The sequence below is a fragment of the Sipha flava genome, unplaced genomic scaffold (assembly GCF_003268045.1).
Source record: "Sipha flava isolate LNK unplaced genomic scaffold, YSA_version1 101_pilon_pilon, whole genome shotgun sequence".
Taxonomy (NCBI): Eukaryota; Metazoa; Arthropoda; class Insecta; order Hemiptera; family Aphididae; genus Sipha; species Sipha flava.
Window position 1 is genome coordinate 1,490,921 of NW_020271715.1, and position 72,089 is coordinate 1,563,009.

The 72,089-nt window shown below is 38.1% G+C and overlaps 2 protein-coding genes across 2 annotated transcripts; one reads left to right on the top strand and one right to left on the bottom strand.

Moving 5' to 3' along the window:
• Positions 1 to 3,242: 3,242 nt before the first annotated feature.
• LOC112680370 (muscle segmentation homeobox-like) lies at positions 3,243 to 13,123 on the bottom strand. Its single transcript, XM_025550456.1, has 3 exons — positions 11,780 to 13,123; positions 4,931 to 5,118; positions 3,243 to 4,383 (listed from the first exon to the last, which is right to left on the bottom strand). The coding sequence occupies exons 1-3, from the start codon at positions 12,711 to 12,713 to the stop codon at positions 3,958 to 3,960; spliced, it is 1,548 nt and encodes a 515-aa protein (XP_025406241.1). The 5' UTR covers positions 12,714 to 13,123; the 3' UTR covers positions 3,243 to 3,957.
• On the top strand, positions 9,915 to 10,810 carry LOC112680379. Its single transcript, XM_025550466.1, has 2 exons — positions 9,915 to 10,386; positions 10,465 to 10,810. Exons 1-2 carry the CDS (start codon positions 10,169 to 10,171, stop codon positions 10,751 to 10,753), a joined length of 507 nt encoding a protein of 168 aa, XP_025406251.1. The 5' UTR covers positions 9,915 to 10,168; the 3' UTR covers positions 10,754 to 10,810.
• Positions 13,124 to 72,089: the final 58,966 nt, after the last annotated feature.

A 72,089-nucleotide genomic window follows, 5' to 3' on the forward strand; every position in this document is an offset into this window, starting at 1 on the left:
AGAATTCACGCGCGCACATACTGTACACCATATCGGGTACGTTTATTACTGGTAAGGAATGCAGCAGATTTAGAATCGAATTTCGTCGTACGATTATAAAATAATAGTGGTTCTTAATTGAAACGTATTGAAGTGAAGTTTTTATTTTTTTATCGATTCATCCCGAGATATATAAAAAAAAGTACCTGACCTAGGCTTCTTCACGAACAAAAATGTTCGGTCAGCAGTGTGGCAACAAATAATAACTATCCCCTGTCGAGAATCAAATGCCTATCCCGCGATGCAACGTGCCATCGCCTGGTATTAAAATAAATGTAGCGCCGCTGTAGTACCATATATGGTTATTAGCAGGGTTTGGTAGTTAAGGCATTTGTTTATTTTAATGAATTAACTTAAAATGTAGCGGAGTGCTATAGAAGCGTATGTCAAGTTATAACACGTACAATTATGAAATTTGAAAGTGCCTTTTTTGCTTTTTTCAGCAATTTTTCAAAAAAATGCTTCTTTCCAGTTTTTCTGGTTATTTTTGCTTAATTGACCAATTTTTTTTTACGTTTTTATAGTTTTATCCCGCAAAGTCGTTTTTGGTAGAATTAAAATTAAAAATAATTCTTATTTTATCTACGTTGTCATGTAGTTTGTCGTCGTCCAAGGTATCGTTGTAGGGTTAACAAAGATATTCCAACGCTGAAAATAGAACTGAGTGTCAAACGTCAGAATGATCAAGAACAAAAAGAACAGTTTACATTTTATTTTTCGAAAAAATTCCTCAGAAAATCCATTAAAAGTCTTGAAAGTGAAGATTTATTTTTATTTAGTTAGAATTTTATAGTTTTTTTTTTTTTTTTTTTTTTTTTTTTTTAATAAATATTTTTGCTTAATTTTAAATTTTTTAAATGCTTATCTTAGATGTTTTTAAGCGCATTTATAATCGTTTATTTTAATGATTTTAAGTGCTATAAGTCCCGAGCGCTGGTTATTAGTTATACGCCCGTTCTATACGTATAGATCATCCGAATAATCTACCAACACGTATTATGTATCTACCCGCAGTGGCGTACTTACGGGGAGGGTGTAAGGGGTTTCCACCCCCCCCACAGATTTTTTTTTTAATGATATTTGATTATTATTTATTAATATTTATATATTATAGTAAAATATTTTGATTTTACTATGATTAGGTATATATTAAAAATTGAATAACAAAATAATTTTCATTAATACGGGATATAATAACACTATTTTAAATGTAATATTATTATATATGATCTCGTTTTAAGATATACTACGAACACTTAAAAACTTACTCTTAAACACCCCCCCCCCCCAGAAAAGAATTGTATCTACGCTACTGTCTACCCGAAATCACAGTTGCTGAGGTCTTGGAGCGAAAAATGTTTTTATCTCATCCGTTCTGTGAATGCCAAAAAAACACCGTAGGTTCGTAACCGTACGTAGCGTTTAATGGTATGAAAATTATAACACCTACTTGGGCGCGTAATTACAGTTACGTGTGAGTCGAATAACGGTGTACCTACGGGAATTGTTCGTATTCATTTCGTTGTTGACGGTAGTTTTTCGACCGTTATTCTGTTGCACGAGAACAAAACGCTGTTGTTATCGACCGCGTATTGTTTTGGTTTTTTGGCACGTTGCACACCTACTGCGGTGATCGACTGTTCCGCGGCATCGAAAAACGTGCACGCGTCCAGACTATTTTCCCGCCAGCTACGTCTTCGGTCCGATTTTTCGGAACATTTTTAAAAAAAAAAAAAAAAAGCACTAGAGTTTCACCGAAACACTGTAGCGCGCACGCCGTTATCGCACGGTGTCGACATTCCGACGGTAGTAGCAGGCGCAACTCCAAAGGGGGGGGGGCACAATGGACATACCCCCCACCGAGCTTTTCGAAAATTTGAATTGTTTAATAAATGTTTGTCCTCGTGAACCGTAAAATCTCGATCGTTTAATTAGACACCTTACCTAACAGTTTAATTTTGCCTAAAAAACCATATCACGACATTAACACGAGGTGTTTATCATAATATATTAGTAGTCGGACTCTGTGCCTAAGTACTGATTTGGGGAAACAGCTATTATCGGTTAACACTCGATTCAATAGGTAATATCGACTCCCCCTCCGCCCCGGTAAGTCACCGAAGCCGCGCCTGGGTAGTCGCACGCGTCACACTGGAATTGTTCCACCCGTGGGCTCGCAGATTTTCTCCGCCGTCGACGGGGACGCGAGGGCGATGGAGCCGGAAGGCGGTTGCGGCGCGCGGTATTGACGCGTCGATCGTGCCGGAAGAATGGGCGGCCCTCCGTAATTGGTGCCCCGCGGCCGCGGCCATATTGAACCGCGCGACGTCCCCGCCCGCTACGCGCTTCCGCCGGCGACTCGGAACCGAACACCTCGCCCCGCCGCACGTCGTCGGGGCCCCCACGATCGGTGGCGGGGAGACGGGAAGACACGTTGCGGCGGTGAGCGGCGGTTAGGCGACGATGAAAACCGAGAGAAGAGCGAACAGGATCAGAAACGGAAGACGAGCATTACCGTTGTCGTTTACATCACCGTCGGTCGTCAAACGATCCACTGCGGTCACCTCATTGCCTCCTTCGTGCGCGCTTACGTTAATCTTTTCGTACGTACCGCGAAAACAAACTGTAAATCCGTACGCGGATCCGCCGGACCCGCAGGATATCCGCAGGACCGAGGCATTACGGAACGTTCTTCCGGACGAGGTCTTCTCACGGACGGACTCCACGCACGCACTACGGTTTCGTGCGAATCATCAGAAGAAAACAAAAACTATTAGCAAATAACGCACGCGATTCAAGTATGTTGTCCAAAGGAGAGAAAACGTGTGGAACAAACGACGAACGTGTACTTAAGTCAACAATGAGTTTTATTAAATTTTTTTTTTTCAATCTCAACGTATTATTGCTATACAATAATATTTGAGTGTACATTATATACAAAAAAAACATACATAATATTATACACATACATAATAGGATTGGCACTTGTATACAGTTTTACCCTATCTTAAAAATTAGTCTATTGTCGTACATATACATACATATACATATGTATAATAAATAATTTATATTATATAACATATACTCACGCGCGCGCACACATACACACACACACACACACACATACACATATACGTAAAATATGTTTGTACGTGTATGTTTATTTATATATATATATATATATCTATTTTACAGACGTCGATATTTACAAAAATAAATAATTGATTTCGCGCAAAAACCGTTGAAACGTAAATATATGTATATATATATATATAGATAGATCGTCGTACACAAGAAATAATGTGAATACGGAAAATAATAATGCGATTCCCGTCGTACAGTACCATCAACAAGAAAAAAAAAAAGAAAGTCTTATGACAATTAATAACACAAATAATAAAAATAATATTAAACTAAACAAAAGTCGAAAAATATAAAATAAAAAATCCTTCAAGTGCTCGTGCAACGACTGCCTGTGTACATACTACAGTTGTATACTTCGCGCAGGGAAAATATAGTCGTAATAATAAAAATATAATATGAGGAACTAGTTAAAACAATAATTCAATCGAAGGCTTATACGGTGTATTGATGCGACGAGAAGGGAACGGGGGCAAAACAATGTATTTTACCGGAAAAAAATAATATTATATAAAACCTTTTTCGTAACATACGAAATTACGATACACGTAGTCGCTTATACGTGTACGATACGCGCACGTGTGATGGTTCGTTTTTGGTGACTAGTTTCCGTGTACAGTGATTATTATTACTGGAATAATAACAATAAAATTAAGAGAATATACGCGTAATTGCGAAGAAATGTACTACTATAATGTTTATAGAACGAGATAAATACGCGTCGCGTGTAGTCTTTGAGTACCGTTTTGGGGAGGCTGAACGCGAGGACCGTGCGCACTAGACGCTTGTTGTGGACCCCGGGCCACCACCGCCCATCGAAGGGGTTGGCGACGCAGGGGTGACGGACCGTCGACCGCCCCCGGGCGACAGCGACGAACGCGGTGGCGGCTGTTGTTGGTGTTGGCCGCCGCCCGGTTGGTGCGACGGCGGCAGGCCCTGCTGCTGCTGTTGCTGCTGCTGCTGCTGCTGCAGGCCTTGCGCAATGAGGTGGGCCATGGTGGGCCGGTGCGACAGGAGCGACTGCAGCTGGTGCGGATGGCCGAACAGTTCGGACGGGTGTTGGAAATAGTGCGGCAAATGCGGGTTGCCGTACAGCGGGTGGTGTGGCCGGGCCGCGGCCACCGCGGCCATCTTTAACTTTTCAATCTCGGCCTCTTGCAACCGCTTGGCTTTGGCTCTCCGGTTCTGAAACCATATCTTAACCTGCGAAGAAGATGAGAAAAGAAAATTAAAATTTTGTATAATGCAAATACTGCGGTTTAGCAGTGATGTCATTGATTTTTCGTTTATCCCTAACACAGGGACGACCTAACGCATTAAACACTTCGACCGGAATATCGCGGAGCAGAAGGGAAATTGAAAAACGGAATTTTTTTCTGACAAGCTAATTTCAGTCACTCGCGTTTTATTAATTCATCTTTTAAAATGTAATTACACTCTATTAATAATACACAATTTGGTACAAACGATAATTGTATTCATTGCGAAGAAACGAATTAGTTTCAAAATCGTAATTCGAGTTACTTGAACAATTCAAATACGTCCCCACCTGAACGGTACGCCTAATAAAATTCAACAATATCGGCATCGAACCGATGCGATCGAAAACGATAGCATAACGTTAAAATATTAAAAGCGAATCGATTTGTCGGTGACAAGTATGGACGGCCGCGGTAACAACGGACCGGAAATGAACTTTTAATATGTTATTACATAAGGTTTCGTAACGGAAAAGGATTTAAGTATTTACCTGGGTCTCGGTGAGGTGAAGTGAATTGGAAAACTCGGCCCGTTCCGCAATGCTCAGGTACTGTTTCTCCCGGAACTTTTTCTCGAGATTCAACAGCTGTTGCGTGGTGAAAGGCGTCCGGGGCTTCCGGTTGGGTTTGTGTTTGCGCAGGTTGCACTTGAGTTTCGGCGGTTCGCCGTTGTTAGAATCTGGAGACAAGAAACGAAAACATTTATGAGTATATTGCACACAATTGTCACCAAGATCACGTGTATCATTTGCACAAATGCTATTTCGTCGTTATATATACTGCTAAAGGGGCGAGCACGCGTTTTTAGTATCCACCCATTCCGTACGTATTGATAATTTGTTTACTACGTAATGGAACGTTTTGATTTCTACAATTAAGTAATAACTGAACAACTGGTACTAGTTTACTGCACCTAATGATAATGTAAAAAAAAAAATCTTAACCATCGGCCGATACCGTTTACCAACCAAATGTTTTACCAGGGGCGAACGCCCTGAAATAACCGCTTCGACACACCGTTGCTTATATTTAACGTCAGAGTTGGCGATACGTCTAAAATTTGATCGTTGGAAAAATTAAAACACGTGGCAGATTCAACGCAATAGGGGGTGTGGTAACCGCTACCCTTTAGACGTTGGCCTCCAAGCCCCGAAGGGACTAGGTAAATTGAGTCCACGATATTTTGTGTACCACTTTGAAAGCGGTAAATTGAGTCCCGGGAAAAAAGATTTTAGGTAAGTTGGGTCCCGGGGAAAAAAAGGTAGTAAGTAAATTGAGTCCCAACTACTAACTGCACTACCTTACCGTAGTCATTTTACAAATGACAATTCAGTGTTGTTGTTTCTATCGGTTATCGATTCCATTGTGATCAAATAACTTCGTAACGTCGTAACTTTGATTATTTCTAATTAATATACGTATATAGGTATACACCGTATATTAGTTTGTCGTATATCGTGTATCAGTTATCAGTTATCATCAATATTGATGATAGTTCTTATGATTACACACGAGTGTACGAAATCTGAAAATCACTATATTTTTCGTAGCGTGCATTGCGTACTGTACGTCGATTTGAGTTTGTTAAATTCGTATTCTTAAGTTTTTACCGAAAATGTTATAACACAATAATATTAAAACTGATTTCTAATAAAAATTATTAGGTATTTAAAAAAAAATCGTTTACCTTGGACTTCACCTACTACCTTTTTCTCCTCGGGACCCAACTTATCTACTACCTTTTTTTCCCCGGGACTTAACTTACCTATTGCCTTTATTTTCCCGGGACCCAATTTACCAACTCCCACCCCGAACACAGCGATGCACAATCGCTCGCAACAGCTACACGTCACACACACACACACACACACACACACACACACACACACTAATGTACAAGGTAGGACGCGAATTCGACGGGTTGACGCATCCCGTCTGTCTAAAAATACGCGGGGAACAACGTTGTACGATTAACAACAACGATGTGTGGTTCGTTTCGAAAGTTTGTGGCAGATTTAAACGCGCGAAAATCGAGGACGAAAAAAATGCAAAACTCACAGGCGGCGGCGGCGGCGGCGTTATCGCCTATAATAATATATTATTCGCGTTTAGGCCAGAGTGTTTTTTTTTTTTTTTTGTTTCTTTCCGACTTGGCACGACCCGTGACTTCGTGTACACACGCTCGGGCGCACACGTATCCAGTGCGCGCGTGTGCAGCCACGGGCCGGGTCGCGCCGATTAACGCGTATTTGACGCGTTCGTTTTAACGTGCATTTGTCTCGGTCCGGGAGCACGTGAGAGGGACCGGGGAGAGCAATTAGACGCCGCTAAAAATAATAATAAAACGACGGTGCCGCAGAGAAAACCGTTGTAGAGGAAAGGCATAAAAAAAAAAAAAGTCTCCCGATTATAGTGAGATGCGCCGGCGGAATGCGTTCACGGGAATACCTCTGCAGCGCTGCTGGACGTCTGTTCGACTTGCAGAAGCGCAGGCGAGACAAGAGAGAAACATCGCACAACGTACGCGCGACACAGATTCTACATAATACGAGTGCATAACGTGCGCACAACACTAACCGCATATACTTGTATGTATATTTATACGCCGTTTACGCGCCGCGAAACAATAGAATATAAATATTTGAACGCGATAAATGTTCAATACGAAAATATCGTTGCCGTCGCTATTCTATTTTATTGTTTCGGTCGCCGAGCGCTCGTTTATCCTATATAAACACACGTAACGTTACGTACATTGATGGATTATAATACCTGACGGTTGGATTCCGATCGTAATTTACGCGTGCATAAAAACTACTTAAATTAACCGTCGTGATACATATATGTATATGTATATGTATATATATATATATATCGAGAAAAAATTTAAGCACTCGGGTTATTATAGATCGTGGAATGCGAATTATACCACGGTCGACGGTGTTCGAGCTTCGGTTTTGGTTTTTTTCGATTTTACGAATCGCACGTGTTTTCTCTTATTTTTGTATTTTGTCGCACACGCGATATTATTCGTTTGTGCAGCTAACCATAATTTAAATATAAATGTAAATTCTTTGGAGACATTATGCAGACGAAATGAAATATATATGGTGCACGCGCAAAGCGATATCAGTTTATTAATTATGTTATAAAAAGTTTTTATTTGTGTAACAATAATACGTTTAACATTTGCATAAGCACGCGGCAATTATTACAGCAGTACAATAAAAGGCAGTTGTTTATTTTATAGAACAATATATTATTATTCATGATTAATCTTTTAATTGTCAACAATATTAGAATAATGACTAATCATTAAATATATGAAAATAATATATTATATTCAGATGTATAACAATCTAACCTATACAGTAATATCTAAAAGCGATTTATTTTCCAGCGAGTGGAAAAAATATTGGTTATAGAAGCGAATAGGGAAGATAATGAGTATACATCTGATGAGCAATTAAGGAATGAGCAAACTTAGACAAAACAGGTACAGATGAGACAGAGACAGCGAAGGAATCGTAAAAATTAATGTAAAATGAAGTAAAAGGAAAAGGAAATCGAGGAAGAGATGCTTGGATGGAACTGAAGGAATAATTGTTTTAATCGTTCAATGCTTAACATATTGTACTACAATAATTGTAAAGTAGTAATTTTATTGTTTGATTCTAAACGATAAGACTGTATCTTTAACACAATTAGTTGAAATAATACACCGCATAAACAATATTTAATGAAAATGTATGTTTTATAAAGTGAACTACAAGAGTTGAGTGCGGCTATCATTTATTAGCTGAAATGGTTTAATTTGATAACCCAACAATACTTCGATCGAAACATTTTTTTCGTTATGTCCTTTTCACCGATAGCGGTTCGAACACAAGCGTATTTATTGTGTTAACCTTAGTTTATTAGAGATTATCGACGTAGCACATCAGAAGTGTATTGAATTTCACGCTACCGATTGTAATCTATACTGAAAAATTGATCTCCAATCCCTGAGCCACCTTATTCTACGGATTTTTGCATTCGCAGAAAATGAAAAATAAGTTAAAACCGTATACAGCGTATTGATAACCCACAGGGTTAATCGAACGAATCGGCGAGAATTATACGGGTAATTTTACAAATCGATCGGTAATATTCCATACAATAATAACGAACGCGTAATTTTAATTATATAGAACGAAACGCGCGGATCGTAATCGCGTACAATTAAATCGGTTTTGCGAACACCGAAATTTCGCGATTCGAACGTTGTCGTTAACGACGGTTTTATGCACGTAAAATGGAAAGTCCAACAGTTATCGACGGTTAATGAGTCGCACAGGTATATATGTATATCGACGCGTAATTGAAGGTACCTTATGATAATTCGGTAAAGCACGATTGAGCATAAAACGATTGAGCATAGACCTTTTTAGCAACACGATTGAGCATAGAATATTTTATGCGACGTTGCCACATTCACGTTGCCAAAATTTTGTAATTTATTATTTTCTCGTATTATTACACCAATTATTATGATATCTGACGCGAGCCGTGAGCTTTATCGGCTTTATAAATTTTATCGACAATGTTATCGATTAATAAATTAGTTCCGGAGCAAAACGACGTTTTAAACATTTAGCATCGGGGGAAAATATAAGATAATTAAGATACAAATCCAAAATTATTATAGAAATAATATCAGTGTTCGATCACCTGTGTAGTGTATAGTGCGTGTATACTTAGTGCGTTTTTCTATTTTTTTAAAATATGGATATAACAATTATTTTATCGGAAAGAGGCAAAGAATTGGCCCTAGTTAATTTATACAAGTATAAATTAATTGGAGAGCGAAAAAAAGACAATCTTTTGAGATGGAGGTGTACTAATAATAAATGTTCGGCAATAATGTTCTCGGGTTTCGATAAACGTAAAGTGATTGAAACTGCTGGACAACATAATCACGATAAAAATTCTATTGAGAAAATAGAAACGCAAGTTTTAAGAGAAAATTGCAAAAGAAAAGCTGAAGAATCAATTTACACACGGCCACTTAAAATTATTCGCACCGAACTTTTAAATTCTTCTCCAACATCAAATTTAAACAATCAAAATGTAAGAAATGTACGGAAAGCAATGTATGATAAACGGAAGCAGACCTATCCTAAATTACCAACTTCTTTGGATGAAACAATTCATCAATTAAGTGACTTAAAAAATGAAGAATGTTTTAAATATAAGGGTCAACAATTCATTTACATGCCGACTGATGATAATTTTGTATGTTTAACTACAGAACAAAATCTACAATTTATGACAAATAATTGTACTGAGTATTTTGGCGATGGCACATTTAATTATGCTCCAAAATATTTTATTCAATTGTACACAATACATGGATATAAAAATGGATACTACTTACCACTTGTTTACTTTTTTTTACCAAATAAAACTAGGTCTACTTATATTAAAATGTGGCAATTTTTAAATAATTTATGTTTGAAATTATGCGAAAAAAGTTTGCAAATTAACACATTTCATGTTGATTTTGAAATTGGAGCTCATCAGGCAATTACAGACGTGTTTGGAAATATTAAAATAATTGGATGTAGATTTCATTTAGGACAATCATGGTGGAAAAAAGTAAGAAACAGTTATATAATATAGTGCTTTTTTACTAAAATATAATAATTTGTTTGTAGATTGTTGGCGAACCTTCACTCAGAATAGCATACATGGACAACAGTAATGAACTAGGGAAATGGTTGAAAATGTTTTTTGGTTTGGCGTTTATTTCCCCAGAAGAAGTAGTTGATGCATTTCACGAGTTAATATCAATTTGTCCAAATGATGACGGTTTCATATTTTCTGATTACATTATACACAACTATATTGAAGATCACTGCCAGTTTCCTCCAAATATTTGGGCGGAAACTCCTTCGCTAAACCCAAGGTTTTTAACAATATTTTTTAAAACTTATTATAAAAACTTTTTTTACTAATTTGTATTGTTTTATTTAATTTTTTTTAGAACGACCAATGCAGCTGAAAGCTTTCATCGCACGTACAATTCACAGTTTTATTCACCTCACCCCCATGTTCATACAGTCGTTAGGGTATTGATCGAAACACAAGCGGAAACATCGACTAAGATCAATTCAATTCGACACAAGCCTGGAAAATTACAATCCGCAAAAGAAATAAAAAAAAATGAATTGAATATTCAAGCCTACAGCCAGTTTTTAAATCGTAAGAATACGGAATCTTTATTAATTTATTTAAGTCAAATTGGAAGCAGATACCAAGGTGTATCAATTTAATTTATTATTATCAAAAAATCTAGCTAGGTATATTATACTGTATTATAATATGAATGTGACAACTATTTATAAATATTTTGATTTTATTATTTTGATAAGTCATAAGTCATAACTATTATTATTATTTTATTATTAACAAAAATATCTATATACTGTGACAGCTATTTATACTACTATCATAAGTATTTTCATGCATATTAAATATTGACTATGAAAACATGATATTTTTTTGTCATGTTATATTTTGATTTATTATAATTATTTAAATAAATGTTTTTATACGATACAGTTCAAAATTGAAAATGGCAACGTTGCAGAGTTTTTTTATGCTCAATCGTGTTGGTTTTCTTTTGTATTTCAATTTCCTTTGATACGCCGACAATTTATGCTCAATCGTGTCGCAAAAAAGGTGTTTTATGCTCAATCGTGTCGCAGCCATGATAATTATACCACGCGACAATTATGAATAATTATCTAGACAATTAATAATGATTATGTATTCATGGTGTATTTATAACTCGGCAGAGTTGATGAGTGATACGAATGAATCGTGTTGCGAAATCGGTCGAAAGCGTAAATTGCACCGGGTTCAAGCGCGTTCGCTCAAAATATGATGGTAAATTACTGTGTGTGAAACGTCGAACGAATACAAATTCGTTTCTCGAACGAGAAAATCGGCTCATAACGTTTGCAAAACATTTTGTTTAACACTGCCAGTGGCGACGAAATGGTAAATCGGTTGATTATCATATTGTTTTTATACGGCGCACGCGGACGAAATATATTGGATGCGAATTTATTCGCCGCGGAGATAAAATTAATACGAGAACCTAGAGTCGGACGACGAACACGCGAAGAAGTACGTGTATGTAAATAATCGTTTCGATCGCCAAAAGCCGTTAACGTGATCTCCGAAAATACGTTCAGAACGAACGCGGAGTATAGATCTATTGATCTATTCGATGATGGGTGGGGAGGGATGATTAGGTGGGGAACATTTTTGAAACAAGAAACTTGAAAACTTACCGGGTGATCCGGAGTTGAGACCGGCCGAACCGAAGGCGGGAAACGCGCCCGCGTAGTGCGGATGCCATGGTCCCGGAGCCGCGGGATGTTGCATGCCCGCGGCCGAGTAGGCGGCCGCTGCGGCCGCGGCGAACGCGGTGAACGGCGTGGGCCGGACCGGGGCCACCGGATGGTGCTGGTGATGGTGGCCACCGGCCGCGGCACCACCGGACATCATGAACGCGGCGCGCGCGGCCATGGCTCCGGCGGCGGGTTGCTGGAACTGATGGTGCTGGTGGTGCGACAACGGCGGCGACGGGTGCAGCTGGACGGGCGACCGACCGCGATCCGGAGTGCTGGACGAGCACCGACCTCCGTGCGGCCCGTCGGTTGTCTCCACGTCCACGCTGTTGCGGTCGTCCTCGTCGTCGTCCGGCGTGTCCATGTCGTCGTCGTACACGGAACCGGGCGTGGGCGACCGGACGGGCCTGGTGTCGGCCAGCAACGCGGCCACGCTGAACTTGATGTGACCCGACGGCCGGGCTGCGGCCATCACGGACGACGGGCTGCTGGCCGTCTCGTGCTCGTTGTTGTTGTTGTTGTTATGGCTGTTGTTGTTATTGTTGCTGATGTGATGGTGGATGATGTGGTGCTGCAGGTGGTTGTTGATGGGCATTACCATGTTGGTAGCGGCCGCGGCAGCGGTTAGCCGCAACGGCTTACCGGTGGTCTCGTCGCCGCTGCAGTCCATCGGCACGGCGGCAGTGCGTTGTTGCTGCTGCTGCTGCTGCTGCTGTTGTTGGTGCTGCTGGTGCTGGTGTTGTTGGTGCTGCTGCTGTTGCTGTTGTTGCTGCTGCTGTGCACCGTTGTTGGAGGACGGCGTCAGCGGCGGTGGCGGCAACAGATGGTTGAGCGCTAACACTGTCATATTGGTGGCCCCGGTCTGTTCTAGCATGTGTGTCCGCACGAACGGTCGGCAAAGCGCATTCAACACTCGCGGCTGACCACCGACGGCAGACCGCTGCAGTGAGTGGCGACGGACCGCGTGCCGTTATGCATAAATATCGGCCGAACGCGTGTCGTCGTCCACGAACGGTATTTGCGATAAGAATGAATAAGTATTTAAATATACGACTGTGATACGTTAAAGACGGTCAACACTCGCGAAACGGCTTTACGGTTTAACGAATAAGACGCGGAGTGCGCGAACTGAAAAAAAATGTAACATAAATCACAGCGGTCCACGGTAAACGTATAAAACGAGCGCGTGTATGTGTGTGTGTACTAAATATGTTTGTACAGTTGTCCCGTAACGGCGGCGGAACGCGAACAGTAGCGATGTCGTCGGTCGACTGAACGTCCGATCGGTAAACGCCGCCGCTGCGGTGCGGTGGCCTCGTGACGGCGGCGGCGACCGGAGCGCGCCCGGTAGTGGCCGCCGGCGCCGCCCACCAAAACGGTTACGCCCCCACGGCGGCCCCCGTGCCCCGACCGGTCGTCGCATGGGTGGACACGACGGCGTTCCGTCAATACATACACGTCTCGTTCGCCCGCGGGCCGCGTTCGTGCTCGCGCTCACCACTCACGTTTTATTCATTATTGTCGTCTCGCGCGCTCGTTCGCCACCCCACCAACCACCCCTCGATCGGTCCGTTCCAGCCCTGGCACCCCTTTGCGTTCGATGCGCGCACGCACAACGATGACAACACGCACGATCCACGGGTCCGTACAGGAGCATCGATTACATGTATGGTTAGGTTCGGTGCTCTAGGGTTGGACGGAATGCCACGACTAATTTTCAAAAATTTTAGCGTCCCCATTATTACGTTATAATTATAACGCTTAACAAGTTTTGGGGATGCTCTTTCTCTTTTTTTTTTTTTTAAAGCTAACGGATTCCCCTTTCCGCTTCAATTTTACCGAGTCGAGCACCGATTAAAAAAGTGTTTTGTAATCAATGGTACGCGCGCGCGTATGATTGTCCGTACCGCGATCGACGTTCGTGAACGAAAAACAGCGATCGACGAAAACAATGAAAACGACCCCTCGCGCGTTACACACCGATCGTATTGACCAGTTCGGAGACGTTCGCCGGACGGATTGCAATAACGCGTTGCGTTCGGCTCGGCTTTTGTTCATCGTCGGGTTTTTGCGCGACGATGCGAGGAAATCGCCCTGCGACCGCTTGTACCACGGAAGGGATCAATCGATCCATCGGTTTTCCTACACTAGAATATTCCCCGAGTACAGATTTATATGGTCGAAGGATTAATCGCGCGATACGGTGGAGTCAATGCATTAGCGTCGTTATAACATATCACGAACGATAACATTATATCGTTATTATCATAATGAATTATAACGATAATTAGAATGTGAAATAAATCTAAATTAATTAGACGCTTACGCGATATCAGTGTTGAAATGAATCAAAAATTGTAATCGCTTATTCGCGTTATTAAGATTAAAAATAAAGCACTGGTGTGATAGAGATGATACCTGGTACGCGTAATATGAAATTAAAAAACGCAATAACCTTATCTGTAGATAACTACGAATAAAATAATTCAAGTACACCTAATGTTATAGTTACCAGCTACTTGTTTTTAGAAACGTTTACACTCGTTAATATTTGAGACACGTTATTAATTTGAATAATTATCCCGCGCGCTGTGATGTATAAAATCAAAGAGCCTCATTATAAGAGCATATTATAATACTCATAATACGGCTTCAGATAAGGAAATTACAAATTATTTCAAGAATTTTAATGTTACACAAGAGTAATAAACGACTTTTTCGTGAACATTTGACCCGGAATTATCATCATTTTTCATATTAATTTAAATGTTATCTGTGTATATATACCATATATATTATTACAGTATTATACGTTTAAATAATTGATTTTTGATATTTTATCTTTATGAATATATAATAATATATTGCTTATGGGTGTGTGTGTGTGCGTGTTTTTTCTGTACGATTGGTTTTTAATCTTTGTACTTTTTATTTACTTTTTGTGTATATTTATTAATTATTAAATGAAAACCTGTTTCGTGTGTGGAGGTAAGCATAGTGTACGTATTCAAATAACAATAAAATATTGTTGAACAACGTTTTCCGATCGGTGCAGACAAATACAAATATAGATTAACCAAAAACCTACGTATTGATACTTATTATATTCCTATCTGTATAATCATTGCAATTAGATTACGTTATTGCAATACACAAACCGTATATTTTATATATATATAAACCTTGACTGCCGTTCGAGTTTAAAATATACTATTTATATACGACTTATGCACGATGAAAAATGATAATCGACACGAAAATAGAGTTTATTTTGGAGATTTACCTGTTCGTTCTTTACATGTATTTATGGATATTTTATTTTCTCTTCTCATTACGGCTAAAGATAACATTGAACAACGTTTATAACCCAGATCCCCGATCCCATACTGCCATCGTATATTATAACTATACGTTAATCGTGCTCTAATATAAATAAGCTCCAGTATATATAGAATTTTACGTGCACAGAAAAACCTAAAATCCAAATAGACCTCAATAAAAATGTTATTACTAGATTGGTCGGTAGAGTTGTAAACGGTTCGACGTCAGTGAACATTTTCAAAGGTGTCGTATAGTCTTCGATTTATGATTTCAACACTGTTGCAACTATATATTGCAGTATACATGTGTAGATATTTCACATTTATGAACATATAAATGCAATTTATTCTGATGTGTAATTACAACACAATTGAAATCGTAAACATTTTATAGAAACAGAAACAAATTATTTACTACCAACATTCTTTCGATGCAGTAGAACCAGTCTGGAAATAATGTTGATTTTAAAAACTACAACAATGTAGGTATTTTTTTTTTTAGCTTCATCTTTAAGATCATACTTCAATACCATTATATTAATCGATTTTGTTACTGTTTGTTCATAACAAATTTAAAAACGCTTTGGTCTTTATATATATAAAATTATGGCCGACTTAGGGGAGGGGGGAATTATACCATCTCACAATCGAATGATTTATTTATATAGTCCACAATCATTAACGAATTAATTAGTAACGAAATAAGTAACATTGTTATTGTAGAATTTTGTATTAGAAAGCAGTCAGCAAATAAGTTTATTTAAAACCCCCCCCCCCTCCTCCCTTCAATATTTGCTAGCGCCGGTTCTGCATATCATACATTTATATTTATCATTATCTAATTTGAATTAAAATATTACGCTCTTTCAAGGGATAACAATTCTAAAACTTACTCGTTCTGATTTCGAAATTAATTATGTTATCTAAAATTAACAACTACCAATGTGTGTATAGTAAATATGAGATTTCTCGTTCATATGAATATTCATAACACCACAAAATCATTGACAGAGGTCAATAATTGTAAAGATTAATTATAAATAGCAGCACATATTTTTCTCGTAACTTATACAAATCCACTATAAAGTGTGTGTAGAAAATAATTATGTGAAAAGCTTATAAGAATATGATATCATCTGCAACGTGTACGTTATTCGTGAACGGTTTCACAACAGTGAAAAAAAAATTGAAATAATTTAACAATTCCGTGATGTTATCGCGTTTACACGTATTAAATACTAATTATATATATTTATGTATATACACACAACATGCACATATATATATATTTATATTTATATACTTATTTATTGCATATATATATATATTTATATTTATATTTATGCGGTACGGCCCATTAGTATGTGTAGTGAATTATATTTTTTTAATTATTATGTAACTACGCGGGACTCGTTCGGTCGTAAATTAAAAAAAAATATTAATTTTTTTTTTTTGCTTGTCGTCCACCCGTTTACCTCGTCACGGAGCTGCAGCAACAGTCTATTGTTTTCATGTCAGCCATATACACTTGCGTAGTAGGTAACGTGTCTACCGAGTGTATATTGCGATCGGAACGATAATGTTCTCGTGTCGCGCACTAATTGTTTAAATTAAAACTCAACACTACGTTGTATTCGTGTACGCGCGTATACGTGTATGGAAACCGTTTTACTCGTATACGTAGTGATTAGGTGTATGAATATAAGATATTAATTATCTCGTACTAACCTGTGGGCGTGTGTGTGTACTTGGTTGACCAAAGTTTCTGCCGTCATGGATTCGAGCACTGAAACAAAAGATACTAGGCTACAGGTTGCTTTTTCCGTTTAATGTTTAATACAATATTTATTGTAACACGTTGTATGATTACTATTGTTTTATATACACCCATTATTAAATATGCGTTTTACGTTCTCATCGTCGGAGTATAGTTATCACGCGTACACGTACGCCCAACCGGTATAAACCTTTAAACGTGTACGTGAAAATTGGTCGACCGCATAATTAGTGCAAAACGTCGAGACACGGTGTACTTAAAATATCTTAGATGTTGTGTTCAATTCATGCCGTCGCCCAGACAGGATTTGAGTACACAGTATTATTCTAATTCATTATTTAGAGTTATTTAGAGAATAGGGCAATAGTTTTTAAAAATGTTCAATTTTGCATTGATAAATCGTGATTTAAAAAAAAAATACCGAATTGTATTCGCGATTGGATACTTCGTAAGTTATTCGTCGCCGAATATGTTATAATATCGTGCACGGTTTGTGTATTTATACGCATTCGACACCATTAACGTTATAAAATATCCCGTGTCCACGTGGATTTAATATTCGTTCAGGTTTATCCGCCCAATAAATTCGAACGTGTAATGTAGTGTGTTTTAATGTAAATCAGTCTGGATTTTTTCAACAGATGATCGATTTGAATAGGTAAACGGTTTTCTCATTTGTATATTATACGTAATGTTTGTAAAAGTTTTATGTCTGTGAAATAAATATAATTAATAATCATCGAAACGACTGTTGCACGTCCTCTTATCGTGTACGCAAACACGACGATATTTACGGAGATAATGTTAATACTTAAAATTAAATATACCCGAGAGCGCGCGTTGGTCGTTGTAAATTATAATATAAATTATAAGTAGGTAATGTTGTAGACCGTTTCGTATCGCGTACGGCGATCAAATTACTATTTCACTTGTGTGTACCTGTTATTTATTCGATTAGATGTATACGAAACATGGAAGTGTATCGTAACGAAATTAACGCGTTAACGACCGCGTTGGCCAATATTGCGTGAATACCGTAATCAATGAGTTACCTGATGTACGGTTAACTAATATGAGTAATTATATAACAATATTTTCGAATTTAATTGGTTCGGAAAATTAATTTTACATTTAGCCGACACACACGCACGCACAAGCACACGCATTTGCATAGGCACGCATTTAAATCACATTATTTGTATAATTAACGCAATTGTCAACGTTGCATAAAGCAAATGCGAAATGTATTGAATGTATCGCAGTTATATTGTGCCGACGACGAACGAACGCGAGATACCGCAACACAGCGCGGTTATAGTGGTACTCGTACGGCTGTATAATATTATATGTGCGCCACGGGGCGCGTTATCTCGTTCACATCCAATTGAGTCGACTAAACGCCGAAAGACGTTATGCCGACCAAAACTTGGACGATTAGCTGGCAAGTCGGAATGTGCAGAATGTTTTCGGATCGTGTACGTGACGACGACGACGTGTACACGATGAAGTAATACTTCGCGATCGCAAAATACTTCGCAGTGCTCGCGAACTTGTTGTTCGGCCCGTAACACGGGTACAATACACACGTTAACGAAACACATGCGCTGGTCGCAGCGGATTCATGTGTGTGTGTGTGTGTATACGTACGTACATTACATACAGTGGCGCACACAAGATTTTTTTCCGGGGGGCGGGGGTCAAGGTAAAAATATATCACGTTTTACAATTAACAAAGTAATGAAGATCCTTAATATATTTTGACTTATTTAATAGCATTGATAATAGAATAGACTATTCTATAATCAATGATACCAGATATTCAATACTAACTCTTCATATTTCAAACTTGTAAGATTTGAAAATTTTAACCTAGACATCGGAGAAAATTTCGGGGGGATTAAAACCCCTTACCTTCCCCCCTTGTATGCGCCACTGCTTACATATGTTTACGCAGTGCACGACTTGGCAAATTTAGAGAAGTGTTAAAATTATAACGTAATAATTATAGGGGGACGCAAAAATTTCTGAAAATTAGTAGGGATACTCCGTCCCCATGCGTCCTTCCACAAGTCAAGCACCGTGTATACGTGTATTGTGTACGTAAGTGTACGCATTACCTTTGCCCGTAAAACTGACCGTATTGTACGTGTGCGACTTGCGCTGCACTCCGAACATATTTTAAGTAATTTTCACTAGGTGGCACTTCAATAAAAAATTGTCTATCATCGCAGTCCACAAACATGGTGTTCTTCCGCGGAGGAACATACAGGGAAAATCAACTTCTGTTACTACGTCTTTATGAGAATGTGTTGGTCGGTGGCACCAGTGGCGTATCCAGGATTCATTTAACGGGGGTGTTTTAAAATTTAATAGACCTACGATAAGTGGTGGGGGGACTCTATGTTACATCAATAAATTTATTTATATAAATTATTATATTAAGACGGTATATGTAAATAATTGTACAAGTTGTATACAACGTTTATTCAAATTATGCTGTAAGCGAGCTTGCAATTCGGTGAAATACCATAAAATACGGTCGACGGTGAGGGGGAGGGATGTTCTAACACCATATTACCCCCCCTCCCTAAATATGCCCCTGAGTGGCACGATCACCCACCATTTGGTAGTATTCTGTTATCACTGGAAGGCACTCGGACCACGTAATTTGCATGTTAAAATACGCTCCGGCTACACTCGTACTTGTTGGTGTTTCCCGTTCGTGTGAGTTCAATGCACGTTTTCGCCGCGCGCACGAAGCGATCTACCGGACGAACCTTCGCAATTGAATTCCAATTGGAAAGTTCAGCGTCACCGTATGCTAATCGCTTCGTACGGGCATCCGAATAGATTTTGTGGACCTGTAAGCGGTGGCACTCTGCCTCGCCTGCAACGGCTGTGTTGCGAACGCGCACGTAAACTGTATTATAATGTACGTACATATGTGTCATAGGTAGTGGTTGCGTTCAACATCATGAATAAATCATAAATAAATATAAATATATATATATATATATATATATAAATGGTCGATTCACGATAACTCGAAGTTAAAGGAGGATAAAAATTCACTTCGATATATCTAACTAATTCGTAGGGGAAGAATTTTCTAGAGGAATAAAACACAATTCGAGTCAGGGGCGGGTTTTATCACTAACCAAGGGAGGGGCTAATGGAGGTTTAAGAATTTCGTTAGTTGGTTTTTTAAATCTTTATATATATAATTTTAAATTACAGAATATGTTTTTGAGTTCTTCACAAGCAAGTCATTTTTTTCACAATAATGACAAAGTGTAAATAGTTACATTATTGGTATCAATTTTAATCTGAAACCATTTTAAAATATAGGTAAATACATATGATTAACAACAAAAGTGAGCTTATTTATTTATTTATAAAAAATATATATAAAATAGGTACCATATTCATCAATGACCATTAACGATATTTTATTATAATTATTAATATATAATAATACTTTGCTTTATAAAATAGATAGCTTAATCCCAAAGGGGGAGCTAATGCCCCCTTAGCTACTCCCTTATACCCGCCCGTGATTCGAGTTGTCAAGTTATTTGAGTTATCGAGGTTCGAGTTATCGCGACTCGACTGTATATCATAAATAAACGCAAAGTTTGCGTTCGACACGCATTTTACTATTCGTTGCTGTCTGTATGTGCACAAAACGACAGTTTTCCCTTCTGCTGCCCGTCTCCGCGCGGGATCATTTCCGTACGCGCAACCACCCGGGAGGTTGTTAAAGTCCGAAACGAAAGCAGCGTTCGCAATACGTTGCGATGCGCACTGGACAACAATAGCGTATATAGGGGGGGGGGGGGTGGGGAGCTACAGCCCCCCAAAATGTTTTAAAAAACTTAAAAATGATTTTAAACGTTTGTTATATTTTAATGGTGTTTTACACTTATTTAGGATGTGCGTCCAACGTCAAATCGTTTTGGGCACGTTCAGTAAATGAAATGTAGATAAGTACTTATTGTGTCTTGTTAGTTATTCTTAGATAGATAGTAGTAATCTAACTCTGTCCACAGTAGCCCCTCCCGAAAATATTTTCTGTATACGCCACTGCTGGACACCTCTCTAACATTCGTATCGTTCGCATTACGTCTCACAGGTGCTTCGCAAACACACAATCATAATTATCCTACTCGTCCGGTATTCCAGATCGTTTTGATTCGTATTGGTTTACCTCGTCGCGTTCGGGTTACCGCCGTCTGAGCGTCACAATCGTATGCGTCGCAAAAATATATGGACGCTGGACTTATGTGCATTTTTCTCAGGTTCCAGTCGATCGGTAAAACTGTTGTCGACGTATATCGATATGTAGTCTTCGATTAAACCGATCGCATACGAATACTACCAACAGTTATAGTAGCGGTAATAACAGCTTCGGGTTGAAAAACAAATTAACTTATTTAACCTAGAGCGATAGATTCACTTGGTTTGACGACCGTTCAAGCGCATAAGTTTCAAATAATCGGCTCGAACGGTACACGTGTTCTTACGTTTTGGCCGAGCGCGAACGCAGCGTATAATACATACCGACGTCGTGTACGGCACAACGTACATAATGCGTACAAACGTCCATAGAAATATTATCGGTTACAATGGACACCTTCCGTTTCGCGTCCGCTGCACGACTTGAAGTTAATTTTTTCCCGATACACGTGTACAGATTTTTTTTTTTTAAACGCGTAGCGTGTTTTATGAAGTCGAATATATGTATAAATATATATATATATATATATATACTCACGCATACGAGTATATACTGTGCGATATTTTATGTTCGTGTAGGCACTTGAATGCGGCGTCGGCAACGGGCAATCAAATGGATGGACTGCGCCGTGCAACATACACATACGAGTACATATATTGCGCTACGCGTGTAACGCGGCATGGTTGGCCTGAAAGAAGGAAGATGGGATGAAAAAAAGGCTAATTCCGAACCAGGTGCAGCCGAGGTGTTCGAGCGCCGCGTATCCATACCCTATGGGTATAACGTTGTAGCGTAATGCCTTTTGTCAATCGAATACACACGTGCATTGTCATTCGTGCGCGGGGATCGGGTCTTCGTCGTGCGTATACAAAACGATATTATTGCGCGCGCCCGTAAACCGTACCGCGTGGACAATGGTGTTTGTTTGAACTGTACATGTTTCCAGAAGTGTCTAATCGCAGCAGCGGCAACGTAAACCGCTACCACATTTTCGTGCGCGCGCCAACGCAAACACGGGTTGAACCGAAAAATTAACTCGAAAATCGGTAGTGTGATAGTGACCGGTGTGTTTAGAGACGAAACGTGGCCGTGCACGTATGCGCGCATATTCGCAGTTGGGAACGATGTTGTTATTTGTTTCGAACAAAAATCTCTAAACTCGACTAAATCGTCTATTTCTAATCATTAGAAATTCTTCGCGGATCACGTTCCGCAGAAGTCCGTTGCACCAGCGTGTCATACGCGTCCGCGCCGGTGCTTGTAGGGGGATACATGATTCCGTATAAAAATACAGCGCGCAACAGCGGCTCTTATCACGAATATAACGTCAGATCGTCTCGTTACGTATTCATTTATTTTATTGTCGTCGACGTAGCCGCACACCGTTCGTCTCGTTAAATTGACGTCTCTGTTCGCGTACATTCGATCTCGCTCCCTTACACGGTCGCCCGCACGTATTGTATATTACTATTGCGTGCACGAAACAGAAATGCGTATAGGCGCGCGGCGGACGCGAGACGGCGGTCGTCGCGGGTATATTCTTTTTCGTCCGCGTGTCCTTAAAAAGGCATCATCCCGTAATTGGGTTCGCCTGGTCGTGCGCGCGCGCGTTTATATACGACGTGATTCAAATGCGCGCATTGCGTTTATACGCATACGTAGATGTATACCGCGCACGGTAATGTGTGCACATCGGCGGCACTAAGAGTACGCGCGTTTCACGTCCGAAGTAGCGGAACGATTTATCTGTACTTACTATACGAGGAGAACAATTTAACAAATAAATCGTTCCGTTCACGGTCGAAAACGCTAAATACCCTACGTTCACACGGAGTGAACATCGTGTAATCGATCGAACGGAAATCGCCCGTCGAACAATATTCGTTAATTTCGACGGTACGATACCTTGATATGCCCATGGTTTTGTTCAGAATTTTGGCGACCATCGCATTCATTTCATTTAATGTACCGCGTATCGTGTGTCGTGCACATCGTATATTATTATACTTGTGGCTGCAGCACCGATGTATACGTGTACTTTTAAATTAAAAATACTACGTCAATAATTCATTTTTCGGCCTTAACAGTTTTAAAAAGTTATGACTAGGCTTAGGGATTTCTAGTTCTATGCTAAAAAAGTAAATAGACTTTAAAAAAAAAAAAACCAAATATCCATTAAAATATGCCTATATATTTTATTATTATTATTTTAATTATTGTTAATTGTATTAACGTAAACAATTTTGTTTTTTATCGATCTGAGAATTATCGATCAAGCTCTATGCTTGATTGTGAGCCTGAAACACAAAATAAAACAATCAGTTTACAATCAATTTTAATTGTTTAAAATTGTTCACTACTTTTTTACCTTGAAAATCGAACTGTACTATAATTCATTTTCCATTGAACTTTTTCAAATTTAAATCTATGGCCGTTATTTAAAAGCAAATTTTTTTTTTTTTGAAGTGAATAGAATTTATCATATGATCTAATCTCTGGTAAATGTGAACGTTATCGCGGAATATACGATAAATTTCTATCGGTTACAAACACATCAGTGCAATTTGAATTTGAACAATGTAAATCGAAAACCACGTTTAAAATCGCGACATTTATAAATACGTGGCATACAATAAGATATATGAGTAGATATGGTATAATATGACTGTTTACAGCACTTAAAACCTACATACTGCTAAAATATTCTTTAAAAATTAGAAACTATAAAAGTATATGCAAAATAAATTTTAGGATTTAGATTCCTTTCATCACAAACAGTATTTCTGTCTGACTCTCCTATATTATTAGTCTTTCAAAATAAAAAATATCCAAATGCTAAAAGTCCCCAAGCCTAGTTATATAGCTATAGAGAATTCGTTATATCCCATACGGTCATTGCTCTGTAATAAATTACGAATAATAATATTACTATTACTGTACATACAAGTATATTTATACAACAGATTAAAGCGACAAAAGATAAATGGGTAACTTTATATATGTGTGCATTACAGAGTCCACTAAATATAATTTACTGATAAATAACTTGCATTAATGATGTGTACATAATATAGGTTTTTGTTGCAGTTTTCTTTTGTGGATGATTCAAAAGCGTTCGTATTCGGTGCATTGTACGAAAATGACAAGTACAAACTCATTGTCAGGAGATGATACGCTTAACCTACATACTTGTGATCCGTATACCTGTAAAAGGAAACTACCGAGTTTTATTCGGTTTTCATTCGTTTTAGATCCCCAATTCGTTTCGCTCGATCCTTGAAGTAAAAAAAAAAAAAAAAAAAATCGAAGAAAAAACACCGGAAGTATAACCTTCCGGCATCCAGTGTGGATCCTTCAATTTGTCTTTTACCGAAAAAAAATAACGAACACAACCGTAATAGTACTGCGACAATGCAAGAAAAAAAATCATTTATATTACATTCTTTCCGTCGTCGTCGTCGTCGTTTATCAATGAATAGGTTTTTTTTTAACATCATTTAATACGTGTCGTGTTCTGCAACGCACACCTACGACGACGGGCGCGCAGAGGACATGGCGCACATGGTACAATACGTGCGCGTACGCCATTAAACGCGTTACACCCTCAGGGACGTTTATCGGAAATTATCGTGTGTAATATACTCGCGCGTACACAATCGGATTTGACGATCGGCCCATTAGGTCGGTCCCGCTGTGGATACGAATATTAATAACTACCAATTTAAACAGTAGAACGCTGTTGAAAAATCGGAGACGTATCATTAGGCCCGCCCGGCGGACCTTTGTGCGAATCGCCGAGAAACGGATACGAATCGCACCACACTGTATTCGCGGCTAAAGCGGTTTTCGATAATATATTATTAACCCACGGTGCAATGGATACGTGTAAACCATTGAGTAAGAATGGAAACGTACGTAAATAAATATAAAAGCGTACAGCGATTCCAAAAACCTACAGTTTTTCAAACGTACGAAACATAGATAATAAACGGTACGATATTAGGTATTATTACGATATTATTATATATAGGTACGCGTTGTATCAAATTATGTGATCAATTCAATTCGACGTGTGTTACTATTAGGGATCGGATTTTAAAGCATAATAAATATTAAAAAAAGCACGACATTGTCTTAAAAAAGCAAAAATGAAGCATGACCAAAAATTAACATGAATTAGTCATAAAACTGAATAAAAAAAATTAATAAAATTAAAAAAATAATTAACTACCGTGTATTTTGTAAGATTTGCAGTAGTAAAACTGTCTCTATTTTCTGACAGAATGTTTTTGTGTATCGAACGCTTTACATCCACTGAAGTTATCGGTAAACACTTCATGCAAGAGGTATTATTGTCTAGTAATTGTTTCCAGCCTTTGTTTTTCAAAAGAACACATTTTTAGTTTATTTGAAATTGCAGTTGCAATATCTCCATTAGCTTCATTTAACTTCTTTTCTGCATCTAAGATAATATTTATACATTTTGTCAATGGTTTAACCGTATGCAGATCAATAAATTTAACTATTCAGTCGAAAACAATAATAATCCAATACAACCATTTAGTCCGTATTCCAGGTTTTCAAATTTGTTATTAATTAAATTATTTTTTTATTTTCTTATATTACTTTAGTATAATATACATATAAAATGTTCACAGCTGAAATAACTGAAAAAGCAAAAAAAGCATTTACACAAAAAAAAAAAGCCAAATAGAGCAAAAATAAATTGGTTTATTTAGAAAAAGAAAGACGTGAATTGAATTTATATTTAAAAATTATAGTTCTGTCTCATACATAAAAAAAGAAGTATTTGCTTTAAAATCCGAGCCCTAATTTTTACTATTCACATTTTACTCGGTTAATCTTACTACTTATTTGATATTTATCTAGTTTTGTTGCTCAAATTACATGTTTATTGTATTTTAAATACATGATGCCTGACTCGAGAAAAAAGAAATTCAACGAGATATTTACGCGTAAGGAAATAAATCTTGTTCATCAGAGTATTTAACTACAATTTATAGAGATTTACGTTTTCGATTCGTTTTACTTATAACTAGGGATGGGCCGATTCTAAAACCGATTTTTGGTGTCAGTTGAAACTGGGTGATATCGGAAACATCGGTATCGGTTTTTTTTTATTCAAAACCGATGTTCGAACCGATACCGTAACAAAAAAAGAACTACTGGCATAAAATAATATTTTATTATCACAAAATACGGACAGTACAAATAATTTATTATTGTCAACAAATATTAAATATATATAGATTAAAATCAAAATTTACTTTTTTCTAATTTTATTTTCATTTTCATGTCCGTTGAATCTGTTATAACTTATAATTAATATAATTAATTATTAGTTATTATTTTTGATTTTTATAAATTGTTTGTTATTATTTTTAATTTTAATTTTATCGTTTAAATAATTTCAGATTAGAAAAAAATCTGTAAAAAGACTAATAAGTAAACGATTTTTGTTATTCATTTGTACATTTTTTTTTTTTATTCTTTAGATGTTATTTGTTTAATGATATGTCTGTATCATAACAGTTTATTCGTAAATAAAACTGCATAGGTACTTGCAAAGATAAATTATTGCTCAAATTATGTAATATCGATTTTATAGGATATCGGATTAATTTTAGTATCGGTTCACGATTTTTACCAAAACAGTTGGTTTTAATATATACCGGTTGAATATTTGGGAATATTGATTAACATTAAAAAGTGATATCAGTCTCCATCCATCGATACTTAAAACAGATAAATTTCGTTAAAACGTTCTCCTGAAAATGAATAAATAATTCTAACACAGCGATACGTTTGTGCGATGGACAGTGATTTTGCTTTTATAATAATAATAACAAATGATTAAACGGAACCGAAATGTTATCCGGTGGGTTTGATGTACGGGGGGAAAAAAAAACCCCCGTGCTAAGTTAGCCACGCTGACAATCGCAATAACGACCGCGTTTCGAACGGCGTTTTTTTTTTTTTTTTGTTATTAATCGCTAAACGCATTGAACGGGTTAGGTATGTAATGCACAATCGTTCATGGGTTCGTGTACGCGGACAACGGAGTGCAGTCTAGTCTACGCGGCGTTTATAATATCATTCTTTGTGTATTATTTAACGAGACCGCAAAAAGAGCCGGACCGTATTGGTCGTTACATCAGAATAAACGAAACTGGTAGCCGCGTCATTATATCTGCTGCGAAGCGAAACGCGTCCAAAACAAACGTAATCGGTGCACAGTGGTACGAACATTGACGGCGCCAGGGACGGGCCAGGTAGGGCCATGGCCCTACCAGTGGCCCTACCACTGACCTGACCTTAGACATAATAATATAGTCATTTTTCATAAGCAAAATATATTAAATAATGGTATTTATCGGGCGTCGCCCGATTGCGGCCCAAAGTAACCTTTTTACCTTTTCACCTATCCCGATTGCGGCCCGTACATAGCAGGTAGGAATTACTAATCAAGTGGTTATTCAAAAACAAATAAATATCCCAATTGCGTCCGATACGTATTTTGACATCGTAATCAACTATCGTAATCACGATTCACACGATAACCGATATTCGGCGTGGTAATTTCCATAGGTGTATACAACAACTACTAACTATTTTTTTATCATAGACAATTTATTATTTTAATATTCGACTATTTATTGACTATTTACTGACATAATTGTATTTCATATCTTTATATATTGTAAAAAATTTATTATTTTACTATTTGTTACTACAATCTTGTAATTATACTTTTAAAATAAATATTAAACATTTTGTGAACCAATGTGTGTCTGGACGCAATCGGGATACTTATATTTGGGATAAAATACGACTACCTGGATTCGGGCCGTAATCGGGCAACTCCGTATTTATCTTTTGTTGAAATCTAATTTTGGTGGCCTTACCTAATAATTGTTGGCCTCCCGTTGGCCCTACCAGCAAAAAATCCTGGCGCCGCCACTTGGTACGGACGTGTGTGTGTGTGTATAGGGAAGGGGGTTTATTATTACTAAAACAATATTAATTGTAATAATCGATACGAAACATACGTAATGGTTGCAGGGGCGACTCGTCGGAAACTTTGAGACTGCGTCTCACATTAAAAAAACACTTAGGTACCTGTAAATAATAATTATTTAAAAACGTATAGAAACATTTTTATTTTTATTGAAAATATTTTATAGCGTTTTCTCTATAATCATTATTATAAGTATAAGGCCACAAAATATAAAACCTATAAAACAGTTATTTCGACGGAAACACTGTTTTAGTAATTTTGACGACGGTCTCGCCGTTTCGGTGAAACTGACGTCCGACAGGTTCAATCCTAATGGTTTGGCTTGTTGGACGGAAGGAGCCGGGGAGAATAATCCACGTATTATAGACGCTATCGAAACTGGGTTCTCGACAATAATTTCCGTGCCGTCGTCAGTCGCTGTTACTCCGTTATTTGCGAATTCGCGAATTGCAGAGTTGAATTAATTTAAAAAAAAAAAACGTACAATTAAATAAAGTTAAAAATGTTAACCGAATATTAAATTAATTATTGAGTATAATTAATTTTTCAACGAAAGGGTTTTCCTTGTTCGTTGTTCCGTGGAGTTTATGTTAAAATGTTTAAGGAAAATTTACTACGAGCCGCTACCGAATGGTTGTACCGGGGATCTGGCAACCGGGAAATCGTTCCGTAGTCTTTGCTCTCGTCGAACCACTGTCCGTACTTACGTTCTATGAGTCGTATACAGCACATAGGTTCAACACACCGCGCGACTCTTCCGATTTGTATTTCAAACGGTTACACCACGGTAACTTACACGACGCGATCGAATGACAGCGTGACCAAGAGGAGCGGTCACCAATCCGTGTAACGCAATAAACGGTACACGTACGTATTTTTAACGCGTTCGTCAATGATGCAATGCAGGACGGAAGAAATATTCAAACATTATTTTAGACGAGGTGGGAAGGGGGTGGTACTTTTAAGAAGTCATAATCGATAGTTATATACATTCATCCGATGGCCATAGGTCATTTTCATTCGGATAATAAAACTAATTAACAGTTCCGGGACTGATCGTTTCCACCCTTCCGCTGTTTAGGTTGTAAAAATTGTCTAAAAAAACCATCAACGATACATACCTACGAATCCATGATGATATCAAATCTTTATTATCTCCAAATGTACCGCAAAAAACGTTCCATTCTGATAGACGTCTGAGACTATCACGAATCTCATCAGTTTGAATTCATATTATAGTCGTACACCACCATACCAGTCATAAATCCGCACCGGAAAAAAAAAAAGAAAAAAGTAAAATACTCGTTACAGGCTTTTCAGTGGTTTTCCGTTCTTAGATTTCTACAATTTTGTTTGCTTATGTGTATACTAATTATATTTAAAGTGCGCTACGTCGTTAAGCTATGATAATAATAATGACTAATCGGAACGTAAGTAGACACATTTCATAAACGATTATGTGTCAAAAACCTAACGTGTTTGACGCCAGTGGCTTGCAATTAAAATGGAAAGTTCTTTGTGAATCATCTTACATGGCATTATGTCGCAGGTTCGCAGCGTGTTTTTAATATAACGTTGTGTTTGTATATTCGGTTCCGAGTGTGAAACAAATATGGTTTTTATGATTTCAAGAACAACGCGTTGGCCGCGTACATAACATAAAGGTCGGTAATTTTAAATTGGTTAATTTCTTGTAACGTAATGTGGAGCGATTATATACATCAGCCTATTTTCGTTGAGCACGTGTAGTGCAGATACCAAAATACACCTGATTTTAACGGTTTTTAAACGTGATTCACATCCACATAATAAATATGTCGTCGTCAAATCGAAAAAAATAGCCTTAAAGTGAAACAAGCATATTGTAAACATCAGCTAATTTATTATATATTATTTTCGTTTTGATGTACATACGTGAAGCTTGTGGAAGTCAGCCAGCGAGATTCATGACATTATAATAGTGTTCGTCGTAAAGAAAAATTTTGTCACTCTGCATAGATATATCAAAGGTGACGCGTCATGACGCAGAGAAATTAGAAACGAATTTGCATCTTTGAAATGTTAAAAACGCGATTTGTTTTTTTGATTTTTTTTATTACACTTCAGACTAGCGGCAATAGATGAAAGAATAATGCAACGATTTACTATTTATAAATGTTATGGGCTTACAAATAAGTATATGTGCTTAGTATGTTGACATATTATACCGTTTGGGTTTAAACAAAATTAATTTTTTACGCCCCGTGAATTGCGATCTGTGATATAGGTATTTTTAAATGTAATGTAGGTAGTAATGTATTGTATAAAATAGTATAATGATAAAATCGATCGGTGAAGTCGGTATACGGTCTCGGTTTGATAAATCCGACAGATTATCGTAGAATTGTAGAATTATAACCGTACGAAATTCATTTCGCGAGCCATTTACACGTCCTAATTATATCCGTAAGAACATAAATTTATACGATTTTTCGCCCGTTCAATAATCGCCACACGAACGTTTACTAAACATATAACAACCATACACATACAGGTATAATCACGTATTTCTATCGGCTATTTTTTACGGCGTGTACGCACGCAGCCTGTACGCATATTATACGTATAGAATAACTATATATTTCATATTATTAAACATTGTAATAAGTATGTTAAGCGTAAATTTATTTAAAAATTCACTTTTGTTCTACGAGAAACGCAACACGGATAGTATAGTAATAATAATAATAATTATAATATATTATACGAATACCGTGGCGTATCGTAAAAAAACGTTTTCAAGTTACCGGACGATTATCGTTTTATTGCTATTTCAGCACCGCTCTACGGCGGGATTACGGGTTGAAGCTAAATTATGTATAAATATAAATGTAAATATTGGATGAAAAACAAATTTTATTTTCTCTGCCGATATTTGATTTGAATTGTATGGAGAACCAATAAAAAACACGACAGGGCGAGTACCTGAAATACCTGAAATACGAATGCACACGAGTCACGTCAGGTCTGTATATTAAAAAATAGATAATATGCGTATACTGATTTTATGCGTGCGAGCGCTGTATTAAAAAAATGTATTCGGACGGTGAACAAATTTGCATCGAGCGAAAAAAAAAAATCGTCGAATTCTCACCGATCGATGTGATATGAAAACGAAACAACGGAAAAAAATAAATAAAAAGACCCGAGTGCGAAGAAATATATATAATTTGATATACATATGCGTGTTATACTATGTCTAAAAGTGTGAACTGGTCGTCGCTTTCGGATTCAATGTAATTGTCGTAATACTGGCACGAAGACGATATTATTTATAATAAATTATCGGATATGATGCAACGCATACAATTCGATAACGGTAGAAGGTACGCGACAGAGGCTGTTATAAGACACTTTATGGTTAGTAAATTGTGTAACGATGATGATGATAATGATTTAAAGAGGATAATTTATTGAGCTGTTTTTTATTTTTCGATTGACACGTGTATTTATTTGCGAATGTAATTATTATTATTATATGACTATACAACGACTAAAAATTACTGAACTCGAAACGATCGTATGTTTGTCTATCGTTGTCATTATCATTATTATACATATGTCTACGTACTGTCGGACGTATATCGGTTAAATTATTGTTTCCGTCGATTGTCGTTTGATAAACAGTCAAGCGCGCGCGAGAAGATCAACGCGACCGGCATGTCCGACCGTCTCCGCAATGGTAACATACGGAATAATACGCACGATCATGTACACTGCACCACATATTTCACCTAGTATACCTTGTGGTGCGCTGTAATTATTGTTATTATTACTGTGCACAAGCGTACGTACCGGTTAGAATTATTATTTATTTATTTATTTCCATTACACGGGGGAGCTGACATTAATTGGCAAATGGAAAACTAACTGAACTGGCAAAATAAACAAACTGCTGACCGGAAATGTCGGATGCGGGGCGAAGAGAGGGTTAAATCGTCTAAAAAAGAGATGGGAATTCGTACGGTCGAGCATATGCTAATTAGCGGACGAACGCGACGCCGACCAGACGAAATCGAGACGGTACGTACGTTGTTACGTTTAAGTGTGCGCCCCACATGTGAGATGTTTCTTCGTTGCCATCTTCGTCTCTCGTCAAAACACCGATCGGTTTACACAAACGTTGCGCAAACTAATACACAAACACTGTGTCACTTTATCATTTTTAACGAGCCTCTTAAATATATGGACCGAGTGCATATAAATGCATAATACACACACATAATATACGCACTTGCACTTGTAAATAATTGCACATCATAAGACGCACAGGTACATATAGGGTCTAATAGATGGTGGCTTATCGCCCAAAATATTTGTCTGGTACCTCACATAATAGTTACAGATACAAATTAAAACGTAAGAATCATTTATCATAATGATACCAAAGAAAAAAAAAAATTAGCACCCTCAAAAATAAAACCCTAGTTGTGCCTAAACAGGTACCTGTTGCCAATGTCGGATCTAGGGGAGCAAGTGGGTATGTTTGCCCCAGGCGCAGTTAGTATAAGGGCGCTCTTAAATTAACGAAAAATAAAAAAAGTTATAAACATACTCCATATACTTGTATACATCTTCGTAAGGACACTAAATTTTTATTAGCTACGGACATCAAATTTCCTAGATCCGGTACTGCCTGTTGCGATCACCTTAAAACTCGTTAGTGCAGCACCAACTCCGACATCGCATCAGTATTATAATATCGAACTTGAGAATCAGTTTTTTTTATTTTCAATAATACCGTGTCTGTAAGCTGCATTCGATTGCCCCGTTAGCTTCGCAAGCAGCCCCAGTTACCCGAGTACCCTGTTCCATCCATGTAAGCCTATGCTAGTACTTCGAATATATATTACGTTTATTCGTACAGTGAACGAAATAATACTGTTTATATATTGTTCTATGCGATGGCTCGAAAAGAAAACGGCTAATTTTCAGTTTTCCACGATTAAATATTGCTGATGTGATCATGGCAGTTTGGTGATCGCGAACGCACTTTCTGCATTAATGTTGGTACGCGTTGGTCGTCGATAGCGCAATGATAAATAAAAATTCCAACTTGATACGTGTCAGTCTTAAACCGTGTACTATACCGTAAGTTAGTAAAGTTTAGCGCAAGTGTATGCGTATTACGATATAACAAATACAACCTGATGCAGATGTAGGCGACGGTCTCGATTGTATACGGTGCGAACGTGTTGCGAAACTTTCCGATGCGTTTGGATGGCGTATATAAAACATGATTTACACGCAGGGTTGCCGGCAATTTTGTTTAAAAAATCCAGACATTTTTCTATCACGAAAAAATTTCCTTCTTTTGACGTATTATAAAGGTAATTTTCCGGAATAACATAATAATATACACATATATTTACTCTTTAAATGTATCTATTTTATATACACGTATATTACCTATATTTATGTTATTTTATATTTTATAATATATGTTTAATAAACACGATGATAAAATAGTAATATTAAGGTAATATCTTAGACCGCATTTTTAATAAAGCAACAAGCATTATTAATTATAAATTGTAAATTTATTTTTCCATCCATTAATATTTCCAATCGTATGTTTCTGGCTCTCCACGACGTTTAAAAAAGCAGTACCATCATTTAATATATTTAAGAATGCATTATATTTAATTATATCATGCAGCATTTTCAAATCCCAATTGAAAGAATTATATGATAGGTTTTGTTTTAAATCATGAATATTTTTACTAACATCAACTAAATGCACATGTTGATATTCCTTGGTTACATAAATTAATTAATTGTAGTTGATTGTTTTCTAGAACTTTCAATCCGTTTATGTGAAACGTCATTTTCATGGTGTTGCATATCCGGTTTATCGTCATGAGATATTAAAATGCCTTTCTAACATACTTTACAAAGACCATACAAATTGTTATTTTTCGATATTTTAAACCAAGTATATGAGCTTAACCATATCCCACGACAAGTACAAAGAGGTTAGGATAAGGGTTTACCTTCTTTGTAGGAATGTGAGAAATAATTTGTTCTTCGGAGTCGCTCATTATTCGTTCAAAATCAGGACGGTTGGCAGCCCTGTTTATACGCAAGCATTCCTATTGCGATCATTTGCCGATATTTATTATAACAAAGAACTAACATTTTCATAATAATAAAAATAATTATAATAAAGTCTGTTGGTCACATTCTCAACGCATATATACTTTTGAGATGTTAACCCTAGACCGTGGTCTTGGAAGATATCTACTAATATCGTAGTGGTGGTGATTTTTACGTGCAAACGAAAATTGTTCGATCATTCGACATACTAGGAACATTTCAAAACGTTTTCTTAACCGATTGCGAATTCCTAAAAAAATAACAGCAAGACTGTTTTTCAATTGGTAATTAATTTAAATTTCCGTAGTACTATTTTAAATTTTTAAAATTCGCTTTTTTTTTATAGAATTCTTTCCAATTCGTACTGCCACGGATATTAATTACGTGGTTCGTTTACGAGTAACTATAAAAACATGTAACGTCGTATTAAACATTTAAGTTTGTTGACGTACCGAAAGTTTAAACCTTACCACGTATGAAAAAGACCAACATTTAAATCGCAAGTTATTTATTTTGTACATCGTACAAAAATAAATTTTATATTTCGTTCTCCGGGGCTGCGCGTTAACGGTATTGTGTATTATTTTATTTTTCCGAAGACTCGACGTCGGCCCTATTAGAAAGGGATAGGGAGGAAGCTCGTCGGAGCGAAAAAAAAACCCATTGAAAATACAGCCTATTGTTGGTGATAACGTGAAATTGAAATTTACGACCGAATAAATAGGGCCTCGATATTCGCTGGCTCACGCCTTATGTATGCGTTTAACTCTCGCGTTTGAAGTGTATAATACATTACTATTATTATTGTTATTATATTTAGTGCAGTATAATATTTACGTTATAATTTGATTTCTATTTATTTGAAAAGTCGGTGTCGACGATAATTTATAACGCTCATTTCGACAATCATTCTTGCATAACATTATTCGTACGTATGCGAATAATACCATGTGCACGTAGTGTAACTACATCACGGCTGTGTATGGGTTTACTTATAAACCGAACGGAAAAACATATGCACGCTTCGCTGGAAACCATATAACTTTAATATCGTAGTACGGTACACGCGGCGTCCTGTCCCACCCCCTTGTGTTGCACTCATCCCATATTGTTAGTGTTTCGATAGAAGACGACATATCGTTATAGAATTCGTAGTCAGGGGTTGATTGATAAATGATTATATGTATACGTATTCGAGGTCCATATTTTTTTCTTTTAAACGTACGATTATTCACTTTTTAATTATGGACCCAAAAGTAAAGCAAAGGGCTCGCCGCGCGAATTTCCATTTCATTCACTATATATTCACATGTATGCGTGTTGATATACTTTCGCTTACTAACATTACGTTTTTACTCGCAGTATAAAAACAATAATGTGCAATGCATGGAGCTCGTACAAGGTACACGTTTTGTCGAAGTTGATTATTTCCCGTGTTATGCACACGTCCTTGTTTCGAAAACGAGAAGATATGAGTAAATAATTGCAAAAATCACTCGTTCCCTCGGCGTGTTTTAAGGTCGGAAAATACGACTAAAGTCGCGTAGGCGACGGGCGTACGGTGGCACTTAACCTAACCGACTCAACGACGTTTAAAACCGATGTCTGTCAACAATTACGCGGCCGTGTGTATTTACGCCCACCCGCCGCCGTTGCCGTCCGCTTTCTGACGATGATGGTTTTCTACGTGCTGTTACGTACGCTCTTCACCGTGCTCCACCGACGGCTTACAATATGTCTCGTCGCTAATGAGTTAATTTTTGACAGATTTTCTGTGCGCCGTATCCATTAATAACAGTTGCCATTACTGCCGTTGATGTTTGGCGTCGGAGTCGATTACGGTTCTGATTTAAAACGGAAAATATATAAAATATCACACGACCCGCTCTGATGCACAACGGTGCACGCGTCGTACAGACGATATGATTGAAATTCACGTTGAAATGCGTACCGGTCCCTCGCCAAGCCACCGGCGAAGTTTTTGAAATCCACTCGTACACAAAAACATGCCATCAAAATTCAAGCGTGCACGCACTAACCGCGTAAACGTTCTTCTATAATTGATTTAATGATTTGTTTTTTTTTCCCCGTCGATTGTTTGCACACAGTCGTCGCAAGTCGTTACTCGTACGCAAGGTTAGATTTTGGGAGGGGTCCAAAACATGTATATTGTAATTTTATTGGATTTAGATTTTAACATTTGATATTTAGTTGAAAATAAGACAGAAAAAGATTTAATCTTCTTTTATTAAAATTAATATCATACTTTCATAAGATATACAATTAAAAAGCAGTCACCGATTAATTGGAGCTTAAGTCATTTTTAACTGAAAAGATGAATGTTGGTATTAAAAACAAATAGATAAGTGTTTTAAACATTCGTGAAATATTGAAGACGTTCGAGGGCAGTCCAGACACCCTGGATCCCTCTTCCCCCAGATACGGCCTTGCTCGTACGCAACGAACCCGTCGTTCTTTTCACGTCGTTTTCACCGCAAACGAATCGTGCGCTCGCCCATTCGGCACCGGGACGATGATTATTATATTTCGTTTGCGATGATACGCATTGGACATCTGCATTGTATGTCATGTACACGTCCGGGTCCGAACCGTACAATGGATTCGATAATGAGAAGATATACCGTAATAACAACTCGTATTGCGATACTCGTTTTTGAGTGACAGACGCGCGAAACGACGTGGACGATCGCGAGAGAAGGCGAACAACAATCAAACACGTCAAAACGCGCTCATCCTGTGACGGCTGCATCATAGGCGGACATTTGGTTGAATTATTTTTTATAATAATTCAATGCAAAATAATTCGCAAGGGCTTCGCCCTCACACTCCCTTCCCATGCAAAAGTAAAACTTATTGCTATTGAAAATACAGATATGTTTAAATTATATTAAAAAAAAAAAAACGCTAAATTTAATAAATTAATATTTTATTTTAATGACAAATATCTATTTATATCGGCAAAGATATTCAAAATATTATCGCTTTTTATATTTTTCGATATATCTTTTTAAGTATATAGTATGTTCAAGATCGGTGAACTTATCTTGAACATACAATGTCCTTAGCCAATTTTTTATTATTTTCATAGCACTGAAACTTCTTTCGCAAGTAGCCGAACTAATTGGTATGTTTATGCTGTTGTAAATGGCTTTTTTATTATTTCTTATTTTACGAGTTTCAAAAAAATGTATAGATAATTATAAAAACAACGAATAACATTTCTAACATAGTTTGGAGGGGCTATTAAAATAAATGGGGGGCTAGGCTACCCCCCCTGACCCCGATGTACACCAATGAGCTGCATACGTGTATACATATGATAAGCGGTTCCCAAACTTTTACAATCACGGACCTTTAAAATAGTTTGTGTTTTGCGGAACCTTAATGTCTTTAATTCCAATTCAACTCTTAATTTTCTAAAAAAAAAAAAGGAAAACCAATACTCTAAAAAATGTGTTAACGATACTGTTAATATAGTTAATGATTATTCTTTATTAAAATTAGTTTAGAACACGATTTTTTTGAAATATAGAATAATATTTTTTCCGAATATAATATAAAATAAATTTCTCAATAATCACATACATCTGGCGGAACCCTCAGCATTGTCCCATGGAACCCTAAGGTTCCGCGGAACACACTTTGGGAAACGCTGCATACGATTTGTATGCTTGTAAGCGAACCAATAACGCGGATTTCGATCGCGGTGGGGCGGTTTCGCTCGTCCGCGAACAACGTTTGTATTACATTTCACGTCCGATTTGGCGGCCACAAAAATCTGTCAACCCCTTTAATCCGCAGTCACCGAAAAAGGCATACACACACACATACACACACGCGCGCATAAAATAAATACACAATATCCTAATGCGATAAACATCATCGCCTCGGCGCGTTGATCAGCTTCAAAAACCATCGGCGTCCCCTCGTCGCAACTCCTCTTCGCGACCCGCCCCCACGTGTCAGCACCGCTATCAGGGTCGTTTACGTGTAAAACATTTTTCATTGTGCGGCGGAGCCTCGCGTGCAACCGTTGTGTTTGTTTCCGTACGAGTTCACCCGAATGCGATATCGATGGGCGCGCGTCTAAGTGCACACGCGCAAAACACAATATTATCTTGTCACCGGCGGTGCAGCGGTTTTCGCCGATGGACTTTTTGACGTCTGTCTCCCGGACGGGGGCGGTGGTTGAGGGTGCGGTGACGGCGGAAAAAAAAGGGGGTGGACTCCGCGTACGTACTACGCGCACATGAGTACAACACAACACAATAACGCACGCGCTCGTCGCACAGCAGTAGACGTGCACGTACACGTGTACATAATACATAGTAATATACTGTAATAATAATATCTGATTTTAGATTAGGTGTGCGCGGTGAAAAATGTCATTTGCGAGTGCGTGTTATGTGCGTATGGCACGATTGCAATTCGAGGGGAATATCATTATGATTATTATGTATGTACGTGCATAAACGACTCCGACGGCCCCATTCAATTAACTCTGTCCCGTGGCTGCTCTTATCGCGTACCCGGCTGACGGCCCCCGGTGAAACGAACGCGAATTAAAAATAACCAAGCCGGGGAAAAAAAAACAATAATAAACTGCACATGCGCGTATCACAACGCACAACGACAGGGGTAAACGTCGGCGGCAGCAGCGGGTGGTACGCAATGACGGCGAGCGCGCGCGAATTGCCGTTTCCAAATGTTGGTCGCGCTGCACGGAGCTAGGGAACGGTAACGTTGCAAAGTTAATTTCCACGGATTTCTAAAGCTATGATTACGTAAAATGTTTAATCTTCATTAGTTCGATTTCGTCAAGCGCACGGCCGTTTTAGACGCATCGATCCGGCATAAGTACCGAGTACGTGCGGACACCTGCGCCGAGAACGGTTACTTTGAAATCTCGATAAACAACGTAATCCCCGTGCACTTCTCGTTGGATATTCGAGTCCCGAAACCACCAACACGATTAACACGTTTAACGATGCGAACGGCAAAACTTCACGACACGTACGGGCACCGCGACCGTGGGTCACGCAACTAGAGCCCGGACGTCGGGGGCGCCGAAGTTGCGGAAATTAAAATAAAACGGTGTTCAACTGTAATTACTGTAGTTCGTATGGATCAGAAAGAAAAAGATCAGGAGCGGTACATTTGAACTCGAGGGTACCTAAACCCCTATCGCGCCGCCCCCCCACTAGTCGCGCCTATGATCGCGACCCAAACGGTAGCAGCACGGGCAGCCGATGAATAGATCACGCGCGCGCCGTTTCTGCCGCGCGTTAAACCGGGCGCACATTGAGACGCAGGCGACGCAGCGCAGGAAATACTGTGTGAGCTATGTTATGTGAGCGCATATTACTACACAGTTCTATGCCACCGTTCACTTAGTCATCAGCGAAATTATAGCAGAAAATTGAATGCATTTCAAGTAGTTCTGAATCAGTTTCTGACGGATAAATCTGATGAAATTTTTTTATTATATTCGTTAAGTACACGAGAAAAAATTACGGAAAAGTAATTTTTTAATTTTGTCTTCGTATAGTTGACATGTAAGACAATGTAATGTCGGACGGCTTCAATCACAAACACTTCCGTGATAAAATTTAAATCAAAAATAAAATGTTGAATCGAATTTAAAAATGTGGTAATTATGTTAAGCGTGTGGCACGCGCGCAGTAATCTGTGTCGCTGACACTGCGTGACGCGGGTCGGCACAGGCACAGCACTGCTCTGCCCCGTCCTGCCTCCCATATGCGCTAGTACGTTCTAACTAATAGATTACAGAAAACTACGCCACGCTGGACCGCCTGCGTCTCAATGTGCGCCTTAACGTCGCGTCTGCGGACTTGTGCGCGCGTACACCCGTGCACGACGGCAGTCGCTTATTACCGTGTACCGGATTCATGCGTATTCATGTGCCTTTGAATTATTCAAATCGAAAACAACGGCCACGCCCGTCTACCGCACGCAAATGCGTTTTACCTACGTGCAACCGACCATGCCGTGTACGTACAATCAATTATTCACTTCACCCGCCGCGCTGCGACTGCAACGGCAGCCAGCGAAAACCCGCAAAACTAATGATCGCCGTCGCGTACAATACACCTATACCGCACGATAATGTACGCGCGGAGGTACGTACAGGTAATACGTACATCCCTTTACGGGTATAGTAGCAGTACACCTGAGAGTAAGTATTAATTAAACGACGACGACTTGTGCACCGCGGCTGCGGGCTAATCGATCGGCCGGATAGAACGAGTCGTAGTGACGGTAACGATATTATTATTATTATTATTAACATCCCGGCGCTGCGGTGGACCGAAATCCCGGTAAGGAGGGGCGGATTGGCCTGTCAGCGAATCTTCCCGATGGGCCGGTCCTTGTTTGAGCCGCTCTATATTATTATGCAATTACCGAAAAAAAGTTTTATTTTATAAAATAAATAAAAATTATTAAAATAATAAATATATGCATTAAGATCAAACATCAAGTTGGAACTGATTAATCATGTGACTTACCCATAACTATTATAGCTATAATTATAGTGAAATTATTGTAGATTTTACTAATTTAAGATTAACACTAAACAAATTTTAAAATTTGATGCAAAATAAATCATTTTTTTGGGAAGGGAGAGGGGTAAAATAGTTTAATTTGCGGTTCATGGGCCGGTTTGTTTCATATTTCCTGGGCCGAAAATAGTTGCCAATCCGCCCCTGCCAGTAGGTGCTACTTGTACGGCACACCACCTGGCGTGGGCCGCGAACCGTAGCGGTGTCCGACCGGCCGTACGATTTTTGTACCCCGATAAATCCCCCTATGCATCTTGATTGTTGATCTCTTGCTCTTCGAACACGCGTACGACGCGTACGTATAAAGGGTTGAAAACGTATTTTGCGCGGTCTGAAAATTAAAATATATTTTCTTCAGCCTAACAGTCGTTGGTGTAAAGACATGTTTAAATTTACTTACTACGTACGGGTTCTTAAGTAATATTACTGTTATTTACACCTCATGTCTGATATTACTTCTTTATTTGTTTACGTTAGCGGTTCCCAAAGATATCCGGGGCAAATGTAAACTCCTACACGAATAATCTTTTTATCTGAATCATTATTAAATGTAAACTCCTACATTAATAACATTTTAAAATTTTTACCTGAATATCAAAGATATTGTAATCTCCTACATAGAATTTTTCCCTTCACAAAATTAGGTATTAAATTCTCGATTTTGAAGTTTTCATTATTTCCTCCAAAATTATCGTCTTCTAATGATACTACTAATGCATGTTAATCATTTCATTTAAGATTTAATAGTAGTTTTTATCATTATCATCCAAATCTCCATTTATTCGTGAAAGTTTTGAAAGATATACAGACCAAAATATACATTAAATTAGAGGTCGTCATACAATACAACGCAGAGGGACAAAAACTATTTCTAAATATCAATTTATACTTAATTAAAAAGATAAATGTATTTGAAAAGAAATTTCACATTTAGAGTTTATCTCCAAAGTATGCCATAAAAATATATGTAAATGATTATGACTTAGTATTATTTTATTATTTTTTTACTATATTTTTCAATCAATTTTCATTTTATTTATTAATATATTGCAAGACTGATATTTTTTACAGCGATACAAGTGGTATTAATTTTTGTAGGAGATAACACTATCTTTTGTAGGAGTTTACCGTTCCCCAAAATCCGCGCGTACTTGAAAAATGTTCACGTATCGCTTGACTTAATAGTTATTTTATCTTACTTATCAGCAAATACAATGTTTTACATTTATGAACCTTTTTTTTAGTTAATTTTATTAACTTGAACTACATAAATACGTAAGCATTTAATACATGGAAAATAAAATAACGTGAAATATTTATTACATAATGAATATAAATTAATAATTTAATAAAACAGTTTATTGAATGAATCACGACGTTAATACTGAGCTCCATGTTGGTTACTTTCAGTCTTAAGTTTACTTCTGAGTTCATTTTGTACCTATGTCCTAGATATTTATAAAATCAGTTGATATAAACCAAAAAATATCGAATGGTAATAATAATAAAAATTATACTATTTCTCCGCGTACCACTTACAACCTTTCCGTGTACCATTTGTGATACGCGTATCACAGGTTGGGAAACGCTGGTTTACATCATTACCTTTAGTTACGTTTTCCTTTTAAAAAATTTAAGGATCTTTAAGTTGATACGACGAGTGCATACTCGTCTAAAGATTTATTCGCTTCTATATATTTTTTCAATGTCGTTGTAACGTTTTCATGTTGTTTATAATCGTCCAATCGTTGTGTTGTTGAATTCGAGCGATTCGACGAGTGCTGCTGAAAACCTTGCCGTAGTGAACAACAATTGAAGACTGCGCGTATATTATAGTATTATACGACGTGCCTGTATTATAATGGAGTTCGGTATAGAATTGAAATCCGAGAGAAACATATTATTAAAATGATACCATTGCCGGCACGCGATAACGACTGGTGTAAAATATAATCTCAATTACGCCTCAAGAAACAAATATATCGCATACAAACGTCTTTGAATATTTTGTTCGAGGAAAATCGTTAAACGTTCACCGCCACCGAGCAGCTAAACGTACAGATAATGTTTTTTTTTCCTATTGATCGAAAATACACAATTTGAATTACAATAATATTCTATTCAGAATAATAAATTCCTTAAAGACATAAATTTATTTAATTTTTTGATAATAACTCATTGTTAAATAAACAAACTGATATTTTTAACTAATTTATTGTTTTAACGAAATAGGAATTCGTAATTAGAACTTATATCATCCATGGTTTGAAATCAAATTGATTTTTCGACTTGGGTTACTTATGCTCTAAACATTTGTTAGATTAGCCTAAGATGGTTTCTACATTGAAAAGAACAGTTTCAGAAAAGTATTTAAAAAATAATGATCGTATGAAACGAATGAAACGTTTAGCTTAAAAAATATTTGACTCGTACGACGTAGACAAATTAATGGAGATTAATACGCGAACAAAATTATTTGCGACTGGACGTATTCAAATCTCCTTCGGTCAATGTCACAAATTTCGAATTATACCGGTACTCCATGTACGCGCGATGCTACCGATCATGCATTGGTAATGTCGTTTAAGATTACGCGTCAACCTGCGGATATATTATTTATTATTCTATTTAAAAACACATATTGTCGTCGAGACGCACATTTATTATACGTTCGAGCGGTAACCCGTTATTTTTTTTCAGCAGTATTCTCCGAGAACGAGTATAAAAAACGAATACACGTATAATACGTTGCGATGGGTCTCTTTTATATTATTATTACCGAAAAATTATGTTTTCACCACGCAATAAAGATTCAATGTTTATCAACATTCAACACGCTTACACGCACACAAACACACTCGTTACTCGACGTGTGGTGCTCTTGGATAGTGTTAGCTTTAAATAATTATCGTCAAGATGCAAATGAGGTCGAAAACCTCACCGTCCTTAAGTTGAAAATAAAAATAAAATAAAATACCTCGTGATACAGCGTGTTTATCTGATTTGTGCGAGCTATCGTATTCGTATATACTCGTATACATATTAAAACGCATATTGTGTGTGTAATATAATTATGATCTACGGAGATTGTTGTATTTGTCGTCGTCGTAAAACGCAGACGAGACTCATTATCCGCACACGCGCATGTATAAGTGTCTATTTTTGAATCGAATCGCGTTGTTCACGAACACGACGTAACCCAGCTATTGTGCATCGCCAACACCTCCATTCCGGAGAGAACATTTGTTACATGCGATCGTAATTAATATTTTACTGCGCAACGGTAATAGCAACTGTAAAACTTGGTGAAGACCGCTTGCGCATTATCTAGTTGTGATGGCTACTCTGCACCCTCGAAAGCCGACGCACTATTCGGATTAGCTTAGATTTTAAGTTCTGAGTGAAATGAGTTTTGAGGCCATGATATTTTACATGTTTAAAAAAATTAGCTTACATCACTCAGTGAGGTAGAAAATAAGCCCTCAAAAAGTTGCACGCATTATCTCTAGAAATTAATAAATTGAACACGGATCGTACAATCGTTTTCTAGACATTTGGCTTATTTAAAATTCGTTACCGATCAAACCTGTACGAAAAACAACTAACCTAGCCGATGATATTTTGGAAAATTTTACTACAACCATATGAGCTAATTTTTAATGCGATAAAATAACATTTATTGATAGATCTTAATCCATTTTGAATTAATTGAGTTTTATCACTATATAACTTTCCAAATGCGATAACATTTGCTAGATAATTTTAATTTTTAATTTTAAAACAAGATATACACTGCTGTACACATACTGCACAATTAGAGTATTTGATAAAAGTAAAAGTAACAACGAAAAAAATCATGAGGACAGAAATCACTCACTGGTGACATTACCTGCTAATGATTAATATTAATATCTAATAATATTACATAATGAAATAATATTAGTTTGATATGATACACTTCATTAACGTATATTCGTATAATTTATAAATGGGATGATTGCACATTATGAAAGGATAAAAACATTATGAATTGAGTTGTTTTTGAAAAGTGGCAGTGAGAAGATAAATGAGAGGATTTATAATATAATTAAGGTCCGAAAAGAATTTGGATTGTGATAATTCAATATAAGAGCTGAGAGTTTTATTAGTATTGGAGTTTGGATGCGTAAAATGTCATCGGTTGCACGAGAGATGAGACCGGGAGAAGGGGAGAATTGGAAAGGGGCATGGTGTGTTTTACCTTAGATTCGAGAGTGTTATAGTGGTTATTCTTATGATGTTTAGTAATAGACTTGAAAGTTGGGCAGCCTTTGAAGTTGGTTGTGTGGGCACCTTGGTAGAATATGCATTTGGCTGGACTATTTCTATCATTGGAGCAGTCTTCTGTATGATTAAAATCGTACCGCATTTAACACATACTTGTTACTCGTGATACAGTGATTACTCCCCGGAGTGGCCAGACGAAGAATCTTTTGAAATTTATTTTCAACCTTCAAAACCACAGTTTTTATTGTAAAATAATCATAATTAAACAAAATGTATTTGAAATTCAACGAAAAACGTGTTAATTAATCAGATATGTGCAGTAACAACAAATAAATGTCACCTTTATTTATCTTGCAGAGTTCTCATGCGAATCGATATGCCACATCTTTTGATCCTGGCGACTCGAGCATGTAACTTGCGTGAAATTTGCAAGAAATCTCTTATCATTATTAATTTTTAGATTCGAAATAATGTTCAAAAGATGATTAGATAAAACCCAGGTTTTGAAGATAGAAAAAGAAATGTCAAATGATCTATCGTTCGGCCACTCCAGAGAGTACGCGTATACTAATCTCCTCAACCATTTCACAAACACCCTGTATATTTGTATATTATTAAAATACTGTGTACGAAATCGTTGTCGATCGGCAGGAAAAGCGTTATCATTCGTGTGTATGAATGTATTTAAATAAAATCGAGAACGTATTCCGGTACAGGACGAAAGTCTCCACGTGTGTGATTCGTAATCGTCACGCGTTCAAATAAGAACTGCAGCACTTCTAATCGGGGTGATGTGAGTGCGCGAGGTTAAGATTTATGTACGACAAGCGTAATGTAAGCGCAAAAAATATACACTCTTTAAGATTTCCACGCGTACTCGGTGTATGATATTTTATCGTTTTTCTTGGGAAATAGTATATTAATGAGAAACTGTACAATCATGTTTTTTTATTCTATAATATATGTTTTGTACATTTTCAAGATGAATGCAATATTTTTTTTAATATAGTCAAACAATGACAAAATAAACCTTTTTCGCTAATATTCAACTGTTCTGGGACACGTGAATGGGGCGAGTAATCACGACCGAATTTAACCCAAATCACTTTCTTATAGTAATGAACAAAATGAGGAGGTGAGAAATCAAAAATTCGTTAGTTCAAAAATAAGGACCACCCTAGTACGCACACGTACATTTTCTGTCTTTCTCACACACACACATACACACATATACACAATTCGTATTTACGACACAAATGTATACATACTCGTACGTCTAAGGCTATTGCAGGACGATGAAAAACCGCTCCGAAGTCACCGACTTGATAGCATCACCACGGCAGCTGCACACGCACCTTACCAGCCATCATCTACCCGTACGGCTATTTGCCCACTCGGGACCGGCGCGCGTACGGCCCAAGTGTTTTAATGAGACCAGAACGACGTGTCCGCTGTTTTCACGTCTCGTCTCCGGGAGGGGCTACCGTTGGTGCGCCGTAGCGCCTGTGCTCGAGCGTATTCCTGCACTCGTGTCGTCTCGTTTTCGCCGGTTCATCTCGATAAATGTTGTAATAAATTCGTGTGCGCGCACGCAGAGCGAAACTTGCCCGCGAGATAAACCCCATGAGATAGTACTGTAAGGTCTGTCTCGGACGGGAATTCTATTAGGTGCCGTCGCAAAGCGTTCGTTGTGAACCTAACATTAGACGGTTGTGTTGTTCTAATATGGAGCAGGACTGTTGTCTGCGTCTAATTGAATCGTTGCAAAACCATAAAACCGAAAATCTTACTTGTTTCCGTTCGATTTAACCTCCTCGAATTTTAACCTTTACCGTATTATAGTATTTGACTAAATATATTATTATTATTATTCATTATTTTTAACTAAGTTATAGCGGTGCATTACTTAATTTTTTTTTCGCAGATGATTTCATAACTTTTTGATTGTTAAAATGTGTTCTCGTAACACCCTACGAAATAAATTATCATTAGCTTAAAAATATCATTGCATCACTCCTCATAATTTAAATAATGTACACTATATTGAAATGTAATTGATTGGAAAATTTGTCGGTAAACTTAAAACATTGAGATAAGCTTATTCAACATAAATGTTTTGAAACACAGCTGTTATTAATTTAATAGTAGTGCATGACAAAGATTAATTTTTGTACCACAAATAATAATTAATTTATAGGAATCCGTATCTAGAAAAAAAATTTATTTATTAAAAACAAGATAAACGAAAATCGGTGGTCCCGAAGTTCAGTTTTCTAACACTGAAACGTGAGTCATAAAATAGATTATGTAAAATAATTACATTTGAAGTTTTTATGTTGATTCGTCGTTTAAACCGTTCGAAAATAAAATAAATAAATAAATAGAATATGTTTCAATCGTTTCGATTTTCTTAAAAAAAAAACAAAAATTTAAACATTGTATGAATTCAATTTTTAATATAAAATTTAAGAACTATCGAGTTTAAAAATGGATTGATTTTCGTTAACGCGGGTCGTAATGAAGTCAAAACTTTCTAATTGAATATCTGATAAGAAATAAAAACCGGTAGTGATTTTGTGGTACCATATTTTTGGTTTAACATTCCGTTATTCGATAAATAGTTTTTTTCCTCACCCCCTGGGCAAATTACAAACAAATAAAGCATTCGTTTTTCGTTATTATTTTCTATACCAGATTTATCAATATATACTGTTCTGGACTGCGGTCCAGTTCAATGAAAACCGTTGAACGAAACGCGCGATCAAATCGTTGGAAAACGGCGCGGGCCGTAGAAAATATTGTATTGTTTTTTTCCCAACGGTGCACCAGTCTACTATCAGAAGAAGCTCAGGAAGCCAGAAACAAAGCTATAAAGATATCCAGATAAAATAACACAAGAAAAAAAGAATTATATTAAATTTGTTGATAAAATACTATTTTTGTAGTATAATATAATGTAGTATAAATATTTGTGTGATTCGCAATACACTAAAAATTATCATCAAAATATTTTTTTCCAATTTTTTTTTTTTTCGAACCACTACGCGGTGGTCGGCCTTCGGTGCGCATTGTTTCTGATAAAGTCGACCGTCTACGTAGCAGCAATCGCGTATTATGCACAGCAGCAACCGCAACGGCACAGCGTTTGTATCGCCCTCAAACGTGGTCGTGCGTTCCGTTGAAAAAGAAAAAAAGGATCGTCACGGGGTAGTGCGTTCCGTTTCCTCTTGTTTCGCGCGTTCTAATGATTTAATTATCACATACAACACATAATACCATAACAATGTCATTATCGCGTATTGTTTTATTATTATTGTTCTTATTATTATTATTATTACCGTTTCGCGAAGATCGTTTTTTTTTTTTTATATATTTTCTCGCGCGGTCTCCTTTCCCCCGGCTCGACCGTACTTACCGCTCACACGTGTATGCACGCGTAAACGTTAAACGTACACCGCTTACGTGCTAATTAAAATCGCCGCCGATAGGAAATGCGCGCAACGGTATAATGCGGCAGTCGTAGAACGGTCGGCGGCACAACACAATGGGTCGTAAATAATATTGAAATTGCCGCGGCGGAGAGACGCGACGCGAAGGGTTTTGCCGTACTCTCGTCGACGCTGTAGACTCAATCTTCGCGACCCCGCCGGGATAACGATACCGACACATATTACACAGCATTATTACGCGCGTGTATGATAATATTGTTATAATTGCTCCGAACAACGTTCTAATCGCACGGGGGCACACGTTCGATCGTCGAGATTCTAGCAGAGCTCGGCGAAACAGAAATTACACACGGTCCGTGGCATATCGCGTCACGACCTGCAGCGGTAACGATGACCGGCTACGGTAGAACTAGAAAATCCACGACGAACCATCGTCGGCCGGACCAGGGACGTATTTAGACTTACTTCTAGGGGGGGGGGGGGCTACTCAAATTTATCTTTAACTCGAGCTCAACATGTACAAGTAAAATGTTTGGTAATATTTAAATCTGGTGAATCTTTAATGCTTGTAGTTTTTTCTAATAACCGGATCCACTTCGAACCAAGTTTTGTTTAGTTATTTTATAACACCTGTCTGTGTTTTGAAAGTTTCGCTTGTGTTTTATTCACGGCCGTATTTAGACTTATTTCTAGGGGGTGGGGGAGAGACGATTCAAATTTTTTTTTAATTCAGGCTCAACATTTACAAGTCAAATTTTGGTAATATTTAAATCGGTGAATCTTTAATATTTGTGATTTTTTTTTTTAATCTTATACCGGATCCACTTAGAATCGACTTTTATGTAGTTATTTTTTAACACCTGTCTGTGTTTTGAAAATTACGCTTGTGTTTTATTTTGATTTTCACTAAGTGTGGACACGACAAAAAACCCAATACTGTATTCACAGCCACGCGTAATTTGATTTCGTTATAAAACATTAAAAAAAGTTGAAATGTGTTTCTCACATTCTTGTATAATCGATTCCTTAAATACCGATTCAGGGGGGGGGGATAATCGCCCCCCTTGTCACTCTAAAATACGCCCCTGTGTTGGTTCAATCGTTTTATTTTATTATTCTAATTGTACGTACAATAACGAGTAGCGATCAATCGACCGGACCTAAGAATGTTTTCTAGCGACCCCGACAACAGTGCACACATTTTTATTGTTTACGTTTGGTCGATATTATGAGTCGAGACTGTGAGCAATAAATGTTTTTGAATTAAAAAAAAAATATATATTTTTCGTACTTTTAATGGCTGCTCGTCTCGAGAAAGACCGATCACGATTCGAACGACTAGAATTGTCGAGAAAATGTGACATTCGACTACGAAATATTATATACGAGAGCAGCTATACCGTCGGAGTGATGAAGAACATTTTTCACGATGAATTGTTGCGCGCAAATCCTGTGCACGCGCACAACGCAAAACGATGGACTCGCGGCAACATACGTGCGTGTAATCCGAGAAAAATGTCTACCGTAACGGACCGCTTGTGTTACAATTATGTTTTATACATAAATTAGGTTTATGCTCATGATCCCAAATATTGGTGAGGCGGGGGGGGGGGGGGGGGGGGGGGGGGGGGTGGTGCTGAAATCGCTGAAAATAAAATTAAATGGTATTCAAATAGAACTACTATAGATTATATAGATCTGAAAAAAAAACCGGGAGTGCTACATTTAAACTTACTGGTGCTAAGTTGCTTCCCCCTAGTTGCGCCTATGTATGCGCTCTTCTTCCGTCGTAAGTTTACCTTCGGCGATCGATTCATTCCGTGTTGTACACGTTGATTATTAGCGTTTTGCTCGTGCGCTCGGGTGACCTGTTCGGCGCGACAGTGTAGGCGAAAACGGTACCTGATTTTCCGTCGCGGAGGCGGTTCCTCCAAATAACATTAGTAATATCAATGGGCAACGTTAAATTAACATTATTTGATATCGCATTGACGTAATATGTACCGAAAACTACATAGTTACCTCACGCTTCTAACGCTGTCCAACGGTATTATACGAACACGTTCAGGAGAGATTTTTATCGTCCCGGACGTGCGGGATAATGTCAAATTTTCGATAACGATCTACGCTTTTAACCGAATCCGGTTACGTATTTTAATTTGTAAGTAGTTAAATTATTTTTTCAACCCGACCAACTTGCGCCCGAAGTTATTCTCGAGTGTTATTATCTCGCAAAGTACAAACTTACTGTTTTATCTATGTTAATATTAATGGGGAGTTTTTGTTTTTCTTAGATTTCGAGCGAAACCGTTACAGTTTTCAAGTCGCGACTCTTCAATCAAGAATCGATGGCCCAAAATGTGTACAGAAAACGAAAAGCTGTTGATCTTTTACTTGCCGAAAACGTAGTTTTATGAATAATTTTAAATAACTAGTGGGATCGTATCAACAAAATGTGCATGCGCTGTAAAAAATAATTACTTTGATCGTTTAATTTTCGCGATTTTATCGTCTGCATTCTAGAAATCAAGAATTCCTTAGAAGTAATCGTCGCATTTCAGACCACCATCGGTATACTATATTACCTACCTGAATGTATTCAGTACGCGTACAATTTCGAATCGCCATTAACAATCGAGAACGGAAGCTTTCAATCCAAAAACCAAGTACGTATTTTACCGAAACGGGTCATACTAGGACAATATACGTATTTAGTCTCGCATAAAATCGTTTGGCTATTAAGAGTAATTATTTTTATCGTTTGTCGTTTAACTTTAACGGGACTCGACTCGGAAACGTATCGACAATTTTGCCAACAGCGAGCGTCATTATTACACCGCGATCGAAAATAAACTGTTTAAAACGGTATTTGTAATTTTGTATTTTCAAATATATCCTGCGGGTCGTCTTTCGAACGCGCTAGGAATTACGTATGCCAATCTAGCATCGAAGGTGGTTTGATTTTTATTTAAATCGGAAGTAATATACGATGTGTGTGATTGTACGGCTTTCACGGACAAACCGTAAAACCATAAACCGAAAACGAGTCGTTCCCCGCGGTACCGTTCATCTGATCGATTAAAACACAAGATCAATCGAGCAACGGTACCGTTTTCAAACGTTTATCGGGCACGTATCTTGCAGGAAAAGTGCCGGGACTCATGCGACGGGGTTCCGACGGTACACCGGATTTTCGATCGGTACTTCACGCGGGCGACGTACACGTTAGGTAACGCCACGACCTGCGTACGGTTCATTAACCGTTTTCCAGACACCGCGGGACCCGATTTTAGCGTCAGCCGACAGCACGCATGTAGGGAGGAACGCGAGCGTAAGTGGTTTGACCACGAGAAGTTTTCCCGGTCCGGAGCTGACGCGTTTTGGCGAACGTTCAAACTAATGAACTCGCCGAATCGTATAAGACCGATCGCGCGTACAGCGTTTTTCGTACAGTTCACCGAAGACGCGTCTCTCGAACGGTCGCCCAAAGGGACCGTATTGTACCAACACACGAACATCACGCACGTCACATAATACATCCGATGGCTACACGTATAGTACATAAATCGTGTACACTCATACGCGCGCGCACGTACCCGCGCACAAGATGGATGGCCGCGCATAATGAACGAGGACGAGTGGTGCCCGGGCACGATTCGTGACTTATGTATCATATTTTAACGTAAATAACGAGGCCCGACGGGACGACATTCGGGAGACGAGCGGGTTTTTGAAAGAGATTTTCGTACATGTGTACACACAAACACGCGGGAGAGTGAGAGAGAGCGAGAGGAAGAGCACCGCCGTCGTAGTACCGATGACAGATGGATGTTTAAGAAACATTTTCTACGTTTATTTTTATTTTTTTTTCGACAATACGTCTCACTCTTAAAAATAGAATAGAAGTTTGTAAAAAAAAAAAAAAAAACCAAAATCACCTATGTAGGTATTATAATGATAATATGTGTACGCAGTATATGATAAACGCTCCGTGGCGCGCGCGCGCGCGCGTGTGTGTGTGTATTATAATAATACGGTAATATTCAATTATGAGCGATAAAATTGTAAAGGCTCGAGTGTACGGAGCGCGCACGCTGACAAGCAACGGTTTTAAACGCATCTATATACGGCGTGATTATGAATTTTATCGTGTACAATATAATAGATTAGTCGAAAACAAAACGCGTCCCGACGAAATTAATTATTTACGTCGGCGGACGCGCGCGCGGTGCAAGGTTATTATAATAATACCTTATGATATTGTACCGTTTGTTCGGTCGTTTTTTATTGTTTAATTTTTTAATTATTTTGTTATATTATTCGTTGCGTACAACGTGCGCACTTCACGAACAGGTGATTTGAACATTTCTTACCCATGCGGATCGTACGAGTATGAAACCAAAAACATTTCTGGTCCGTTTCGCCAGCACTACCACTTTCGAATCTTAATACAAAAATTTGATAGTATTTTGTACTTTTTTTTGAACAATTGGGTACAACCAAAATAAAATTTTGTACGCCCATCCAAACACTACAAAACTTACTATATTACTTTCTACACGACTACTTGAAACTCTGGCTTCTCCATAACCAAATGATTTCCGCATGATTCCGGACGAATAGGGATACAACTTCATAGTTTTGACTATAAGAGGTACCAATTCAGGTACACATCGTGCGTTATCGTATTCACCTTCAATTGTTTTCACTTCTAGTTCATAGTTATTTGCTATTGATAAGGCCCAATTCATAAATGAACCATCACATTCATCATTACTATTTTCATTGCAATACTCTTGATCATTTATGTTAACAGACTCACTTTCTTCAATTAAATGATACAAGTTTATAAGTATGATGTTTTACTAGAAATGAGGGATTGGAGATATTTTTACTTAAAGCACATGGAGCTTCTACTGAATTATCAGTGCGTACCAAAAATGGGCCATCGTATTAACTGAGTGCTATTTTAAAAGTAGCTTCTATTTTTTTTTTAGTTTCTTCAATCGATGAGCAATATATTAAAAGGGTCATTGTTTGTCATTGAAATTGTTTGACCAAGACGCATCAAGACCACTTGTACATGCTTTGGTACAACAAAAACATTGTATGCAAGGCCGAAACGACGGTCCCCGGGGGTCTAGCCGTCGCTGTCCTACCCTCTCGCCGACCCTGCGAAGAGCAGCAAAGGAAAACTACGTCCGTCACCAGTCGAGTTCTGGATTTTATTTTCTTCGATATTCGTTTGAAACGTAATATTCGTGTGATTCATCACTGTTGTACAACGGTTATTCGTTTCTCGCGGAAATGACGGTGCACGCTAAAGACTTGCAATTACGTCCGAGAAAGAGTGAGAGAGAGAGAAAAACGGTCGTACGTTCCGTACGTAAACCTGCAACAGTGGCGTTCCCGCAACATCAATCGCGCGCACGTCAACCCATTGCGCTCTGGTCGTTTTATCGAGTACAACAGCCGTTTACTGCGCGGTAGCAATTTACGCGATCGCAAATCGTTATTCTTCAGCCGTGTACAACTGTTCGCGCGCACGGAACTACAACTGCGTACGCCGCACACGTGTAGAAATTCAAATCCGGGAGAATGTGACTTTTAATTAAAACGTTTCATGCAACGACCCCGTTTGAACCTGCACCGGACCGTACTATCGAGAACGTATCAATAACTCGACGATGCAGCCGGTCGTACGCTCAGGGACCGTGCCGGAGGATTGCACGGGACCGGGGTGGTGCACGCCTGCGGCACGGATAAATCGTATAGCAATTGATTATAACGCGAAACCGAAACACAAAGTTAACGAGCAAACAAGAAAAAAATAATAAAACCTTATCGACTGCGTCTCGGCTGCGCTTGTATAAATATAAATTATAATTAATCGTTACGTAAAAATTGTGTTGTGCGTACAGCCGTACGTTTGCCGGTCGAGAGTTACAACGTCATACTGCAAACGTTATCTATCTCTTCGGAGATAAGACAGGACGTCGGCGGTGATGCGTATACGCAAAGTGGGCCAGTGTTGTCCGGGTTCGAAGGATAACCAAGGCAATACATTTAAATTTTATCCCGAGATTTAGGCGTACTTAAATAATAGGTCTATCTTGATGGAGAAGTCTTTCCACGAGTAGATCAACCGGACGCGTTCGCGCACTCGAAGCTAATAGCGTTTACGTTAAAGAGAATTGTTATTTTTATGTTTTGACTGCGTGACGTTTTTTGTATACAACCGCGTAGGTACAACGTCCACCCCATATCGTACGTGTTTTAATTCGATAACCGTCACGTAATGTGTCATTACGAGTTGTTTCAATAAACACCGGATCAAGGTACGCGCGTTCAACAGTAATAATATCGTTATAAAAATTATGACTTGTTATACTATCGTCCCCGTGCAGAGACGTACAAAACGCACTCAGTTGTATAAAGGTACGTATTTACATACGCACACAAACGCGCGCCAAATAGGTATTAACCGTTTACAGGGCAACTCGACCGGATCAAAGAGGCGTTTGGCTCGGATCCTAACTAATTAAGTAAAGCACCGGCGGCGGGGGCGTCCTCTCGCGAGACCACACACGGCACGTCCGTCGCACCGAACTGCGGTGGTAATTACACCGCACGGCACAGCTCGCGTATAATAACGTATGCAAACGACATTTAATAACGTCAACCGTGCGTGATAGATGGCCGTCGCGCGCTGTTCGTCCGTTAAATTAAAAAAAAAATAAATGCCAAGCACCATCGCGCGCGCGTCTGGAGTTGTGTACGCTGCGACGATAATGCTAATAGTTAATAATAATAACGACATTAATAACGAAAATTAATATCACCGCAGCCGATCGGGTCGCAGTACCCCGGGGGTGGTTTGATACTGGCAGCGATGCGGTCGGATTTCCGGACGGGTAGAATGTTACCGCGGCATAAACAATGGTCTTTTCTCTGCTGTTCACGTTTTCCGAATGATATTCTTCGGCACTGGCGCGACAAACGCGCGTGTACCTTCTCAGTAAAGTTTAACGAGAAGGATATCCGACGGTTTTCGAGAACACGCATACAGTGGTGCAGCAAGGGTATGCCGAACTGTACCTACGCCAGGTGCACAAAATTGTGCGAAAATCGTATTTTTATCCTACAATCAAATCGAAAAATTTCCATTATACTTTTCGAAATATGTAGATGTTTTCTATTTCTTCGTGTGAATTTAATGATGAAATCATGAAAATAGAACAAGGGCATTTGAATAAAAAAATTCGTACGAAGAAACTATCGATGAATTTGCTGGCCATAAAGCGAGAAAAGCAAATGTTCAAAGTTTAAAATCTACACTGCAATAATAACTTATAAACTGTATGCTTGAAAAAAATTAGTAAAATCAAAGGTTAAAAAAAAAATATCGTAACATCTGATTTTAATTGGTTAAAAAGCGTTTTTTGTTGTACAGTTTGCTAGGGGCGCTAGCGAGTCATCCCACGCTACAGCGTGCGTATTACTTGACATATGTGCAATATGGACGCGTGCGTGTTATCCGAAAGTTTTAATCGAGGGCCGCACGAGTAATTGAAAACAAAAATGAAACATCGGCGCCCGGGTAGACGAACCGTGTTTTAAACGTGCGTTGATTTTATCCTTCTTCCTTCGTTTATTTCGAGTCGCCGAACGATCGTTGCGTGTCGCGTTGAATCGAATTAATAACGATAATTTCTTATTATAGTGCGCAGCACAAGCAGACCGTGCACGCCACCGTCGTCGCAGTCGCCGTCGCCGCAGCGGTCTGTTGACGAAAAAACAATTATTACCAGAGCAACGTTTATACTACTACCGGCTAATACTAATAATAAATAAATGTGTTCTAATTTTACGCGTCGGACCACCCCTGCTGCGAAATCGTTTTTCGTACGGATGATTTGTCGCGCGTTCCGTACGTAAGAAAGTTCGCGCCGCGACGCGCAATTTAATCAATAGGCGGGTGGCACGTCGAGTTCAACGCGTGTTTTCTTTTACATTATTATTATTTTTTTTAATTTTTATTCAAACGCTGCACACCGTCGCTCTGTTCCGTCCGCACACCATTAACGAGTTATTAACCACGCGCAGCAGGTACGTACTAGTATGCCCATGTGTAAGAATAGAACGTGCCAAATCGTGTGCAGCCGAAAACGCGATTACGAACCGTTTAACGCAGCGGAAATGTCGTATGCACGAGCGGGCCCCCAAAGAAATATTTCCCGACAAACGTGTTACAGGGACACGAAGCAAAGCCCCGTGGATATCGTGTTATCGAGCGGAGAGGATCTGATACGTGCATTTGAAGCACACGGATTTAAGGAACGTTGAAAATGCACAAGATAGTAGAACAGTAATAACTTAATTTATGTTAACGCATGTATCGTAGACAAAATTCAACTTTACACGCAATGTTTTTTATTTCCCGTGGTAAAAGTGTAACTTACTTGTAACACCCCAAGTAAAACAGGAATAACCTAAAAACTGTTGATGTACAAACGAAGGGACTAGAGGTACGAACGAGGTACAAACGATCGGGACCGGGTTAGACCCGAAATTTGAAAGTGGGGACATATGGGACGTCGATTCGGATGACAGCGGGATGAGCGCGCCCGTTCGTTCAATAATAATTACGATTGTAACACAATAACAACGGCGGTGTTGTAGGAACGAACACGTCACCTAACCGACGCGTCGGTCGCGGCGCGGATGACGGTCGCGGTTTGGGGCCTTCTTCTTCACTTAATCAAAATTTTAACGTTATATAAAAATAAAATTAATCTTAATCTAAATATTTACCGGGGACCACCCGTTCGTTCCGCCTCGTCGGATAAACGTTTGCGCTGTCAGTTCTGTCAAATCCTAATGCGAAAAACATGTAGATTTAAAAAAAAAAAAAATGATATTTATACGATTACTGCGGTCGTTTTATTCAATACTATGAAAAATGGCTGCGCGATAACGCTTTAGAACGTAAAACGAGAACCAGTATTCGTAAGCCACGGTTGATGTGCAGCTTAAGCACCAATAACCGTCACGTGAAACTCAAAATATTCTGCGAACGTACAGCCATTTTACCGAGAACAAACGAGATTTTCACGCGGTGTTTTAGCGTTTATCGTTTGGGTACGACCAAGCACCTGCTGCAAGTCGTAGACCGTTGCATATCAATTGCCACCGAGACCTTGGACTTTATTGGAACATTAGAGAGTTATACGGCTCAAATGCGACTTCGTAATAAATATCTTATTCACGTTACCGATGTAAATGGTATTATTTTTATTAGGCGTGTTCGGACGGACATCTGTTGCAGTGAAAGACGTTCGCGTACACGTCTAGTAATATATACGGAAATAAAACCTAGAATGTATAAAAATTAATAACGCGTATAAGATAATTGGATGCCGTGTATGTATACGTATAGCTTCGAAAACGTGTACCATGGTTTGTGGAGGATAAGAGGGGAACCGATCGATTCTAGGATCGATATCTTAATCGTATAAAAAAAAAAAAAACCATAAACACTTAACTGCGTTAAGAATATGGAAAGCAGTAATTGATGACCACTATTTTCGATAGTATATATTGACCGTTTATGTTTAAATGTGATTGAAAAATTAAATTCTATAACGATAATACGATATTGTTAGGCGCATGCGTACAAACTTAAAAAATATTTATAGCTTATACATTTTTAGACGTATGCAAATTTACTTCCAATAACCGTTTACTGTAATACACGCACGCGTATTCACAACTACAGCTCTGTTCATAATGAGTGCGTGCATGGTTCAGGCTAATTTTCACGAGCCTATATTTACATATTACTGCGTCATACAAATGTGTTGTATGTTTACCATTCGATGCGAATCGATTTTTATTTTTCGAACGAACCGTTTGGCCGCTTACAGAACTGTATTGGGTAATCTCGTATTTTAAAAATTAATTTTCATCCAATTGTTTGGGTCAAAGGCAGAAGCAGTCGGGTTTAAACGTTTATATCAGTTACAACAAAAGCTTGAAACGAAATAATTACTTTTCTCAAACAAAACATTGGTGTCATATTTATTCCGAAGGGTCCGCCACTCGCTTCTCTCGTCGCTATCTATCCCGTTTATCTTGCTCGCAGCACGAATCCAAACGCAACCGACTTTCGACTACATTGAACACAGAATTAATACTTATTTAACCTGGCATATTTTTGCCGTACTGCGAGTTTATAATAATGCGTTCGCGAAACCGAATATCCGAAGCGGAAGATTATAACATAAATTGTTTTCATTTGCGGCAAAACTATATCTGTTTACATAAATCTGTACCGTGCAGATACGACAAAGCAAACTGTTGTACTAGTGCAAGATTTTGAATTACGAATAGTATTAAATTTGCAAGGCGAAAGAGCGGCGTGCTAAAAAGGTAAGATGTGTATAATCGTAATACATAGTGCGCAGGCATTTTCCTACAGAAATAATAATTGTATCATTATCGATGACCTATTTTATTTTTAAGAGTCACGTTTTATATTCTTCCGGATGCCGTCAACAAAATATAAAAAATGATATTCTTACAAAGACATTTTTCGTGTTTTACGTATTTACTGGAAAACGGCAACATAATGAATGATTAATGAATGTTCATTTCAAAATCAGACCAGATGTGTGCAGTAAGTATTAGTGAGACATACATAATACTAAGCCTATAAATACATTTGTGTCCCATTGTTTTTATTTAAAGAACAGTTTAATATCTTTATTAATTAAACAGTGTCCAACTGCTGAGTTTTTATAAAATACTATTATTAAGAGTGGCTACTGACTACTATTACTACTATTATTCTTCCCAAATTGTATCCATTATTTGCGGTGCTGGGTCTTTTGTGTAGAACTTTATAATATTCCTCCCTAGTTTTATAATATCTTCCCCCTAGTTCAGCCGCAGATATTATTAGTAATTAGTGTAGAGGAATTCGTGAAAATTGTAAAAAAAAATATTATACGTTTATGAACAATAACTATAACTAGGGCTCGAAGTTCATGCATAAAAAACACATAAATAAACATGCAATAATGCACTAATATTTGATAAAATATGCACTAAAAAATTCAAAATATCTATTTATTTGCAATAAAAATCTTACCCTATGCACGAAAAAAAATGTATAAGCATTTTTTAGAATAATAAGAATTATACATTCATATTTTTAAAAGTTATAATTTATTCTTTAGATTGCATTTTATTTAAATTATAATGAATGAACACACGTTGCTACGAAAATAAATCAATAGATTCCAATACATACATCAATAGGAGGAGAGTGGTAGCAGTGCGCAATACTATTGTTTCCGTGGTACTGCTTTTAACTTATAAGACTCAATGTCGTACAAAAACTAAATACCAGTAAGATTTTGTAAATCTTCGGTTGTTAAATGTTCGGTAAAGTAAATAAGAACGAATTCAAGCGTTTATTGATCTAATTTTTTTTTTAACCTTTACGAAAAACGATTTCGCTAAATTTACATGAAATAATATGCACTAACAATTCAGAAAATTCAACTATTTTCCAAACATGCAAAAACATTGTCTATTAACCTTTAGATATTTATTACAATTTTTACGAAATGGATTTATATCTCATTTAGCATGTTTTCCGACGTGGCAAAAAAAAAAAAAAAACGTGCAAATCCATGAACTTAAAACCCTAGTTTACTAACATTAAAATCGTTATATTACCATAGGTTTAATAATAGTGCACTTGAATGTGATATCTTTATTCGTGCGTACATGGTTCGGTGATGGCGCGTTCAGAATAGAAAGAAAAAATAAGATGGATACCTACTACGAAATAGTAATCGATATTAGAAAATTAGTTCGCGCGCGTACACACGTGTGCACGAGATAATGGTGTAGATAATTCGATTTGCTGCTCACAATAAAATACAACTGCATATTACGAAACCAATGAACCTATACGCTAAGTAACAGTGGCGATTTTATTGACTTTCCGTGTACTCGATGATAAATTATTAATTCGAAACCGGTCGTACTTTACAAGTATAATAACACCCCGGGCTAAACATTTGTTTAACTCTACACATAACACTGTTTGTTTGTTTATTTAGATATTAATTTACGAGTATATTTACCGTTCATTAATTATTAATTTTAATTTTATTTTATTACTTAACTATAGTTTAGTAATATCTACAGCGTTGCACAGAAAACGTATACATACGTGTGCATTTATTATATAAATATGTAATTGTGCACTCGTGACACCGCTATTTCGCGTACGTTTGTTTTAAACGTTGTTTAACGACTTAATAAATCGTGTTCGAACACTATGGTCTCGTGCCAAAAACAGATTCCGAATTAAACATACCTGCACCGGCGTAACGGTAGTGGCGCGAAACTAGGTAAAAAAAAAAAAAAAATTATAGCAACCACTGGTCAGGTGTACCACCAAGAGTTGTCTTGCTGAAAACCCGTGATAATTTGTGTTCGTTCTTAGTTGAGCTCTGCAAGGCTAAACACCTGTTGTACATAGTATAAATGATAAAACAATAAAAAAAAAATTAATTTAAAATTAAAAATTATCACACGGGTAATATTCGTGAATGAACGCATAATTATTACTGGTTTCGAATTAAAAATTCATCATCAGGTGTGTGCAATGTTAATGAAATCCATGTATTGATTTTGTTCGTAACCGATGATCAATTTTCAATTCGAAACCGGTCGCACTTTACAAACGCAATAAAACTCCAGGCTATGCTTTTATTCGTATATTTATTTCTTGTACGCGTGAAATATATATTTTTATTCATTCGTGTATTAAATAGTCAACGTTTTATTTTAGAAAAACCTAACCCGTAGAGCGACGAACATTTAACAATTACATGTGATTTATTTTATTGCACTGGCATGTCCACGATATCTATGAACACGTGTGTTCGTATTGACTAAAAAAAATAAGAGTAAGACCTCTAACGGTAATAATGTATATTAATAAGCCGACGGTACGATACCGAAAGGCAGTGCACACGCCGAGGGCGTAACGCGAACGGGTTCGAGCGCTTATCGTAATTTGCTTTCGAGAGGGAAAACCGATTTAAATGAATAGCGTACCCTTAACCCTTCGTCTGTACACTTATTTTTTGGGACGTACACTGAGTCATAAACGGACGGACGTGTTTTTTCAGTACTAAAAAAATTAGGAAAAATCTGAAAACAATTACATTTACTGATTGAGAGTTGCTCTTTGATATCCTGAAGTCTGTTTTACGACTCGTTAACAATTACATTTTTACAATTAGTGACGAAATGGCGAAAAAACGCATTTTTGAAATTTTGCTTGTGCCATAAAAGATTCTGTGTACGAACGAAGGGTTGTTGCGCGCGCATAATTGGCTCTTTTCGAGCGTAATACGTAACGTTAAGAGGACGTCATTGTGTTGTCTCCGTCCGACACACGTACAACACAGCAAATTTGCGTTCAGTGATTCAAATGCAGTGATGTTAGCTGTTAGCGGTAGGGTAAACAAAATCCAAGGGAAGAACATTCCCCGCGTTTCGTCGGTCGGTTTTCCTCGATATTTACATTTTTTTTTTTAGCGGGTCATGATGTTATTTTAACTGTTTTATCTTACACATTCCGAAGTCTGTTCGATAATAGGTCAGTTTATTCTAACGTTAATGCTAACTCCCCTGCATTTGAACGGTACCGAACGCAAACTCACCGCGTTGCACGTATATCGGACGGAGACAACACACGCGGGTGCGTGTGGCGTCCTGTTAATACGATCGTACCGTATGCGATACGTGTGCGTCCAAAACGGTTAGACGTCGTTCAAGTAACGCGCACGCATTTTCTTCCCCTACGCGCAATGTGTCATCGTTACGTAACGGTGCGCACGGGCAATTATGCGCACACGTGTGAGACGCGATCGGTGTGCGCGTAACACGACGCACTATAAATAGAATACAACAACTCGCAGTCACCGCCCATCATCTCCCCCCCCTGGGTGAACCGTTGGTCGGACCGAGACTCGTCTTCCTCCCGTCGGCTCCCGAGATTCATTAACTGTTCGACACTCTCGGGTTACCCTGGTCGCGGTTAAACAAATATTTTGTCGTGTAACGCATATATACATATACGCGCGCGATTTTAGGGTGCCCGCCCGCCACCCCCAACTCGACACGGAGAGATTTCACTTTTGCGCGACACGGTTCTCGTTTCCCGCCGCGCGCGATAATAACAACAATAATAAACAAGCGCGTTTCTTCTGTACGTGTACAATTATTGCCGTCTCGGCAAACATTTGTTTTACTAAATGTCCGCCTCCTTCGCATATGTGCGCGCGCTCGCGCGCGCGCTGTTCCCCGCAACAGGTCTCGTCGTCCCAACACTAGCAGCACCGGAGGAATTTCCGTCCGCCGCCCGGTCCGTTTCTAATTGCCAATTACCGTTGATTTACGACCCGACATAATGATACCGTGATTAATCGTCATTCCACCGCGACGGTTTTGACGTCCGTCTTAACGCACGGCGTAAACAACGATCCCCGTACAAACCTAACCGCGAACGTATCTGACCGCGACGCGGGTAAGCGCAGAAGTGACGGGTGCGTAAAAGTGGCGGCGGCTACTCGGACCCGGACACCTCCAAACCGGTTCCGTGGCGCGGTTAAACGAAAAACAACGTTCGACCGGGGGCGGCTCGCCGGGGGACACTTTGAGACCGCGTGCACCCCTTGTAGAAATATTTTTATTCAACTTGATACGTACGTACTACCATGAGCGTGCGCACGGGGTAGTTAGCCGGGGTAGCCACTTGACTACTCTGTGGACCAGGCCCTATTTTTATGTGCACCCCGACACACAATGTGCACTACGGTCTACAAAACAAAAATTAAATAATAAGCCAACTACTAGGAAATATGAGTATTATTAAATTTTTTAAAATTAAATGCATATATATATATTATGTATGTAATATATTCCTTTTTCTAAGACAGTAGCGAGACTAAATTTTCATTTAAAGCAGTAAAATTAAGTGTGCAGTCCGAAATTGTACAAATAATAGGACCTGCTGTGGACCTTCCCTTCCTCACCAAAATATTTAATATTATCACAATAATAAATAACCATATTATTTTCGACCGCTTCGAAACATCCGTAAACGGCAAAAGTAATGTATAGGAATATCGGAGAAATATAGATATTAAGTTGAATGAAGTTACTTCGTCCAAACTGTTTCTTAATATTAAATGATAACGTGTTACGTAACACTACCCTGATAGTAATGTATGCGCACGCTTATGCGTGCTACGTCGTTTTTTTTAATTTATTATTATTACGTAAATCGAGGGCTGCAAAATCTAAAAAATCTCGTCCGGTGAAACTGACGCCCGACTGGCCCGATCAATAACACGATACGATTTGTTGGATGGAAAGGGCCGAGCAGAATAAGCCGCGTGTTGTAGACGTTATTAGAACCGGTCTCACGACAGTAATTTATCCATCATCCGCGTATTTTTCTGCCAGTTCGAAGAGAAAAAAGATCGTGGTATCGAATTGGTTTGTTTAAAAATTTACTATTAAATCGAGTACGATTAATTTTCCGGTACAAGGATTTTTCTCGTTCGTTGTTGTACGGAGCTCGTGGTGAACAATTCAAGTCTCCCCGGAATGATTACACTACGAGCCGCTATTGCGTTCGAGATTCGTGTTGAGGACTTGCCGTAACACGTGAACGGCGCAGACGAATCCCTTACGGGTTCCCGTGGTCCACCGGCAAACGTTTAAAGTATTTAACGCAAAAGAACCGCGACTGTTTACGAATACGCAACGGTGACGAAGACTCTTTGTACCATACGCGTGTGCGGAGGCGTGCGTGAAAAGGACTCGTTCGAAACTTTAGAATATACCCCGTGTATATAAGTTCATACGATGAGGATAAACTGTTCGTTGCGCAATGTGTCTGTAATGTGTTGTAAACTGCAACAAGTCGGCGAACACCATGTCCGTCGGTCTTATTGGCACAGCTATTAGTTCGCCTGCGAGTACGTGCAGTATAACTTGTAAATTACCGCCAAGTTTATGCGTGCTCGTTGTTTTGCCCGCGGAAGGATTTGCCATCCGTCACCGCTTATTATAAGGCGTAACCACTTACAATAAAGGATCCATCGTCTTTACAAAACCCGAATAAACCGTTCGCATTCACGAGCTAAGCCGTGTACAACGTAAATGTTTGGCTTTGCGATTCGTAGGATTCGTTGCAAATGTATTACGATTATAATCGTAATATATTAAGGATTGTTGTTTTCGGTTGATGCGATGGTTTTCGTTGGACCGTCGGTTCACACTTACTTTGCGCGCGCTTTATTTTTATTTTTCAATTTGCGTGTAGTGTACGAGATTATCTTAACAATGTTATTTGCCAAGTTGTTTCGGTTATTGTTTCGAGAACGTTAAAAAAAAAAAAAAATAATAATAATAACAAAAGCATTAAATAGTTTTGTTATTTTCTTACTCGCCGACAAACTATTAAACTAAATAAATGAACCACTAACAAGAAAAAGTCCCTGGCTATAAATTTAAATGTTATCAAAATTGTTGGTTTTTTTTTTTTTTTTTTGAGTGAAACTACTGCAGCTAAACGTCTACAACGGGTAGGGACACGGTAATTACATCAAACCGAGCCAAGAAAAATCGAGTTAATTAATTTGTCAGTGTATTGGTACAGTATAAAAGTTGCCAAAAATAATTTTTTTGGAAAATTACTTTTGTTGTTGTTTATTTTAATATTATTATCATCGTTATTATTTTGTTTTAAGCAATAAAAACGTTATAACAGGAATAATTTTATGCGTGTCTAGTGTGTATAATATTTCGATCAAACGGAGGAATTTCAATCGAAGAAAACGAATCCCTATAACCATTCGAAACGTCTGTGCATGTCTCATGTATATAAGAATATAATATGAGATAATTATATTGCTTAATCGTACAAATAAATGCGCGGACAACTCTTTGTACAAGAGAATTATACGCGGAATATAACATAGCCTTAAGGCACAATTTATTATATATTATATTAGACCAATTGTGAAGATAGACCACGTTACATAACACACGTATATATTTATAGATATTTTAGATTTCAATTTATAGCACATTATATATTTTTTTTTTTTTGAAAATCAGATATTATTTTCTCACTTACTCGATAGAGTAATTCGTCGATCAGAATAAATTATATTATTGTAATAAAATGTTGTTTTCGATATTCCTAGAACGATTCGATTACGTAACGATAGAAATACATGCTCGGTATCTTCGAACGATATTACTGTCGTGCGATGGAGTTTTCAATACAACATAGCATAAACATATAAAACGACCGCTTGACGATAGCGTTCACTCCCGATGCCTTCGGTAAGACCTGCACATTTTGCGACCGGATCGCGTTAATCAACCCGATTGTTTGTCTCGTACACGTTTAATGCGAATAGTTCGCAGCTTTCCGAGATCGGACCCGTTAGCCGTTAGCTGTTAGCTCCGGTAAAACGTCGAACAAAACTCAATAGCGACAGTTCGCACCGTCGTGGTGAACTCGTTTCGTCACAACTGCGTGCCCGTTTAACAGTAACAACCAGGGATAGGATTTGCATGCAACAGCATGTTTTTTTTTTTGCGACTTCTGACTACTATTGGTTTTGTCAGTAATGTCCATGAATCACTTCATGATAAGATAAATGGTAGTGTTTTTATTTCGCATGCTTTTGCATGTTTTGGATAAAATGCATACATATGCGTGTATTGAACAACATTAATATTATTAAATAATAATAATTAATAATAATAATATTATTAAATTAATATTATTGCATATTTCGATTAGAAGAATGCGAATAATTAATGTTTTACATTATATTTCGTAATTAATATTTATAATTTAATAATAATATTTCGTATTTAATTCTAGCCCTGCTGATTAAAGTATAAAACTTGATTTTTTTTTCAAACATGAATATAATTTTATTTCTCAATCGTATTATATCGAGACAAACAATCGACCACTGATGTATTTCAATAAATAAATATTCTTTTTTTCTATCTATATTTTTGTGTTCATTTTAAAAAATTTCAAATGTATATTTTACAATTTCTTATTGCATACAAATCCTAGCCCTGGTAATAACAATATTACACGTCCGCGGTCAGACGATATTGCGGGAAAACACCGGTTCGGACCGAAGAGATGACCGTCTTGTACTCGCGCAGCAGCACATTGTCCAACCGATCGTCGACGAGATCGCGATACGCGCACGGTCGCAAGTTGCTCCGGAGGGTCTGACCGCGACGATTTATCGCGCCCGTAAGAACAGCCGTAAACGCGAACAGATATTGCGCAACAAATGAGAACGCGCGCGCGCACACCTGACGTAATGATTTGTAAGTACGTGTATACGGGGATTTGTATTACTTTTTATTTTTTATTATTATTCATCTAATAGCGCACAACGAACACTGGAGTTTAACTGTTACGGCCAAAGCGACACGCTTTCGACGCGTCGTGACTTTAAGTACGACCGATACGCTACCATTTTCCGTAAACATATCATGTGCAGGGCCGGCGAGAACTTCTGAGGGCCCCGGGGCTGCGGGGGTTCCGGCCCGCCTTTCCTTTGCAGTTATTTGACCGAGACGCACCAAGACCACTTGTACATGCTTTGGCACGACAAAAACATTGTATACAAGGCCGAAACGACAGTCCCTCTAGAACGTACGGGCCCCGGGGCTCTAGCCCTCCCTGCCCCACCCTCTCGCCGGCCACGATTACGTACCCGTACAAGTTGTGGTCACCGGGGACGTTTTACGCGCTGTGCGCGCGACAACATCGTCGAAGCGAAGAACGTAAGTCAAGCGACGGAAAAGAGGAAATAATCCGCTGCTGCAAGCTGTTGTCCGAACAAATCGTCGAAATCGTTTGTTGCGCGCGACAAGATTCGTCAGACGCATCTTTCTCGGCGACCATCGGACGGTTCGGTCTGCGCGAAACGTTCCGTCGGAACGAATCCGAAAATCGTACGCGTACGTTATATTATTCTAGTGGCGTATATAGAGGAGGGTTTACAACCCCCCGAAATGTTTTAGTAAACTTAAAAATTATTTTAAACGTATGTTATATTTTAATGGTGTTTTATGCTTGTTTAGAATTTGCGTCCAACGTCAAATCGTTTTGGGACATTCTGCAAATGAAATGTAGATAAGTAACTACTGCGTCTTGATAATAATTCTTAGATAGCAGTGATAGTTTAACTCTGTCCATAGTAGCCCCTCCCAAAAATATTTTCTCTGTACGCCATTGCGTGATACCGTAGTGCAACGGTGAGGTTGCCTTTTTTTAATTGGACATTTTTGTTTTAGAATTTTTTTTCGGCTGCTACCGTTCGGTTTTCGTAATATATACGGGCGACGGTGGCATTTATCATGGCAAAATCCCACCACGGGGGCCTGACAATCGTTAGATTTCGACGACCGTACGCAACTCGTATATCCTTTATGATCGTGGTGCTGCTGTTGTAGACGAATCATATTATATTGTAGACGACACCGATTAATGTTCTAAATACACACACACACACATTACCACTGATTTCTGGTCATTATGTACGTGGCAAAACGAATTGACGTACATCATTAAAGAAATACTGGTATTGCAACCGCCGGTTACGCGACGACCAAATGGTATGTGGAAGGCAAAAAATATTTGGGCGGCTTCGATAAAATTCCTGTGAAAAAAAGGATCTGAATTTTTTTTTTTTTTTTGCCTTCCCTAGGGGTCACATCACGTCCGGGCAGTACCATTAGGCAATGGTGGACACTGCGGGACTAAACGACTTCCAGCGGTGTCGGCTCTTTTAACGGGCACTGTCATTTTCGTAAATCTGTCTTAATTTTCACAATAACGTAAGCGTAGAAAAAAATAACACATAAACCATCCGACAAAACACGTATTTTTTTTCACTTTATTCGTCACACCCTCTGCTTTATACACACGCACGCGCAAATGATGCCTCAAGGCGAGGCCCGATTATCTACCGCGTTAACAGGATCTGCCGATCGTTTTTGAGCAACAATCTTCGATTACAAGTTTTTTCACGTGCACCGAATCAGATCAATACGTTCGTCAACCACTCTATCTCCCTCCGAAAATCGTGAGTTTTACATGTGTACGAAATATTCTCACTTTTAAAGGTAATCGAAAAATAAAAGTTTTTCGTTTGTTTATAAACTCGTAATTATTTATGACTATTAACGGTTCTGATTTTAGATGGAAACAATGAAACACTCTTGTTGGATAACCTCCACACCATAGGCACAATTAGAGGTGACTAGAGGAGGAATTAGTCCCCCGAACAAAGATTTATCCCCCATTAATATTCGATGTTATAGATGGCGTACCATATACAGCATACTTCAATCACGATAGTGTCACATACAAAAAAAAGACATATAGCAGAAAATCCAACTTGGCTCGGAATCTAAAATATATTAACACAGTATATAAGATTGGGGTAATCTTCAGATTATTTTAAGATATGGTAGGAGGGCTGTAGCCCCCTCTCTCCCGTCCAGATTTTTTACCCTAATTGCGCCTACACTGCACAACCCTGATCTGAAACGAAATGCCCCACGCGTGGCTTCAGTTCGTTTCGCGCTCGGTGGCAAAGAACGTGGCGAAGCGCGTGCGCATAATATCGGTACAAGATGACGGGACTGAAGTATACAACCGAAGTCGTTTATATATAGGGGAACATGGGGGCAAAATGGAGACGCTAAGGTTTTAATAGGAATTAACTGTTTATTTCATATGATATTTTTCTAAAACTACAATCATGATTTTTATGTTGTCTAATATAATACCAGTATCAGCTAATAACAATAAAATAATTTTTTACTTAGTAAAAATTAAAAACTAAAAAAGCTAATTTTACCCCATTTGCCCCATGTATGGGGCAATATGGAGTACTCTTAATAAAATGAATAAAAATTTGACAAAACACTTATTTTTTGATTTATTTTTTAATTTATTAATATAAATTATCTTATTTTATGTTAGCAAACAATTTGATGAGTTATATAAAGAAAAAAATTATTAGTTGATATGCCAAAAGTCGAATTTCTTTTGTAGTGAGACCAAACAAACGAGCTTTCATTGTTTTAATATAGGTTACACGTTGATTTTCCTGTTCCTCGTTGAAAACCGTTTTGAAAGCACCTAATCCTAGACTATTAAAATGTTGGCAGACGTTATGATAACTATTGAGTATAATTTTTATAAAAATACTTTTTTTATGTAGGTATACTTAATAAATAATGTGAAAAAAATGTAACTTTAAAACAAAAACAAACTGAAAACAAAAAATGTGGTTTTTATATGACTGTTATCATGGTATCACATTTTTCATGTTTTTATCAATAATTCATATTATAGTGCAAATTAAACAATTAAACCTTAACCACATCTTCTCGATCGGGGAACGATTCTAAACAGCTGTTGTAAAAACTGACATTTTCATTATTTCCTTAAAATTTAGCCATGTCCCCATATTGTCCCATGGCCCTATTTCGCCCCACGTTCCCCTAATACACGTTCAATAACTGTTCGTCGTCGTGTGCACAGAACGGTGAACGGAGGCTAATTAACGACGAGACTGGTGTACGCGCGCAGGTATTGATACGTCTCGGGGAGTGTTTTCACGCACATGTGCACACAAGTATAAAAGGATATAACTTGCCGAAGTATCGATGGGCATATCGGACGGGTCCGTAGGGGCTACCGTGTAAACACATTCCGCACATAAATAATTACGCGTACGCGAGCGCGCAACGACTTCGGGCAGAACGCAGTGTACGTGCTGTAATTACCGACGTACATGGGCTGCTGCTGGTAGATTGCCACCTAATCGTAAACGGATTTCCAACGGGTATCGCCCAACACGACTACAAGTCACCTGCGTTTATCTTGTTTAAATGTGTGTGTGTGTGTGGGCACGTATCGTGTACAGACCGTAAGTCCACGTCAACTCGCCGATATATACAACCCGGCCTCTCGAGTGAACACACTCTTGTATACAGTGACGTATTTACAGGGGGAGGGGGTGGCAGAACCTGTCCAAAAAATAAAAAATAAACTAAAATTCTTACATATTTGCAGAATTGGCTATGTTAAATATTCACAGGGAAGTTGAGATTACTGTTGATGAAGTGATAGAGGAGTTGGCCAAAAAATCGAGACGACTGGAATTTATTTTATAACAATACTTTATAATATATAATGCTAAATACAATGTATAGGTATATAAATATATAATATTACATAAGACTATACGATTATTACATTATATATTTAGTTCAACTTCCTCCAAAAACTGCATAAGGACGTAACTATTACAATATAATATATAGTTTATATTAATTATGTATAAACTGTGGACCCCCCCCCCCCAGAAAAAATTGAAAATACGCCACTGCTTGTATACTCGTATTTATAGCGAAATCAACGCAGCTCCGTTTTCGTCCGCGAAATCGATTTTACGGTTTTAGGAAAAAAAAAAATTTCACATCAGGTTTTATTTTTATTCGGTCCGCGAGATTTAAGAATATTATGTACGTTGTTATTATTGATTTCGTTTGGTCCGTTATCTCGGCATTTCGAACGTAGGTGTATAACTAAACGCTATCGTTTGATGGAACTTTGTGGTTCTTAATCGTACATTATTGTAGATAGGTAATTGTAACACGAGCGTTGAGATGATTGTGGTATCAATCGTGTGTGTATGTGTGTGTGTTTCAAATCCTGCGTATAGAAAGTAGTATTCGGTTACTTTGTGGCTGTTGCGTAGAGATTCCCCACCCGAGGGATGCCATTATCCACTTGTACGTGTTTTGATTTTTAAGCAGAGTTCGTTCCCAATGGAATCGCTAACGGGCGCCTAAAATAATCCAATTTCATTTTTAGTAATCCATACATGTATCTCGAAGATGGTTACCATCAGAACTTTTTCCAGCCCTAGACGTTATACGAGCAGGAAATTTTGGTATCAGTGATTTTTAGGTGTACTAATATCATATCATATTTTTATTTTTTTGTTTTATTTTATTTGTTATTGCGTTCAACAATTATTAAATAACTATAAAATTTAAATTAAAAACAAAAAACATAGAATTTTCGGTTTCGATAATCGTCTGCAATAAGACATTTTATTAACCGCAAAACTTCAATTACCACCGTCCGCGTTGGAACGCGTTAGAGGGACAGATAATTAAATAATACGACGCGTCCTACACGAGACGCTTTGTTTTCCACTCGTTTAATAGACATAAAGCGAGCGCGAGATAC

Coding starts and splice junctions, on each gene's coding strand:
- LOC112680379 (XM_025550466.1), top strand. CDS start 10,169: ATGGACAACAGTAATGAACTAGGGAAATGGTTGAAAATGTTTTTTGGT. Junction 10,387..10,464: donor ACTCCTTCGCTAAACCCAAG/GTTTTTAACAAT, acceptor AATTTTTTTTAG/AACGACCAATGCAGCTGAAA.
- LOC112680370 (XM_025550456.1), bottom strand. CDS start 12,713: ATGCTAGAACAGACCGGGGCCACCAATATGACAGTGTTAGCGCTCAAC. Junction 5,119..11,779: donor TCTCAACTCCGGATCACCCG/GTAAGTTTTCAA, acceptor TCTTGTCTCCAG/ATTCTAACAACGGCGAACCG. Junction 4,384..4,930: donor TTCACCTCACCGAGACCCAG/GTAAATACTTAA, acceptor TCTTCTTCGCAG/GTTAAGATATGGTTTCAGAA.